Source organism: Miniopterus natalensis, chromosome 3, assembly GCF_054644295.1.
Source record: "Miniopterus natalensis isolate mMinNat1 chromosome 3, mMinNat1.hap1, whole genome shotgun sequence".
Classification (NCBI taxonomy): domain Eukaryota; kingdom Metazoa; phylum Chordata; class Mammalia; order Chiroptera; family Miniopteridae; genus Miniopterus; species Miniopterus natalensis.
In genome coordinates this window covers 13616948-13689036 of record NC_142083.1, presented here as the reverse complement: position 1 = coordinate 13689036, position 72089 = coordinate 13616948, and the positions used below count along the sequence as shown (strand labels likewise).

The window sequence follows — 72089 nt, the reverse complement described above, 5'->3', positions numbered from 1 at the left end:
TTCATATATTGTAAAATTTATGTTATTTATTTCCAATTTATTTACTTAATTCCCCCCACTAGAATGTAAGTTCCACAAAAGCAGGGACATTTGTGCTTTATTACTGTTACATAACCAGCTTCTAGAAGAGTGACTATTGCCTATCAGTAGCTCTATAATTTTTTATTAAACCAATAAAAGCATGAACAACCCCTGAGAAGTCCTTCATTGCCTGGAAAATTACTTACAGAATATATGCATTTTAGATAACTAAATGGGACTACATATGTGGTTATTTGAATAAAGATCTAGACTATAAAATGGATTAGAATTGTTTCTCCATTTGTATAAATTTTTCATTATGCAAAAATATTAAGTTCTAGAGATCTATTGTACCACATAGTACTATAGTTAACAATATGATTGTTTACTTAAGTTTTTGTTAAGAGGGTAGACCTCATGTTGTGTTCTTAACGCACATATGAAATAATTAATTAAATAAGATAAATACAAATGGAAACAAGGAAATTCTGGGAGGTGTTAGATATGTCTATTACCTGAGTGTGGTGATGGTATTACAGGTGTGTACATATGTCCAGACTAATCAAATTGTATACATTAAATATGTGCATTTATTGGGTATATAATTATATCCCAATCAAGCTGTTGAAAAATAGGAAGCACCTTTTGCAGGACCATTTCTTTTCAGGATGGGTTGTTTCTGTATGCTTGGGTTCATGTGATAAAATATCATTTATTAAGCATTATAATTGCTAAAATATGTTTAAAAATTTTATTAAAAATATACATTAGAAAATGTCTTCTAAATCTGACCATTTTCTTCCCTGGAATGTATGTGTTCACAAAATTGATAATAATTGCTAATTTTTATCAAGGATTTATTATTGATACTCTAATATTAACTATATTTCATAAATTTCATTGAATGCACATAAAAAATATTTTTAATATGTTTTTATTGATTAAAAAGAGAAACATTGATCAATTGCCTTCTGCACACCCCCTACTGGGGATTGAGCCCACAACCTGGGCATGTGCCCTGACCAGGAATTGAACCAATGACCTTCTGGTGCATGGAACAATGCTCAGTCAACTGAGCCACACCAGCCAGGGTAGAGCGTGAAAGTATTTTCAGAACTAACCAACATATATATATGAAGACTGAGGATTAAAGAGAGAAAATCTTCAGACTAAATCACCCAGCCACTAAGTGCTGGGAATTATAACTAAAGAGAAAAGCATATAATTTCCTCAAAGAATAAGAATTATTGGAGGATTTCTTTGTTCCATGGATTGTTTATTTAATCCACTATGGAATCCTTTGTATATAACAGATTTTCCAATAACACATGGATCCTTTTTACTGTTTTGGGGGAGTTTTTTTTTTTTTTAATTTATGTTGTTTTGCTTGCTTTATATTAAATGAGAAATGCAGTTTGGAAAACTGTTAAACATTTTTACTTATTTTACTCTTCTTATCCATAAGCATAAGTAATTCTATCTCTAATGTGGCTATTTAAATACTTTATACATTTACGTTCTCTTCATGAATCTTTAGCATATATTTTAGGCAAAAATTATAACAGCTACACACTCATTTTATATCTAGATATAGATCTGGCTTTTATTAAAATTTCGACTTTGTGTTGTCTTATTTTATTATAGCAATAAAACTTCATTAGCTTTGATCAAATGACTACACAAATAACCTATTTGAAACTCTCAAAGCATGCAAGAAAAACAAGCTTATAAAGTCAAGATAATAAAACACTTTCAAAGAGGAAAAAATTGGAAGTTGGTAGAAAGGAAAGTCCTGTATGAAAATTTAAATATTACCAAAATTCTTTTTTATTAAGACATCACAGAGTTTACAAATAAAAACAAAAGTAATACATAAATTATATATATATGTGTGTGTGTGTGTATGTGTATGTGTATGTATATGTATATGTATATGTATATGTATATGTATATGTATATGTATATGTATATGTTGGGTCAGGAAAAGACCACAGCCACCTGTGATATGAACTTTATCTTACAGAGTTGGGGTTGCTGGGCTGGAGAAGTTGGATTGATTCTTCCTTAAAGACAGACTCCTGGCTTCAAGTCCTGTGTGTGGTCTTTTCCTAACTCAAAAGCACCTTCTTTTTTTTTTTTTTTTTTTTTTTTATTTAAATTTGTATATGTTTTTATTGATTTTTAGAGAGAGAAGAAGGGAGAGGGATAGAGAGATAGAAACATCAATGATCGGCTGCCTCCTGCATGCCCCCCTCTGGGGATCTAGCCAACCATGACCTCTTGGTTCCTGGGTCAACGCTCAACCGTGGAGCCACTCTGGCCAGGCCAAAAAGTGCCTTCTTTTAAAAACAGAAAATGAACATTTACCTGACAAGAAGACTAGAAAAAAATTTATGTAGCCACAAAACATTTAGGGGTTGGTGTTTGTACCTATATGACATCTACAGCTAATATGAATTATATGCTTTGTGGACAGTGTAGTCTTTTTTGCCACCATTCAGCTCTGCTGTGGGAGCATGAAAGCAGCCGCAGGCAGTGCCTGCATGAATGGATGTGTCCGTATGTCATTAATACATCCGTGAACACTTAATCTTGAATTTCACATAATTTTAATACATCATGAAAATTTGATTGTTTTCAACCATTAAAAACTATAAAAGCCATTCTTAGCTTGTAATCCTTACAAAACCTATGGTTGTCTGGATTTGACCCACAGGCTGTAGATTGCAGCCCCTTGTCTGAATGAAACCACTGCCACTCCCCATCACCTCCTGTAAGAGGTGGTTGTTGTTTCTATCGATATTTACATAAATTTTTATTTAAACATATACAGAGAGATGATTTAAACAGGTATTTAAGATCTGAAAAAGCCTACCATGTTCTTAAGCTGGAAAGAAAATCAAATAATCCCAGTAGCTTTTACATTGTGTTCCTTATCACTGAGATTATTTTGTTGTTGTTTTTTTAATTTAACAAATTGGTGACTCTTTTTTGAGAGAAATTAGGGTATCTTATTATGTCTCATTTCCTTCTGGCTTATGTATTTTCTGAACGTAGACAACAGGTGTTATCCAGTCGCACAGCATCTCAGTGTTTAGTACAATGTTTATATCTTGCCACTTAAAGTGCAGTCCTCAGAATAACCTCAGCACCACTGGGTTTCTTACTAAAAATGCAGAATCTGGAGGTGGGGGTGGGCAAAAGGGGGGGGGGGGATTGGAGGGCATCTGTAATATAAATTAAAAAATTTAAAAAGTGCAAAATCTCAATTTCCAGTTTAGGCATGCTTAATGAGAATCTGCATTTTAACAAGTGATTCCCATGCACATCATAGTTGAGAAGCTCTGCTCCAGCATGCAGTGAGCACTTAGATATTAATAATAAACTGCTAAAAATATGCTCTACTAAAGTAATTTCTTTAGGTGCGGGGCAAGTAAGTTTACCTAAAAAGTACTGTAACCTTATGCATCACTACAGATATGCAAGTAGTAAACCCCCCTCTATTCCAACATCACTTAGATAATAGCATTGGAACTGACATTCATCCCTTGAGGCCATTAGTAGACAAAAGGAAATGTTTAGCGTATATGAATACTATTGAGAATTCATGGAAATAATGTCAACATGGATTTTTAAAAATTTAGATCATTAAAAATGTTGAGAAACACTTTGCTGGATTACTATGTAGTTGTTTCCTTGCAATCCCCTCTGGATACATATTGCTAAGAGGAACCTTGATGATCCTGAGGGCTGTAGTCAACAACACTGGACGTTGATGGTTTAATATATTTTCTCAGAAAATATTCTAACCTCATCTACCTAGTACTTCACCTTAACTTTACAACGTTTTGGTCCAGAACAAGGCATCCGGGTCACACAGTACCCAAACACCTGCAAAAAACATCATCAGTTTCTTCCATCCTATCATTCTTCGAATTGGAAGGAACAGGCTTTCCCTTTTGTCTTTCTCTCTGACGAAATATGATGGCAGTCACATCCTACTCTAAGTTCTCTCTGGCCTATGTCCTAATAAAATATTTTATGGTCTGTTCTCCAAGGCCTGCCCTCTATATGCCAACAAAAGTTTCAACTACTTAAAAAAATATTTTTCATTTTCTTAACAAATCAAATTCTCAAAAGAACAGTTTTATTATAGAATTAACAGAATATTTGCTATTTGATCTTAAATAGTATATATTTTCTCTATAAAGTTATAAATGGCATTAATTAAATATCAGGAAGCCAAGGCAACAGGATTTTGAGGAAAGGAAAAATACCACAGAAAATGTAAACGCTTAATTCATGGAATATTAGATCATTCTAAAAGTCAAACTAAAATTAAGATTTAAGGAAGGCAATTAAGTTTTCAGAACTTTGATTTTCAGTTGCTTAGTTTATAATAAAAGTTAAACTTTTGGAATTGAAGCAGATGGAAGTGTGTTTGATAGACTCTTCTCATTCTACTATTCCACAGTCATTTGTGCAGATTTTGATGGGGTTGCAGAGCTGTATGAAGCAACATATATTATGATGTAAATGCCATCATTATGACATATGCTTAAACTTCTGCTGAGAAATAAATAAAATATCTTGAAATGCCTGCTGTTTATCCCAGCTGTTTATTTCTCACAGCCCATAAATGGAAAAGTCACACAGTTTAGCATTTACATGCTAGAGAGGCATTTGGAAATAATTAAAACTCTTCCAGAGCATGCCTTCCTTTTGTTCTGAATTACAATTAACTCGTAATTTCAAAAAAAGAGGTCAAGGGCATTAACTGAGAATTAAGTGTACATTTTTCCCTAGGAAAGTAAAAAGCTACCAAGAATTGCTTTTCCCCCACCCCAAATTTCTAATAGTGAAGTAAATAAGTGAGAAGACATATCTGGAAACGAGTACAGGCCACCCCGTCTGTATGCCTGGCTGCAGTTCCAGTGGAGACATAATTCACAGTGGGAAACTTGCTCTTGTTTGGGGTTGATTGCAATGAGTCTGAGTTATGATGACTCCAATACACACAAGTAAGGCAGAGCCAAAGGACTTGCATTTCTATTTTAAAATGGTGCAGTATCTTATGAAATTAAAAAACAAGTTGAAATGTTCTAAAATTATCAACTAATAAATATATTTATAGATAAATATTTTAATAATTACTGTTTATTTTATCAAAAATGTGCTACAGCCCCAAGCTCGTTATAAATATATATACGTATATTCCATTTGTTTCATGTAAAATTTAAGTTGCTTATTTTTTAAGAACAGTGTGGCAGTATATTTTGAATTTGTTGTAATGACTGTACTTAAATGGGCCAATAGATTTTCTGTACTTTCTCACTCTAATTAACTATTTATCACTAGATTAGATAAAATTATATCATGATGACAGCACATTGCTATTTTAGAGAAGCCTCACATTTTAAAACATAGTATGGTATCGGATCTCTCTTTTATTTTTATCTTTACATTGCTGAAACAAAAACGATATGAAGAATTCACACTTGTCATTCATAATTGATTGTTACAACCTAGCAGTCAAAACACATCCTTATTACTATACAAAATAATTGCAAAAAATAAAAAAATTAGCAAATTATTTTTGCTGTCAAATTAATCCCTTAATTGTATCCTGATAATTTTATTTAAACAACTTTGATCATGACATATATATTTGTGTGTATAAGACACAATATGTTTTATAGATTTCATGCCTCAATTCAAAATTATATATTTTCTTATTGGTAAGCAGGTAAAATACGTGATTTTTTTAATGTGAAAAGCATATAATTTACCTAAGTATAAGTTTATTTTCTGTGTGTTGTGGCGACTGTGTCTGTGTGAATGAGTAACATGCTTAAGTTTTCAGTATAAACACACACTGGGTTTTTGTTGTTGTTTTGTTTGTTTTAATAGGAACAAGGCAGCAAGTGGACCTTGGTTAAGACTGGGCCTCATTCCCCACGTGGTAAAACTTGGCCCTATTTGTTCCTCTGGGGGAAATTCACATACTGTGCAGAAAAAGTAGGTTGAGGGAAAAGTCCTATTTAAATTTCAACAATTATGTGGGCTCAGAGATTAAAACTTTCAAAAAGAGCCTGGACTACTGATTTTTGTTAAGTTTCTCAATTTTTAATGATTAAAAAAGCTTACTTACATTTTCTTCAGTAATTAATTCTGTTCTTTTCCATGTAGATGGTCTAAAACAGCAATATGAGGACAGAACTTAACTGCTAGGGGCATATAAATTCCAAGTGGTCATCACTCTATTCAGTCATTTTCATAGATTTCAAAAATTGTTTAATGTTTGATATCCTAACAACTAGAGATAAAGATCATTTATACACAAAATTACAGAGGTTTAAATTTGTAAACACTGCCATGTAAGTAGCGTCTCTTTGTTTTTAATAATTTTGTCCTTAGAAGACTTTGGAGACTAAATTGATACCCTCACTAAAGAAAGAGAAATTTGAGACTGAATCACTTATTATCATAAATATGCTTAAAATATCACTGGAATTTATAGTGTAATCATGAATGTATTCATTTTTCAAGCACTCATGTTAAGATAGGCAGTAAAATTTTCCAAAATTTTAGTTATTTAATATTTATTCTGATCACTGATAAAATAACATTATAATGATCTAATTTAAGAATATTTTTAGTTTAATAAATTATATTTTTCTTTTTCCCCCTGGACTATATGTTTAATTTTAATGCATATATATTTTTAAAAATATGTTTTTATTGACTTGTAGAGACAGAGGAAGGGAGAGGGAGAAAGAGACAGAAACATTGATGAGAGAGAAACATCAATCGGTTGCCTCCTGCACGCCCCCCACCGGGGGTCAAGCCCACAACCCAGGCATGTGCCCTGACCGGGAATCGAACCAGCAGCCTCTTGGTGGATGGGTCATTACTCAACTGCTGAGCCACACTGGCCAGGCTTAATGCATATTTTAAAATTATCAGATTATATTTAGTTGATTAATATGTATATACACAACATATATATTTTAGGAGGTATACATTTAAGAATTGGCTAAGGTAAAATAAAAATTCAAATCATAAATTGTGGTGACATATTCTGGCTATTTCAATTAAGGTGTATTGATTTTGTCTGGATACTAACTGTACCGACTGAAATAAATTTTTTGTGATTTTAAACTTCCTCAAACTCTATTGAAATTATGTGAATTAGTGTTCTCTCTTAACATTTAAATATTTCTAGAATCTGGACTTCTGTCTGTGTCTAATACTTTAGCCTAAACTCCCATCGGCGTTCACCTAATCTAATAGAAAGAACTTCTTTAAACCCATAGATTTTGGTTTGTTTTAAACATTATTTTCACCAATATTTAAAAAAAAAAATCTTTTCATAAAACAAATCTTATTCTGTGCTTCATTTTAAACTTAAAACCCTTTCACAGTTTCCCATTGTCTCTTAGGCTTCAAGAAAGATTTTTAACATGTCCAATGTCATTGTGACTGGGCCCCACATACTTCTGCGTCATTTCGTGCCATGTTTTCCCATACTTTCTTAATTCTAGCTATAGGCACCCCCTTTCAGATTCCTGGATCCAGTTACACCTTGGCCTTTCCAAATGACACATCCTTTTTAGACAATCCCTTTCTCTCCTTCCTACCAGGACAAATGAGAATCATTCACTTAAGGGGCACATTCTCAATAAAAACAAATAAAATGAAACAAACAATGTACGACTGGATAAACAAAATGTTGTGTGTACATACAATGACACAGTATTCAGCCTTAAAAAGGATGGGATTCTGACTCATGCTCTGGCTTGTATGGTCATTGGAAACATTATGCTAAGTGAAATAGTTACAAAAAGACTACATTGTATGATTCCACTTACATGAGGTCCCTAGATTATTCAATTTCACATAAACAGAAGGTAGAATGGTGCTTGCCAGGGACTGAGGAAGGGGAGAAACAGGGAATGTTGCTTAATGGTTTTAGAGTTTCAGTTTTGTAAGATGAGAAGAGTTCTGGAGATTGCACTACAATGTGAATATACATAATATTACCGAAACGGACACTTAAAAATGGCAAAGATGGCAAATTTTGTTATGTATATTTACCATAATTTAAAATAAGGAAAAACTTCAATAAAAAAATAGAAGAATTAGGAAAGTAATATTGTGGAACTCAATATTAAATATGTTTTCAAGAAGTCAAGAATAAATATGTTTTCAAGAAGAGTAGCACTTAGGGGTCAACTTTAAATCCATTTTACTAAAAAGATTTATTTCTAGATAAACGATCTCAAGAAGATAAATGCTCACCTGAAAGTTCTTCCAAGAACTAGTATAGTCAGAGGACTGAAAATTGATGATTAGTTATCTTTGGTAAAATAGTTTGGTACACTAGAAAGGGGAAGCAAGAATGTAACTATTTGGGGAGTGAATAGGGGTTAGAAATGAATATCATCTATTATAGATATTCTCAGAATCAAAATATGAAGTCAAGGAACCATAGGTGTAAGAATAAGGGCAAATGTTACTCAAAGCTTAGCTAATGGACTAGGGCTCAATTTTCTAGGCTGCCTATGAATGTTGCCTAGATAGCACTTTCTCTAGGGAGTCATCACTGCCCTTCCCATTGCCCTCGGTTGGACTGCATCATCCTGGTGTGTTCTGTTTAACTCATCATAGAACTTACTACAAGCCTCTATCATTTCTTGCTTTTTTTCCCCCCAATGACTTCTGCTGAAGGCAGAGTTCAAGTCCATCATGTCTAGCATTGCATCTCTAATGCCTAGCACAGCACTCGACACATAGCACATGAACAGCTATGCCTTCTAGTTTAAAGAACAATCAGCTTAAATTAAGAAAGCAGAAGGAGATTTCTAGAACTGTGCATTTAGTTATAAGAGATTTTTGTGCTGGGTCAAGGATGAAGGAGAGAATTGAGAATGATAATGAAAAGGTCAACTAAATTATTCACCATATACCTACAGTAAATACGGCAGGAAACAAAGCTTTCTGTGAGCTGCTCAAAGACTCTGTGTTCTAGTCATCTCAAAAGCTAATGTGGATTCAATGCAACTGACGGACTTGCAACTGTAGTTGAAAGTGATGTATTAATAACAATTCTGCAGTAGGTTCATGGCCATGGAGAGTTCAGCTAAAGCTTACAAAGGTTTAATGAAATAGGTATAAAGAAAACCAAGAACTACAAGTCTAGAGCATTATAACTGTCATACACAGAGGTATTAAAATCTCCAATAAGACAACAGGAGTTTTAAAATCCAACCTCCTAGTTTTGCAGAGATGGATATACAAGTTTAAACAGTTTTTAATTTTTTTATTTTTATTTTTTAAATATATCTTTATTGGTTTCAGAGAGAGGAAAGGAGAAGGAGAGAGAGACAGAAACATCAATGATGAGAGAGTCATTGATCGAGCCCACAACCCGGGCATGTGCCCTGACCGGGAATCGAACTCCGATCGCCTGGATCCTAGGTCGATGCTCAACCGCCGAGCCATGCCCAGCCAGGCTGACCTTTTTTTTAGATGGCACGATTAAAATCACTGAAAATATCTATTACATTTAATATACCACTTTTATGCGTATAATTCTTTGTCCTAATATTCATGGACTATTTCTATTAATAGACTTAAGTTTCTTTGTCAATGGCCAGAAAAAGAGCATTTAAAAACTTTTTGACCAATTTTTATGTAGTTTTGTGGGAGTTTAGGTCAAACATAAAGTTAGAAGAAATACAGTCCTCAACAAAACAAGACAACTTTTCCTTCTGACGTTCATTGCAAGTCCAGGGTACTAGCTAGAAGAACTCACTATAGGCCGGTTATGGTTTATTTCAGGGAACAGATGCAGGTTAAAATAAGCCAAGGAAAGAAGAGCATAGGGTGGAGTTTGGAGAAGCACTAAATGCAGAACTTCAGTTGTCCTCTCCCTGGGGAGTCCAGAGGTGTCACTTCCCTCGTGTCAATGTGCAGCATTTCCCTATGGTTTCGAGTTGCCAACGGGGGCAGCATAGCCCAGTATTCAGCTTCGGTATTCACTTGTTACTAGGATTCCGCTTCTCCCACGGCTGATCTCAGCTTCCATTTCCAATGACACTGACTCAAAGCCCTACCCTCTGTCACATTGTTGGGCTTTCTGTCCTGCTCAGCACCCTCCCTAATCTGGTGTGGTCGGGCCCCTACATAAAGACACTGCTATCAGGCATAATATTCGGAAAGAGATTATCTCCCCGAAGCCGAGGGTAAAGCCGGAGCTCTTTTAGGGTAAAGATACATTCCTTACCACACAAGTACGGTTTCCACAGGTCATATTATGTTATCATTTTAAGGATTTGTAATAGCGAGTCCTAAGGTTTCAGACAATATTGTTTGTACAGTTCCTTGTTTATTCTGCTGCAATATTAACAATTGCTTACCAGGGATAAGTAAAAAGATGCAGCCCCGAAGGAAAGGTGATGTTTGGACCCAGTCCCCTGATATGCCAGCTCTAAGACATGGCTTTGCCTGTTCCCGATCCTCGGCTTATTAGAGTTAAACTTTATTCTTTTCTGATATAATCATTTGTGCACCTTCTATGATTAACCTTCTACAGTCAACTTTTCTGCAGTAATTTAAGAAAGATTTTCATGTATTTCGCCCATTTTTATTGTATGTATTTTGTGACATTAGAAAAATGTCACTTAATTTGTAGAAATTAAATCTAAATATTTTCATTATCCATAAATCTTATATTTATTTAGTGGAGGCCTGGCTATCATGGGATGTTTTTCTATTAGAAACTTTGACAAATGTGTTGTAACCATAGAAATGATTTGTGAGACAGCAGGAGTAGCGAAAATAGATTAAATTAATGTGTTAGGTTGAGTGTTCACACAGCATGCTTTACTTTAATTGATTACTCTATGGCCAAACTTAAATTACTAATATCAGTGCTGATAGAAGAAAATGAATATTTAATAAAACACCCTTTGTATCATAGTAGCAGATTAATGTAAGTGAAAAAAACTATCATTTGGAATAAGCTTTCAGTGCTATTTTGATATCTTGAATACATACAAGGTTAAAGAGCTTATAAATACAAAGAGCAGGATGAGTTGAAATCATTTAACAAAAGTCTCTGCAATTAACTTTGAATTATGATGCATTTAGATTTTAAAATTAAGTAACACACTTAAATTGAGAAGAAGTAGCAGTAAATTGTTTCTAGCCTTGAAATCGCAGACGACGCATTTATCAATGGGTTATTTAGAATAAAATTATATCAACAAAGATAACGGAATGAGTAATTGAGTAAATGGAAACATGATTAATTTGTGAACTTTATAACTTAGAGTTTATTGATTCTTACATGTAGATCATCTTAATACAAATAATTAATGGGTAATGTACATTTTCACCCTGAATCATTAATCATCATCATCATCATCATCAATAAAACAGAGTTTTTGGAATAAAACTCAAATCATTAACATTAAGGAATATTACATTACTAAAATTAAAAAAAATAATTATATAACTAAGAATAATATAAGATAATATTGAGAGTAAAAATAGAATAATATTACAGATGAGAAAAGGAAGGCAAATTTTATGCATTCTTTAATACTCTCTTTTTTAACTCCCAAACATAAAAAATTTGCAATTGTTCTTGTGTTTAAATTCCTTAATCTGGAAATATAGAAAGGAACCCTGTGTACACTATAAAATCAAAAGTGTGTGATATGCTTGTGGCTTCTTGTGATTGCTGTACTTCAACTGTACCTTTGGCTCCATGGATTTTATTCCATTGGATGTTAAAATTAAAAATCAATGATTGATAAAAAACAATTCCTGCTTTTTCCCCTCCATGTTTGTCCTGAGGTGTCTCAGTTAGGAGATGGAAACATTACTACTGAAAACCAGAAGGTACAAGCAAAGCCAGCAAATGGGTGTGCACCCCGCGCGGCCACCCTGGGCTCTAGACTTAGAAGGACTAGACATTTGGTTTAATTCTGTGCTGTTGCCACCTTAAAATCCTGAAGAATTTTTTAAAATATGTTTTTATTGATTTCAGAGAGGGGAAGGGAGAGGGAGAGAGAGAGAGAAACATCGATGATGAGAGAGAGTCATTAATCAGCCGCCTCCTACACGCCCCCTGCTGGGGATGGAGCCCGAGACCCGGGCATGTGCCCTGACCGGGAATCGAACCCCGATCGCCTGGATCCTAGGTGGACGCTCAACCGCTGAGCCACGCCCGGCGGGGCGTGGGCCTGAAGACTTTTTAAATAGAGGCACTGCATTTCCATTTTGCACTGTGCCTGGTAAATTCTACAGGCAACCCTGAGTACACCCATAGATAGCGGCAAGTGTGAGGGAGACACTGACTGCGAGGAACTGCTGGCCATTCGCTTCAGGGATACTTGGAAAGACCTGACTGTCCTCTGAAACACAGAATAAGCTTTTTATTCCTTTCTAAAATAACCTGGCTCTGCTGGAAATACTCTCCCTGGCGAAGTAGTGAAGAGACCCTTATCTGACTTGATAAAAACAAACAAGTGAGAACAAACACAAAACCGAGGAGGGGTACTATCAATATTCAGCTGGAAAAATTCAAGGGGAAATTCCAATGAGTACAAAGAGGATTATTTTAACATGACACGTGCCTCATCCACAAAGAATATAGAGCAGTATAAATAGCAAACGCTTTTAGAATGATGAGAGAATCATTAATATAGGTCTTACCATATAAGTGTATATCTTTAACTTATCCCTCAGATGGCATCAAGTAAGTCCATAGAACAATCAGATGCAGTATAGATTTTGAAGAATATTGTTAATAAGCCTGAGTTATCAGGTTTATGTGAAAATTTAAAATTAGACCAAATAGACAAGTCTGGGAAACATTCAAAACTTATGTTCTCAAAGCAATAAATACACTTTAATCAATTATTGAAAGTAGGAGAAGATCAGTTTCTGGCGTCAGTGCAAAAACTTGAGAGATTAATAAGCTCAATACCACAATAGCCAGTAGGAAATTATAACATAGAACTCATCTAAATAGCTCTAATTTCTCTAAAAGGAAATCAAAATTACAAAAGACTACTTAGAAGTTAAGGTCTGGCAGAACAGAACCCAGCATAACAAAGGGTGTAATGTATCCTTAAAGCTGCACTCAGAGACAACAGGAAAACTATAAGTTCTTTCATCATTAATGAGAGAGAGTGTATATCATGTTAATTTAAATTTTAATTTATTCTTGGAAAAATGAACAGAAAAATATATAAAGCTAGAAGTAAGTAACATTCAATGGGAGCTTAGTATACACCAGTGCTGTTATACAAATAGTATGTGACTTATCAGTTACAGTCTTGAATGATACTAGCTTTGGCCCTATTTTAGGTATGAAGAAACTCAGGCACAGAGATGTTAAGTAACTTGCCCAAGGTCACACAGCTGTGTCAATGGAAGAACTAGTTTATGTATGAAATTAGTCCAGGTTCATAACCTGAGCTTTTAACCTCTATTCTTACCCCCGATACATAATAAAATAGCTCATACTAACAATATGATTACCATTCATGAAGCCCGTGTTCTGAGGGTTTACATATTTTAATGAATGAACGCAAAAAAAGACTAAATGGATAGAAAGCCACTTGAAATTAAACACAGAAAGACTGTTATGTCCAGATGGAAGGGAATTGTATTCTTTTAATCATAATATCACTATTTTGGGACATAAACTATTAACCAATAAATTTTATTTTAAGTTTCGTGAAGGTCATTTTAGCTGATCTTTCTGACAACCTAGCTATGTTTTCTTTTTGGGGGGAGGAGGTAGTAGATGTAAATGAAAGCTTTATAGAATTAATGGGAGATAGCAATCCTGTAATTACAGCAAGGCATATGTCAGTGGATGCTAGAAACAAAAAATGAGGGGGAAGGAACACAATTGCTTTAATCTATCCAGGATGTCACCAGCAATACCTCTGCCAGGGCCACCATCATAGCTGCCACTACTAGAGCTATCAGGGCAATTACCCAACAATCCCAAGCTCTCCTAACTCTTCAGCCAAATATCCCACTTAGAAAGGCCACATTTAAATGTGCTTTTGATTAAGCCTGAGTCACATGTCTGACCATGACCCCCAATGAAGAAGCTGCTCTCTCCACCTCCATGAGGTATTAAGGTGAGAAATATACAGTGGGCATGGGAATCTTCCTCTGTCAGTTCCACGCACATGGTGACGGAGAGTGCTTAGCAAGCCGGCACCCATATGCACAAACAGCAAAATCTCACATTAAAAAAAGGCCTAGTTGCTTGCTTGTTTCTCTTGCTTTTCCATGAGCTTCTCAATAGCAGAAACTATTCCACAGTCTTCATCTTTTTTCTTTTTTCTTGAATTCATTAGGCATATGATAAAAGCATATTAACAGAGTTGGTGCATATTTAAATCGATGACTGAGTGATTAAAAAATATGCTTCTTTCTAGAAGTTTACAGATCACCTCCACCAAACAAGTGAGGTACATCAATTAGAAACATCACAGAGTAATGTACTGCGTCATAACCAGCTAATGCATATTTCCTTTTTATACAGTTCATAACTGACCAGAACATTTTCTGGTTTGCCTTGACCATCATCAAAATTAAAAAGAAAAATCTAGTCATGCTGAAAGACAGCAAAAATATTAATGTATTGCTTATGCGTTGACACCATGTACCATTTCCTGCAAAATGAAGAATGACAAATTGCAAATTACATGACCTGTGAAATACACTATCATTTACTGCAAGCCTTCCTTCAAGAATTTTATATGGTAGGATAAATAGGCTGTCAAAAAAAAAAAAAAGGTAAAAGAAGTGACTTATAAAACTGTCATCTATTTGAGTGGCAGGTTTCTTTATGAACGCTAAAGATAAGAATGTTGGGGTGTGTATGTGTGTGTGTGTGTATATATATATATATATATACACACACACATATAAATATATATATGGTAATGGGTACCAACTTTAAACCTTACAGAGAAAAATTAATGCAGAAAAAAATATTTGTTCTGAAAATGTGAACTTAGTTCATATCTTAGTTTATGTTGGAAATATGGGCTTAAATTTGCACAAGGAGTAGATTTGAAAGGAAAGTTTAAAGTTATTCTGTTTCTTGAATCAAATGAAGAGAGAAAAAATTTTCTTTGTACAGTTGGGAGTAGGAGATGCATGAATGGATTGTTCCTAAATTATTTCTAAAATAAGTTTTCAATATAACTTATCTAACATTCAGAATTCCACACTCAGTCAATCAGGGGAGAAAAAACAGTGAAACTGTGGAGTTTAAAATAAGGAAAGGGACATATGGAAGCCAAAATTTCGGATTCCTTTTGTGAGGTTCTATAAAAATGCATACAAACAAATAATGTGTAATAATGCATTGTACTAACATATGGATCTAGGAGTGTTTTAACTCAAAAGTCTTCTTTGTTTCAGTGAGAGCCATGGAATTTGTACATTTGAGTTCTGCTCTAAGGAATTTACATTCAGATTGCCCTCAGGGAAATGCATTTATTTATTTATTATGTTAGTACTCTGAGGAAGATATTTCACAAGTGAAAGAGGAAAACTAAATTTATTTTACTGACTCGGACACACACAAGAATTTTAAAAATCTGAGTGATAGGTAAAATTGTTTGAAAACTCACTTGCCCATTTCTTTCTTTTTGATTCCTTTGAGGCCTAAAAACCTCACAGGCTTATTTTCGGCCATCAATTCCATCTTTTGAGAGATTAAGCGGCTTCCAGATTCGCATGGTTATTTGCATACCATAATTTCACAGGTGACAAAGAGGCTCCAGTGCCCTTGGGCAGGCGGGGGGATGAGCGGCGGCGAGGAGCGGGCGCTGCTGGGGCCCTGCCAGCTGCTCATCGCAGCCCTCGGAGCTGGGGGCCCAGCAAGCTCCCAGGGGTCCCCCACCAGAGCCAGCGCGCCCAGGATTGGTGGGGTCTGGAACTGGAGCTGGCGTCTCACCATTTCACTCTAACCCGGTATCGATTTGTTCCTGCTTCTGTTGGTTCCATTCTTACAGCACTTGGGGTTTTTCGTGTTGGTCCAGTCTATCAGGTGTGCCAGCAATGCTCAGCCTCTTTCATCTCATGCACATGTAAACTGCTGGAAGTCTGAGGCACACCAAAAATACACTTTTTGCCAATCTGACAAAAAATAAAAAGGTATAATTTTGATTCATTCACAGCAGATGGCTATTGTTGTGTTGGCTCTTGTCATTTTTTTAAATTTTTATTCGACAAGCTAAGGGGAAAGAGGTCAGTGCACCTAACTAAATAGTCAGGTGTTGCATGTTTTAAAAATTCTTGCGGTGCACCAGTTGAAACTCGCCGAAGAGGGGGCTATTGCAATTTGAAAGTTTGTATATTATTGTGAAGACAGCGGAGAGAAACTCATGATCTTAAACACACAGAGAGGTTGAAAAATCTTTAGCCTAAATATTAATCTCAAAAAGTCATGAAATATCAGCAGATTAAAGTCAAAGAAAGTAAAAGGAAGGTACCAGCAGAGCCAACATTAATGAAAGGAAAACAAGCATACTGTTGAGAAAATCAGTAAAGTCATTTTTTAAATATAACACTGTAGAGCAAAGATGAAAGATATTTAAAATGACTATTGTTGGTCAAATTACATATTCATACAAAAAATGTAAAACTCTATTCCAATCTCACACCACATATAAAATTCTATTCCAGGACAAATGTATTTGTAAAGGAAAAGTAATTAAGCCTCCTGAAGATAATCCTGGAAAATAATTTTCTGACCTTATTTGAGGCAATGTTTTATTAAACAGGACATTTCAGGCATAAGGCACAAATAAAAATATTGGTCAATTAGACTATATTCAAATTAAGAAATTTTGTCATTCAAAATATACTACTAAGGGATTTAACAGGCAAGCCTCACAATGAAAGAAGACATTTAGATAGGCATTCTTTGGTCATTTAACATTAGAATATATTTGATGGGCTTTGTTTTTCTACACATTACATTGCTATATCATTTTAATAGTATGAGAGTAACATTTTTTGTGATATAAGAAAAATTATTTCTAGTTTTGAAATTCTCTTTCCTGGTTTTCATTTTGTGGAACCATAATAATCAGCTCTATGCAGAAAGGTGATGTGAATTGCTTGTAGAATTCTTCAGTGTAGTGTCTATAAAATGTACAGTTAAGTCAGAGAGCACACCTTACTAAAGCTCTTGGAAAATTGCTGTCTTGTGCATCATTTAAAAATGTTTTCCATTTTAACCTTCAGCAAACATATGTGAGTACACCATAAACTTAGGAGAGTATGTCATAGCATTAATTTTCTTTGTTCCAAAATGTCATTTAAGTATTATCTTTCAGACTTTAAGAAGTTATTGTGTATGTGTGTGTCTGTGTTGTGCTTGTGAGAACAAGAGCAAGAGAGACAGAGATACTAAGGCTTACAGACAGCAATGAGATAGGTAGGCTATACCCTGGGCCCAGCTGGCAGGAAGCCGAGACAAGCTGAACTGCCCCCTAGTGCCCCCCCTTCTCCTTAGGCCAAACAGCCAATCAGCAGTGGGACTAAATATATACTGCTGACTATAAATTTAATTTCAAGGGCTTAGGTTCTTTCCTTTGGATCAAGCACTCACTCTAGTGAGAGAGACTATCCTTTTGATGACCTCTCTCCATGTAAATGCTAAGAAATACACTCCTGGGTGGAGATTTAACATGCTAATGAGACATGCAATGCATGAAGAAACATGTAGTGACACTGTGCAGGCACCAAGAAACCTCTGCTTCTACATGCCTAGACATAACTTTTTCCCCACCTAGCTCCCTTTAAAAATTTTGCCCCAGCTTCCCTCAGGAGACTACCCATTTCTTTCTTTTCATGTGTTGGTTTCCTTGTGCACAAACTTAATGATTCTTTCCCTTCACCTAGTCTCCAACTGTCGTCTGGAGGTCTCTCTTGATGTCTATCCATGGAGATGGCAAGAACCCAAGGCCCGATAACAGCAAGACTGAGGCAGGACAGTAAAAAGCTAGGAAAATTCCTTGGCAAGTGGAATGGGGAAACTGGGACAGATAGCTGAACAAACTACAGCCAGCAATTTACAGCGAGATACAGAAGGTCACTTCCCTAGAGCTTAGATGTATTTCAGCTCCAAGCCTAGAAAAGCAGCAAAACCAGGTGGGTGATGCCAGAACCAGCTGCAATGACTAATGACCCTCTGCCCTGGCACCGACCAATCAGTAGAAACCATGACCCTAAAAGAACACACTTAGAAAAGCTGATGAATATTCTATTGAGACCTCCCCTAAACTCCCACCCTTTAAAATTCCTCAAAACAAAAGACCCAACACATGTTCTTCCTCCTGGAAGCAAGCCTGCACCTTTCCCTCCCTCCTTTTCTTCCCCTACAGCCATGAATCCCCTAAATTCTATGCGTCCCCAGAAGACTTGCAACCTGGGGAGCAGTGGGCAGTGGCAGCTTATCCTGGACTAACAGTCTAAACTTGTCTCCAATGCCCCCTCTTCTTTGACTTCCCAGTGAGCCAAAACAGCCCCGCCTAGGCTCACTTCTTTACCATAACATTTTTAGAGAGCCAAAGCAGCCCTGCCTAATCTCTCTCCTGTTGCTTCTTCTATCCTAAGTCCTTTCTTATTTCACTTCCCCAGCTTTAAAAAACGTGCTTTCAATTACTTGGACTCATACTGTGAAATCATTCCTGCATGAAGTGAAGAACCCATACACTACCAGACAGCCCTTAGGCAGATGTGTCCAGGGCCAGGTCCCCTTTCCAGTAATAAGACTACTATATCTCATTTACATATTTCAGGTATGTAAAAAATCAAACTACTAGTTATTTTCTGGAAAATATAAAGTATGTTCTAAATGATGCGTATTATACTTATATAAATTTATAAAAAATTATTTTATGATTTTCAATTACCTTAGATAATGCACCTACAATTATAGGGCTACCACACAAGGTTCTTTTCAGAACTGCGTGGACTAGGTTACTTTACAGCAACTAATTGTAATGCAGTAATTCAGGAAGTTTTCTGAAAGCATATATCTGAGTATATTAAAATAGTTTCAAATTTTCTTTTCTTTGGATGAAAGCTTCTTTTATAGTGCAAATGTATTTTAATTAGAAATCTGCATTTAAAAACCATATTAAAGGGAAACTTTTAACTGATATATGCCAGGGGGTAAATAATATTAATGCTAAATACATATCTATCTGTTAAGGGAAGAATAAAATGAACTGTGATATGTCTTTGTTTAAGCACACAGTTCCAACACTCTGCAATTGTACTTTGAATAAAAGTTGAATCCCACTTTCTTTATTCTAGCATCAAATCTGAGCATTTCAAGAGGTAAACAGTCATCCTTTGATGCTTTACTTCAAGGCATGTAAGGAAATTAATCAAATTAATCCATCCTTCTTTGTACTAGCAATAAAAATTACTCACTGATTTGGACACAGGGCATTTCCTAAGGCCCTAATGAGTTTTGGGAAGGGGGAAAAAAAAAGTATTAAAATATGGTGTTAAAGAGAAGCTTGCAAACTACTCAAATTATTTTTTTGTGCCAGATTGAAAATGTAAATGAGTGAAGCAGAGCAACCACACACACCTCCCCCCACCCCCATCCCCACTCCAACCCCCACCCCGCTTGGCTTGGAAAGAATGCAAAGTACATGGCCTGTCTAAAGGTGGCTGCCCAGCAACCATGGATCCTTGCCACACTGGAATCAGACCCAGAATTGGCAGGTAATCAAATGCTTGTGAAAAAGACAGAAATTCACAGTTTAATATGACCTCTTTATATTTTTGAATGTTGATGTTAAAAAAAAAAAAAAAAGTCTTTGTGCGCTGAACAAAATAAGTTGAGAATCTTCTCCTTATTAAGGAAAGAGTAAAAGCATCACTTGACCTTGGACCTGCCCCATTCCCAGCCATTCTACTCAAATTCCATAAAAGCATTGAAAAAATATTTAAGTGACCATTGTTATTCATGCTAGGGTTTTTTTGAGAAGCATAATTGAAAATTTTATTTCCTGTCAAAGGTGATTTGTTAATATAAATAAATTGTTTATATATTTCCTAATAATCAAGTAATGGTTTCTTCTTTGAAAAGGAGGCAGAATATTGAAAAGATTAGTTTTAAAAGCCATTGTGATACCACTATAATAAACCCAGTTGTTAATTAACTGGAAAGGAGCAAAGGGAAGGCCAAATAGATGACTGCCCTGTAAGGTCTGGGTGAAATAGGAAGGTACTTGTCTGTCAGTCACACCTGGGAACAGGTCATTGGCCAGAGTAGGCGTGGCCACTGCAAGCTCAGGAAGATGAAATATTTCAACTCCTAAGCAGTGGAGCTCTCTCTCTTGCTCTCTTGGGACTCTTGTTGCAGGGGACGTGCTCTCACGCCCCTGCATTCAGCCACACGGCTCAGGGCCATGTGAACCCCATACAATGGACTAAAGAACTGCAACTAGTCTGAGGCTACACTGGACCCAGCTCCATCATGGAAAGGAAACTTTAGACTCTGACTCTGCTTCTAGCTCTACTGAATTCCCAGCTGCACATTTTCCAGGACTGGATTAAGGGAACTGGGACTTTGCAAACCCAGAGATATAATTCCATGAAAATAAAAATCACTCATCCTCCTGCGCAAGTCTCAGAAAATTATTTTTCTCAATATATCATAAGGACCTAGCTCCCAGCATCCAGTGGGAAAAGGGTACCCCACTTCAACCAATAACAATTGTAGTACACATATTCACATATTTTCTGGAACAAAGAGAAATTACCGTCAATGCACTATTTACCTAAATATATATTTGCATATCTCTTCCAAAATTCTAAGGGAATTCTCAGCCTTTTTTTCAAAATCCTAGCTTTAGGCATGACTTAATTATATCATCTCTATAGTCAGACTATCAGATTCTGAATCCATTTCTGGTGCTTGCTAGCATTTTTACCTTATGTGTTATTACCCAAACCACAGATTTCAGGTTCCCCATCTGAAAAATGTTCTTTATGGAAACTACTTTGTAGGCTTGTTATGAGCATTTTGTAAGAAAATCTTTAAAGCCATCAGCTTAACACCTGAAACACAGAAAGTATTCCATACATTTTAGATATTATCATGACCTTTGAAGTCACTCTTTTTTTTCTGGTTTACATGGTTATACTACTGTAGGTATCACAAGACACATCTTTTCTCCCAATTGAAACCCACATTTATAACAGTCACCTTCTTGGAGAAAAAATAGTATTTATATTCACTGTGGCCAATATGCAATGCATGTTTGAGATTACCCTGCTCCCTCTCTGATCTTTTTAAAACTACCATATAAATATAAGTGGTTTTGACAATTATGTGTTTATTAGACACAAGTAGATACATAAGAAAGAGAGATTGAGTAATTTGTCTGAAACCAAAAAAAAGTGTCAGAGCTGAGATTAAAAGTTTTGTTTTGTTTTGTTTTGTTTTAATTATACATTTCTATCAGAATGCATTTCAGTGGAAAATATAAATGTGATAAAATTTGAGTGCCTTAATTAATAGATTTAATCCATTACATTGGAAGGAAAGGGTTACATTAGCAAAAGAAAACTACTATTTTTAGGGAGAAACACATTTTGTTAGTTAAGCTATAATGTGCCAAACACCTGGGAACCTGCCAACCAATTCTATGTGATTGACATAGTTTGCATTCACATTTGTATGTTTCCGCATTTTGCGATCTAATTTCACACATTGATAGTTAATACAAGTGATCAATAGAGAATCATATTTCATGGGCATTATGAAAAAGGGTCAGCACATTTATTTGGATTTCCTCTAAGTATTTCTTAAATGTCACATTTGCACAGCACTAAAAGTTTGAAGCAAACACTTGTGAAGGGTGCCCCTGATGATAAAATATATCCCCTTGTCTCTTTCTAATAAAGACAGTCTAGTTGCCAAATTTATTTGAACTAAGGGGAGCTCTCTGACCACTTGAGATATCCAAAGTAGATTTCATTTTGAAGGATGATATTAGGCTAATATAATATGAGATTTATCTTTATTGCCCACTAAAAAAATAAGGAAAATGCAATGCAATGGAAACGGTTATTTTAATGCTGCATTTAAAAGAATAAAAGTTAAATATAGAACTTTGAATTGCTTCCCTCTTTTCTCCTCAGCTACTAGTATATGTTAGTATTCTGCAGACTGGGAAATTCAACTTCGCACAATACATCCAACTAATGAGATTGCAGAAACATTGTGCTTTCCATCACTTCCTTATCAGTGACAGTCCATTAAAAGCTTAACCCCGAGAAGTGAATTTCAGTTTTAAACTTTTGTATTCTGAAAACGGTCTTCCTCAGACTGTTCATAGATAAGATGGATACCACATTTGGTGACAGTTCAAGACACCCTCCTAGAACTGTTTTGGAACCAACAACAGACCCATTATCTTCTTTTAGAAAGACGTTTTATAGTGCTATTTGGTGAGTTGTGAAATTGTGAAGGAAGTTTTATTTACCTGTGCTTTTGTTTTCTCACACAATGCAGTATAAATATGTACAATACCTGTTTGTGGTCCACATTTTAATTGCGATTTTTCAGAAAATTGAGTAGATCTCCCAAAATGAATCTTCCTGTGGATAGTGGCACTGTTTGTTCTCTTAGAACAGAAAGGTGATGATTTATTCCTGAATCCTTAAAAGTTTTGGCCACAAGTCAGACATACTCACACTTGAAAGTCAAAATTGCAGAATAATCAAAAAAGTCTTTCTAAATGTAAGTGGGCCAATTTAAGAGGAAAAATTTAACCAACTCAAGCACAAAGACATAATTTCACCTCCTGACAAGGAAGGAGGAGATTTCTGTCCAGAATGAGGTCCCAGGAAACAACCACAGCTGCAGGGCATGGCCTACAGGGGGAGTTAAAGTATTACTATTTGAGGTAATTTTATAAATCTGAAGATTTATAAGTTCCCTTCTATAGATTTAGTCATAAAAAATCAAAATGAGAACTGAATTCAATTCCAAGATTCAGTCTCAGAGGTTTCCAAAAAAAAAATAGTGGGGAACATCATCTGAAGGATTGGGCTTTTGAAAAGAATAGCCTATAGGCCACGGCACTGTATGCTCCGCAGTGGGGATGGGTGATACAGACACAAATCTAGATTTTTGGAGCTGTGCAACTAATCATGATGTCTTTAACATATAAAGTAACCAAGGGAATAATCAATCTAAAGTTAGGATGATTTGGTAATGCTTCAGGTGCAGAAATATCTCTAGAAATGGTGACGCAGAAACTGATTTATAGCAGACAAAAAATGGGACAGACTGAGCAATGTTGTGATTTGAGTGAGAAAACATGCTGTGCTGAAGAGATGAACCCTACTGTCCTATCCAATACTGATTTTAAGACCTATTTACAAAATGCGGAAAAAGAAGGTTGGTTCTTTTTGGAGAATTCTATGTTCATCAAAGGATGGTAAATAGATACCAGGATCAAGGATATATTTGAATTAAGTATGCTGTATTTGACATTATTTCCTATCTTTAGTAAAAATGGTTGTCAGAATACCACAGAAGCTAATAAACATATCCTTGGGCAAGGATAGAAAATTAAAAAAAAATTAAAAAATCTGGAAATCAATTTAACATATCCTTATAACTAATGTTAGGTATTATGTTAGGTATTTTCTCTCAATACTTTCAGCAATAGGAAAAAATGTTAATGAAATTGTGCATTATGTACATTATAGAAAATTGATTCACATTGTGTGAATATTCTTCAATTTTTTATGGCTTGTCTTGTAACTGGAGATTTGTGTGGGTAGATTCCAGTTTGGGCTTACAAATAATGCTGTGTATGCTGGTGTATGTCTTTGAGTAAACTTATGGATGCAGTGCTGTTGGGTTCAGGCATATATGCAGGAGTGGAATCAATGATTTTCGGTAATGTGTATGTTCAGCTTCTGTAGATACTGTGAATAGTTTTCTCACCTGTCCTTAAACTTAAGTTCTAAGGTTCATAATCATCTTTGATATTTATAAGAAATTTAAAAGCTCAGCTTTTGATTTTTTGTTTACACAAACATTCAGAAACATGTATTTTAACTTTATAATATTATTATTTATTTTATCACATTTTGTTAATACTAGTTTTATATGATCATTGTAAGAAAATGTGACTTAAGTCTCTGTTATTATTATATAGTTTCAAAATGTGTTGATTTACTTTACAGTGGCCAAAGTATTTTGGGAAAATAGGAAAGAGAAAGCTAGAGAGTTTGAGAACACAGATGTATGGAAATATCTGCCTACAGTTTAATAATTCACTTGCTTCTATTTCATTCTTCTCATACCTTCTTGTTATGTTGAAGTTTTTCTTTTCCACACTATCGTATTTTTTTAAACTGATTTTTGTACATCTAATAATCTTCTCTGATATTCATTGGTTTCAGGATAATTATACTCTTATTTTACATTGGAATATTTGTCAATATCAAGTGACATTTATTTTATTCTTTATCCCATTTTTACTATTCTTCCTTGCATATAACTACTTATATTTATTTATATAAATAAATACTTACATTTTTGTCAACTATTGGAGTAATATTATTTAAAGTGTGTCCATGTTTATAGATCTATTGTCTTTTAATCTCAGACTTTATATTTTGCTTTTTGATTCAGGAATTTAACCAAAAAAGGTTGATTACCATAACATTTATAATTATATTAATGTTTCTTTTTATCTTATGGCCTCTATTGTGGTTGTAACTTTTTTAAAAAATATATCTTTATTGATTTTAGAGAGAGGAAAGGAGAGGGAGAGAGAGAGACAGAAACATCAATGATGAGAGAGTCATTGATCGGCTGCCTAGCCCGCAAGCCAGGCATGTGCCCTGACCGGGAATCGAACCCCGATCCCCTGGATCCTAGGTCGACGGTCAACTGCTGAGCCACGCCTGGCAGGGCGTGGTTGTAATTTTTACGTTGTGTTTTTTACTTTCTTTGTAAAACTCTCCCAAACCCATGTTCTACTCATATGATTATCTTTTTATTTCAGCCTGCTTTTCCCATGTAATTAGTTATTGCTGTTGTATAGATATTACATATTTTTATGTGATTATGACAACAAAGGCTTCCTGAAATTTCTCCTAGAACATTGATTCTTTTACTTGACACCTAAGTACTGAGCTCCAACTACATGCCCAAAGTGGTTCTAGGTTGTGGGGATAGATTTTTGTCTTATCAAGACAAAAAAAATTCCTACACTTGACGACCTGAAATTCTGGCAGGAACAGGGAAGGCAATCAATAGACATTACCACACATACAACAGTTAATAACATAGTAAATTAAAAATTGATAAGTTCTTTAAAAAATCTAACAGATCAAGGAGTTTTCAGAGTGCATTGGGGCAGTTAATGTGGAAAGGTCAGGCATGGCCTCCATGAGAAGTGAAATTGAAGGAGTAGGTCAGACAATTATGTGGAGAAAGTCATTTCCAGACAAAAGAAATATCCTGTGAAAAGCCCTCTATCAGGACTAGTATAAAAACACATGTGTTCATCTTTGGCAAAATGTTACTTTCACATACATTTACACCATAATACTGTCAAAATATCATTTTAGTCTAATACAGTCATTGTTCCAGTTATCACAAATGAGTGTAGAAATGCATTATCTCCTCTTTGGATAAACTTAATCTCATAATTAATCAGAAAATTTTAAGTTATATCATGAATTGAGATTTATTAACGTAAGACTTAAAGAGCCAGTTTAAATAATTTAAAATTGATTTTTTATCATTAATTAGGATCACTTTGCATGCTGCCAATTAATTTAGAAATTACCACTGAAAAGAAGGGCATTAAGAAACATTTGATCTTCAGGAAACCTTTGCTAAGTCATTATAAGCTTTTAAAACACTCTCCTTTGGAAAGAAAAGCATGTGTTCCTTTGTGTAACTGAATTTAAACTTTAAAGTTTTTCATTCATTCTGTGCAAAAGAGTTTGTTCAGTTTTTGGAAAATAAATATTTCTAGATGCCCAGTCATTTAACAGAAGATTAGAATTTGAAAATATTAGTCAGAAAACTAAAAAGTTGCTATAGCATTTAAGTTTCTGAAAGTCATTGGATGCAGTGGTTTTCATAGAGATTGCCTTACCCTGACAAAGATTACTGAAACCCAAACTAAAGATGTATAAGCATTTCAATTATAAGACCATGACTCTGGGAGCAATTCCTACAATACAGTTGACAATCGTCTATTCAAAGAGTTTCTTCCCATAGTATGTTTACAGCATCATCTGTGGCCTTGACGAAGAAGGAATGAAGCCATGTACAGCTTTTACCAGAGAGACTCCTTCAAGGCTGGAGGCTCAGCAAGTCCCATGCTATAGTCCCCGCTTGACAACCAGTTTGATTTTAAGAACATGGGGAACATAGAGCATATGCCACTGTTCTTGGACAGAGCCATGCTTCATGTGAAAGATGTCTTCACTTCTGTGTCCCAAAGGGACTTGTAGGTTGGGAACACATCTGTGATCTGAATTATAATCTTAGAGAGTACCAGGGAGGAGACTCTTCCCCTGGGAAGGATTGATTTGTGTACTGTTATCATGAATGAGTTTTTAATTTTGTATCTTGGATGTGTTGGACTTGTTTGTTATACATAGAACCTGAAGTACTCAAACCAAACAAACAAACAAAAAAAGCTGTCCTGGTCTGTTACATGTTCCAGTGAGTGTATGGGCTGGGGGGGGGGGGGGGGGGGCGGGGAGATCAGGGAGGAGTGAATTGTGGTTTCTCTGGACATCAGGACAGAATATCTTTCATAGCCATGTGTGGAGAAAAGCGGGAGAGGACCTCCAAACTGAGAGTATGGGTTGGCAGTAGACAGAAAGTACTGATTCCAGGAAAAAGCCATTCCACTAATACCCAGATTGCTTCTTGTCTCCAGGTTCTTCCATCTTATCTTTGTGATTCCTGTTTCTCTTTGCATCAAGGCAAGCCTTTGTAAATGGGTTGCATTTAGTCTGAAGAGCTGTGGTCTCCTTGTTTTGATAAGCCGTCAAAGAAATGCACTGAATCTTGGGATATAATGACTGGTAATCATCCCTTGTAGACCTCCAACTCTTACCATGTGAATTTTAAGTTTCTATTTATATAAGAATTTCAGTATGATCTGACACTCTCTGTTCAGCTTATTGATAAGTTTAACTTTGCTGAAGGACACAGGCACATTTATCCAGCAGATCCCCCAAGTTCAGAGAGTCAGGGTGTGTGTAAATACAGCTGGGCACCTGTAGCTCAGGCTGACCTCCAGGCACTCACTCCCTGTCACAGACTTCCAGTGGTAGTTGTCCAGCACCATGAAGTCCAAGAGGAAAGGATACATGCCTTTGGGGTCAAGGCCAGATGGATTCGGCTTCTGTGCTTGAAAGACTCTCTTGTTCTCCTTAGTCACAGTAACCTGGTTGATGAGCTCTTTGGACTACAGCCAAATCTACCACTTCTAGACCTGCATTGGGGTTGCCCTTCTCCCTGCCAGCCTGCAGCTCTCCATGGAGCTCAGCAGGTGGTCCACTCTGTACTGCAGGCTCCTCTCCAAGCTCTGGATACATGGGAGCTTGTCTTCCTGCCCACTCCTCTTCATGGCACCTCAAACCCAACTTGCTAGCTGAGAGCCATTGTTAACTCCTTTCTCTGGGTACTCTTTCAAGAAGAGGAACTTGTAAAAACCTGCATTTCACAGGCACAGACTTGGGAGGAGGGTGGAGAAAGGAATTTAGAAGGGGGGGAGGGGCAGAGGGGCTGAAGATAAAGGTTATTCCTCTTAAACTGCAACAAGACACAACTAAAGTAAGTCTCTTTTGGAATTGAGTTTGCTTTACACAATTAAAAATTGGACTATTGACTAACATAAATATTTAGTGTACAAGTAAAACTATTAATATCTTTGAAGCCTCTTTTTAATCAAAGGAACATTTGAAATGTGTCAGGATATAAATTATGTGCACATCAGGATTATTACATCATGTAGTTTTTTACAATATTTTATTAGATTTTTGTGCTGTTTTAAAATATGTTCGCCACTGATATTTGAAGTTTTATATTTCTTTATTTTGAACATTAATTACCATTTTATTTACTTATTTTATTACTTTTTTAAGTTTCTTTATCTTTATTGTTGAAAATATTACAGATGTCCCCTTTTTATCCCCATTGATCCCCTCCACCCCACATCCATCCCACCCCCAGGCTTTCCCCATACCAATGTCTGTGTCCATGGGTTATGTTTATAAACATATAAGTTCTTTGATTAGTCTCTCCCTACCCACTTCCCCCTCCCCATCTTCCCTCTGAGATCCTTCAGTCTGTTCCATGCTTCTATGGCTCTGGATCCATTTTGTTCAACAGTTTATTTTGTTTATTATATTCCACGTATCAGTGAGATTATGTGGTATTTGTCTTTCTCTGAGTGGCTTATTTCACTTAGCATAATATTTTTTAGTTCTCTCCATGTTGTGCCAAAGGATAAAAGATCCTTCCTCTTTACAGCTGCATAGTATTCCATGGTGTCAATGTGCCACAGGTTTTTTTATCCACTCATCTACTGATGGGCACTTGGGCAGATAGCAGATCTTAGCTATTGTAAATTGCCCTGCTATGAACACAGGGGTGCATAAGATCTTTGTGATTGGTGTTTGGGGTTCCTTAGGATATATTCCTAGAAGTGGGATCACTGGGTCAAATGGCAAGTCAATTTTAAATCTTTTGAGGAACCTCCATACTGCTTTCCATAGTGGCTGCACCAGTCTGCATTCCCACCAGCAGTGCACTAGGGTGTCCTTTTCTACACACCCTCGCCAGCACTTGTAGTTCATTGACTTGTTGATGGTAGCCATTCTGACAGGTGTGAAGTGACACATCTTTGTGGTTTTAATTTGCATCTCTCTGATAATTAGTGACTTTCAGCATTTTTTCATGTTTCTTAACTATTTGGATGTCGTTTGGAGAAGTGTCTATTTAGGTCATTTCCCCATTTTTTAATTGGATTGTTTGTCTTCCTTTTGTTAAGTTGTATGAATTCCTTATATATTTTGGATATTAACCCTTTATCAAGTGTTTCATTGGCAAATATGTTTTCCCATACAGTGGGCTCCCTTTTTCTTTTGTTGATGGTTTCTTTTGCTGTGCAGAAGCTTTTAATTTTGATGCAGTCCCATTCATTTATTTTCTCCTCAGTTTCTCTTGCCCTAGGAGATGTATCAGCAAACATATTGCTATGAGAGATGTCTGAGATTTTGTTGCCTATGTTTTCCTCTAGGATTTTTATGGTTTCATGTCTTGCACTTAAGTCTTTTGTCCATTTTGAATCTATTTTTGTGTATGGTGTAAGTTGGTCTATTTTCATTTTCTTTGCATGTACTTGTCCAATTTTCCCAACACCATTTATTGAAGAGACTATCTTTACTCCATTGTATGTTCTTGCCTCCTTTGTCAAATAGTAATTGACCATAATGGCATGGGTCAATTTCTGGGTTCTCTGTTCTGTTCCACTAATCTAATGTCTGTTCTTGTGCCAGTACCAGCTGTTTTGATTACAGTGGCTTTGTAGTATAACTTGAGATTTGGTATTGTGATTGTTCTGGTATTGTGATTGACATTATTCTTCTTTCTCAAGATTGTTGTGGCTATTCAAGGTGTGTTTTTGTTCCATATAAATTTTTGAAGTGTTTGTTCTGGATCTGTGAAATATGCTGTAGGTATTTTAATAGAGATTGCATTGAATTTATAGATTGCTTTGGGTAGTATGGACATTTTAATGATGTTAATTCTTCCAATCCATGAATATGGTATATTTTTCCATTTGTTTATATCTTCCTCCATTTCTTTTTTTAGTGTCCTGTCGTTTTCCAAGTAAAGATCTTTTACATCTTTGGTTAAGTTTAGTCCTAGGTATCTCATTTTTTTAGTTGCAGTGGTAAATGGGATTGCCTTTTAGTTTCTCTTTCTGAGAGTTCATTACTGGTGTATAAAAATGCCATTGATTTCCAGATGTCAATTTTGTATCCTGCTACCTTGCTGAATTCATTTATTAAATCTAGTACATTTTGGGTGGAGTCTTTAGGATTCTCTATGTACAATATCATGTCATCAGCAAATAATGACAGTTTTGTTTTCTCCTTTCCAATTTGGATGCCTTTTATGTGTTCTTCTTGTCTGATCGCTGTGGCTAGGACTTCCAGCACTATGTTGAATAAGAGTGGTGAAAGTGAACACTCTTATCTTGTTCCTGTTCTTAGGGGAAATGGTTTTAGTTTTTGCCCATTGAGTATGATGTTGGTTGCAGGTTTGTCATATCTGGCCTTTATTATGTTGAGGTATGATCCCTCTAGTCCCACTTTGCTGAGAGTTTTTATTGAAAATGGGTGTTGGATTTTATCGAATGCTTTTTCTGCATCTATTGGTATGATCATGTGATTTTTGTCTTTCAATTTGTTTATGTGATGTGTCATGTTTATTGATTTGCAAATACTGAACCAGCCTTACATCCTTGGAATAAACCCCACTTGGTCATGGTTATGATCCTTTTAATATATTGCTGAATCCAATTTGCCAATATGTTGTTCAGGATTTTGGCAACTATGTTCATCAGGGATATTGGCCTATAACTCTCTTTCTTTGTAGTGTCTTTATCTGGTTTTGGAATTAGGCTAATGCTGGCCTCATAAAAAGAGTTTGGAAGTGTTCCTTCCTCTTGGGTTTTTTGAAATAGTTTGAGGAGAGTAGGTGTTAATTCTTCTTTGAATGTTTGATAAAACTCTCCTGTGAAGCCATCTGGGGCAGGGCTTTTGTGTGCTGGGAGCCCTTTAATTACCGCTTCAACTTCATCAGCAGTTATCAGCCTATTTAGGCTTTCTGACTCTTCCTGATTGAGTTTTGGAAGGCTGTATTTTTCTAGGAATTTATTCATTTCATCCAGGTTGTCCATCTTGGTGTCATATAGTTGTTCATAGTATTTTCTTACCATCCTTTGTATTTCTGTTGGGTCAGTTGTTATTTCACCTCTTTCATGTCTGATTTTGTTTATTTGGGTCCTCTCTCTTTGTTTCTTGATGAGTCTGGATAAAGGTTCATCAATCTTGTTTATCTTTTCTTTCTTTTCTTTTTTAACATATCTTTATTGATTTCAGAGAGAGAAAAGGAGAGGGAGAGAGAGAGAGATAGAAACATCAATGATGAGAGAGTCATTGATCAGCCGCCTCCTGCACGCCCCCAAATGGGGATCGAGCCCATAACCCAGGTATGTGCCCTGACCGGGAATTGAACCCTGATCGCCTGGATGCTCAACCACTGAGCCATGCCTGGCCGGGCTTGCTTATCTTTTCAAAGAATCAGCTCTTGGTTTCATTGATTTTTTGCATTGTTTTTTTTAGTCCCTATATCATTTATTTCTGCTCTGATCTTTATTATTTCTTTCCTTCTACTTAGTCTGGGCTTTTCTTGATGTTCGCTTTCTAAGTGTTTAACTTGTAGTGTTAGAGAGTCTATTAGAAGTTTTTCTTGTTTTTTGAGGTAGGCCTGTATTGCTATGAACTTCCCTCTTAAGACTGTTTTCATTGTGTCACATAGATTTGGAGTTGTGTGTTCATTTTCATTTGTTTCCAGGAAGTTTTTTATTTCTTTCTTAATCTCTTTGGTAACTCATGCATTATTTAAAAACATGCTTTTCAACCTCCATGTGTTTAAATATTTTTTAGTGTTTTATTGTAGTTGATTTCTAATTTCATGCCAATGTGGTTTGAGAAGATGCTTGATATGATTTCAGTCTTCTTGAACTTGTAGAGACTTGTTTTGTGTCCTAACATGTGGTCTATCTTTGAGAACATCCCGTGTGCACTTGAGAGGAATGTATATTCTGCAGCTTTGGGATGGAATGTTCCGTAAATGTCAATTAAATCCATCTGAACTAGTATGTCATTTAGGGTCACTGTTTCCTTGTTGATTTTTTGTCTGGAAGACCTATCCAGTGAAGTCAGTGGGGTGTTAAATTCCCCTATATGACTGTATTGCTGTTGATCTCTCCCTTAAAGCCCTCTAGAAGTTTTTTATACATTTAGGTGCTCCTATAATGGGTGCGTATATGTTGACCAGGGTTATATCCTCTTGTTGGATTGATCCCTTTAGTATAATGTATTGACTTTTCTTGCCTCTCGTTATGGTCTTTATTTTGAAATTGTTTTGTCTGATATGAGTCCAGCTTTTTTCATTTCCATTTGCATGGAAAATTTTTTTCATTCTTTCACTCTCATCCTGTGTGAGTCTTTTGTTCTGAGGTGGGTCTCTTGTAAACAACATATATTTGGGTCTTGTTTTCTTATCCATTCAGCCACCCAATATCTTTTTATTGGAGCATTTAATCCATTTACATTTAAGATTATTATTGAAGGATACTTATCTACTGCCCTTTTGTTTCTTTATACCTATATTTCTCATTCTCTTTATTTCTACTTCTAATTATAGCAGTCCCTTTAACATATCCTGTAATGCTGCTTTTGTAGTGATAAAGTCTTTTAGCCTTTTTTTTTTTCGTCTGGGAAGCTCTTTATTTCACCATCTATCTTGAATGATAGTCTTGCTGGATAGAGTAGCCTTGGTTTCAGATCTTTGTTTTGCATTACCTTGAATACTTCATGCCATTCCCTTCTGGCCTATAGAGTTTCTGATGAGAAGTCAGCTAACAGCCTTATGGGGGCTCCTTTGTAGGTAACATTGCTTTTCTCTAGCTTCCTTTAAGATTCTCTCTTTGTCTTGAATTCTTGACATTTTAATTATGATGTGTCTGGTCCTGGGCCTCTTTGGATTCTTCTTGCTTGGGAGTCTCTGAGCCTCCTGAACTTGTGTGACTTTTTTCTTGACCAGGTTAGGGAAGTTTTCTCCCATTATTTCATCAAACAGTTTCTCTAACCCCTGCTTACTTTCAACCTCCTCTGGCCCTCCTATAATACAAATATTGTTACGTTTCATGTTGTCCTACAGCTCCCTTAGGCTGTCCTCCTGTTTTTTAATTTTCATTTTTGGGTCTCTGACTGAGTGATTTTTTCTACCCTGTCTTCTCATTCACTGATCCAATCCTCAGCTTCCTCTAATCTGCTGTTTATTCCTTCCAATGCATTCTTTATTTCTGCTATGTCATTCTTCATTTCTGACTGGTCATTTTTCATAGTTTCCATGTCTTTTTTTCCTGCTGTAAAAAATCTTTACAATCAGTATCCTGAACTCTATATCTGAGAGATTGCTTATCTCCATTTCTTTTGGCTCTTTTTCTGGAGACTTCTCTTGTTCTTTCATTTGGGGTTTGTTGTTTTTTTTTTGGTCTCCCCATTTTGTCTACTTTTTTGAGGGGTTTTTGAAAGTGTTACGTAGATCTGCTAGGACTCTCAGTCTTTTTGGAGGGTCTCTGGTACAGGCCAATGTCAGATGCAGTTTGTGACTGGCCCTGAGTACCCTGTTTGGAGCTATCAACAACCCTAGTTTAAAGTCTCCACTGCTAGGTCTGGGTGCATTCGGACAGGACCAAGATGGACACCAAAGTCTGCTTTTCCAAGGCCCAGGGCCAGAGGCCAATCAGGCAAAGACTCAAAGCACTCTGAGTTCTGCCTCTCCCTACAGGCTGATTAATCTGATTCTTTTAATGAGCTTCAGGCTGTGGAAACTCCACAGGGTGGGGTAGCTAGTTGTTATCAGTGTCTTAAGGAGCCTCAGGTTGTAGAAACTCCTCTGGGTAGGGCTAGAGGTTTTCCAGCTGGTGGGGCAATTGCTCCCTGCCTCCCAGGCAAAAGGAGCAAATTGTCTGCTTGAGCAAGATGTCCTCTGCAGTATGGGGGAATGACTGGGCACAGGAATCCAGGTAGGTGCCTTCTGACCTCACTCTCCAGATTCCACAACCCTAGGTTCTCCTCACACAGCTCCAGTCCACTCTGCCCTCCCTCTGCTGGAGCCCAAGGTGAGTGTTTGCACATGAAACTTTGTGTTGGCTCTTTAAGAGTGTGCCTGCATTTCCAGCTGCCTCTCCCTGGCAGACAGAAACCCAGCTGCTTTTCACAGCCAGATGGTTGTGGGCACCTTTCTCAGTTCTGGTCTCTGGGCTGGGACCCCAGCCTGGGGTTTAGGCCCCAGAGTCCTCAGTAGGAACCCCCACAGCTGAGCTATCCATCTGGACCTTCAGCTGCTGCCTGTGGGAGCCCGGCCAGCCCTCTCGCCTCCACACTTTCTACGATTCTCTCTGCGGTCCCCACTTTTCCTCCTTAGTTATGAGGGTTCTCTCCAGCTCACCTTCAGTTGTTTTTCAGGATGGTTTTTCTACGCTTTTGTTGTAAATCCAGATTGGTCCCGGGGGAGTATCAGTGTGGCTTCCGCTCAATCTGCTACCATCTTGGAGCTCCAGTTTTATATATATTTATAGTTTCCTTAAAGGATTCTCATGAAGCCTGCAATTTTTGACACTTTAGAAGTTATAGCCACTTTTTGTGGCAACTTGGTAAAGTACCATAGGCTGTGAACATTACTTTTTGTTCTTTCCAAGTAACACTGGGATGCCAGTGACCCTGACCTACACAAAGTAGTTATTTCAGTTCTTTAATCTGCCTGCCAAACTGTTGTAGTAACTTTTAATGTGGGCAGATGGCTACTTCAAAACAAATCAAATGGAATATTTGGTCTCTGAACTTACCTGAATGCAAATCTTTGAATATGAATGCTAGCTCAGATTGAAGTTCGAGTCTGACTAATTGTTTTGATGTTCCAAGCAGTTTGCACTGAAACATATTTGATCAAATAGCTAACATAGTCTTCACTTCTTATAACTTTGTTATGCAATGTCCCTTCTGGTGACTGTGGTAAATGGAATAAACAGAAGATAAAGTATAATGTGTAACTCCTACCTAGCATGAATGAACAAAATATGTACTAACAAGAACCATCAATCTATTTCAGAGGTCATGTATGCATAGTTTACTGCTGAAGCGTGGTAGAACTTTTACCACAAACATTTTTGTCGTTGTAATTTCCTGGCAAAGTCTATCAGTAATGTGAATACGAGCAAAATAACTAAATTTAGTAGTTTTTAGCACAGCGCCTGTGGTACAGCCCCAAACTATGACAAATTTCAAGCAACACATGTATATGTTTTTCTTTGTGTAGTAGTTATCCAGACAGGTATGAGATAATGTCTCATTGTTGTATTGATTTGCATTTTCTTAATGATTAATGACATTGAGCATTTTTTAATATACCTGTTGGCCCTTTGTATGTCTTCTTAGGAGAAGTATCTATACAAGTCCTTCGTCCATTTGTTAATTGGGTCATTAGTTTCTTCATATATATTTTTGACATTATCTCTTTATCAAATATATGTTTCACAGATATTTTCTCCCAATCTGTAGGTTGCCTTTTACCCCACTGATTGTTCCCTTTGCTCTGCAAAACCTTTATAGTTTGATGTAATCCCACTTGTTTACTTTTGCTTTTGTTGCCTGTGCTTTTGGTGTTATAGCCAAAAAATCATTGTCAAGACCAATATCATGAAGCCTTTGTTCTGTTTTCTTCTAGAAGTTTTGCAGTTTCAGGACTTGTGTTTAAGCCTTTAATTCATTGAGTTGATTTTTGTGTATGGTGTGATATAAAGTATCAATTTCATTCTTTTGCATGTGGATATGCAGTGTTCCCCACACCTTCTGTCGAAAAGACTATTGTTTCCTCGTTGTAAATTACTGGCACCGGGTCGAAGATCAGTTGACCATATTTGCATGAATTTATTTCTGATTTCTCTATTGTTCCACTGGTTTATGTTTGTCTTTATGCCAGTACCATCGTCTTATCACTGTAATTTTGCACTATATTTTGATATCAGCAAGTGCAATACCTCCAACTTTGTTCTTTTTCTGAAGATTGTTTAATTTCCACATATTTGTGAATTTTCCAGTTTTCTTTCTGCTGTTCTTCCTAGTTTCATTCCATTGTGGTTGGAGAAGATACTGAGTTTTATTTTAATTTTATTAAATTTGTTAAGACCTTTTTTTTAACCTAAATGTGATCTATCCTGGAGGAAAACATGTACAGTTGAAAAGAATGTGTATTCTAGTGATCTGGGGTAGAATGTTCTGTATACGTGTGTTAGGTTCTATTGATCTATAGTGTTATTCTGGTTGTTTCTCATTATTACTCCTAGCTAAATGTTCTCTCTGATGTTAAAAGTGGGATATTGAACTGGCCTCTTATTATTGCATTGCTGTCTATTTTTTCTCTTCAGTACTTTCAATGTTTGCTTCATATATTTAGATACCCTGATGCTGAGTGCATATATATTTATAATTGTTACATCTTCCTGATAGATTGACCCATTTATTATTATGTAATGCCCTTCTTTGTCTCTTGTGATAGTTTTTAGTTCAAATTGATAATAAATGTTAAGTATAATTAAGTTTCATTAACACAAATTCATGAAGCATATCTTCCAAATCTTTTTAATTAAAAAATTATTTATAATGATAGTCATTCATCTTTGATAATTAAATTTAAATTCTTTATACAAATTTGAAATTAATACATAGATGGAAATGTATCACTCAATTTTTGTTTTTTGATAATGTAGGAATTCAAGCAAAAACAAGATTTTTAATTCATAAGTATGGTAATTAATTTGAATATAACATTTAAGTATTGGATAAGTATAATTGAAGAATAAAAGAAGCATGGTATAAATGATTCATTATTATTAATGTTAAGTTCTCTTGATTCCGGAGTTTAAAACTTTTGAAATACATTATGTATTTCCATTATAAATTTATAGCTAAGACTTGTGAATATTGATAGAACTGATTATCCTGTGGATAATGAAATATATTCTCTCATTCAGTTAGTTAATTTTCATGATCCTTGTAGGATAACAAAGTTAGTTAACTATTTGAACACTTGCTATTATTTTTGTATATGTTTTATGAAAAGAAAAAGTTATATTCCGTCATAGCTTAATTTCTAAATTCAGAAAGAAAAATATTTTAAGGTCTTTATTATGTTATTGATTTTTTTACAAAATATATCTTATCAAAGATATACTTAGCAGGAAATAATCATTTCTGCTGACAAATTAAAACAAATGATCAGTGATTATTTTTAAGTATATGTATTACTGGAAAAAAGTAATGGTAGGAAGCTAGTCAAACAGAGAAGGGAAATTATATCCTTTAAATTGTAATAAATATATTTGTAAGGTATGTGATATGATGCCAGGGTGTGAAAATAAGTAACATCCCAAGTAAATATTGAACCTATGGAAATGAACTAAAAAATACCTGGACAATTCTTTCAGACGTTATAATTGTGTGTTCCTGGGATAGCCACTCTCTTTTAGTAACAAAGCTATAGTGACTTACACTCTATTGCAAAAAGATCAGAGAGATTTAAACATAGAAATAGAGTAATTAGATGATTTATTCCACAAGCATATATTTTTAAAATATTGATGATGCCTTTTCATAAAAGTAAAGCCAGAAAGATTTTAAGATTCTTAAGCTTAAAATTAATTAGAGGATTATTATACTTTGCAGCTAAAATTATTTAAATCTTACTCTCAATTATATATTCCCAATGAAAGGTAATTCTTATTTTTGTTATAGTTATTTTAATGATATAGTTTATGTACAACAACATTTTCTTTACTAAAAAGTATAATTAATTAAATTAAGAGCACATTTGAGTTGTGAATGTGGCCATTGAGACGATAAAGGAGTAATCAGAGCACAACAATCCACTTGGTAAAAATTTAGTCTAATTGAAGACCAATTATTTTATTTACTTGTAATTCACATGGTATATACTTGTAAATAGAAGCAGCTGCTAGCCAAGTAGCTAAAAGGAAACAAAAAGCCTTGGGTGAGTGATATTTCAAACTCAGCAGTATAAGGCAAGGAAAAATAACATATTTCATGCATTGAAAAATGCTAGAAAGATGTTTATATGCATTATTCAGTCTGTTAAATTGTTTCTATTCTTAATTTTTCATGTTAACTTAACAATAAGCATTCTTATATTATAAATCACTATACATTATAAGTAAATAGGGTTATACTTTTTAAATATTTATTTTATCAAGTAATATATGCACATTAAAAAAATAACATTAAAGAATGTTTTATAATAAAAATTAACCATCTCATACCACTCATTACTTCTAGATCTACTCTCCAGAGGGCTTTAAAAAAATATTTATATTTTGGTGATCCCCCTACCAAAATGACATAATCATGTTATTTTCTGCATTTATTAACATCAACTAACATTGTTCCCACAATATCAAATATAAATATTTAATTTGGTCAAGTCTTCTCTTCCATCTGTGTTTGACAACTGTTTTATTATTTTTGTGTTTTTTATTATCATTCATATAAACAATGTAATTAAACCTCAATTCAGTTTTTCTGTCATTTCTCATTCAATTTCCATTCTTTATATGACTATTAATACCCTTCTCTACCAAGTTTTCTCCACACCTTGCTGTATATTACACTTTTACATCTTCACAGCGCTTAGATTTTCATATCATCACTTAAGCATAACATCTTTTCTTTGCCTAAAGATTGATTGTCAAAGTTTAAAGCCAATAACCAATATTTGCATTGTTATGATTGTGAGCCTATTAAGTAATGAAATACCAATTAGTTTTCCATGTCTAAAAGTTCAAAGTCACAATCCAACTACCACTTGAAGGAGAGTGTTAGGCTAAATGAATTTTCAGATTTGGTAAAAAATAATTTTAAATCATGATTGGAAAATAAATTTTTATCCTCAGTTGCTGTCATTTCTGGTGTTTATATTGACAATTGAAAAATTATATGTACTGCTTTTATATTCAAGATGCTTGTTTTAAGTCATGCTTATCATTGTCTTATTTTTTTTCTAAAAGTACCTGTAATGGTCTGCACTGTAATTTCATTACCTGCTCTGAAGGGTTTTTTTCTCTTTCTTTTTTGTTCTCCTATCATGACTTTCTTATGCTTAATTTACATATTAGGTTTCTTTCTTCCCTTAAGCACACAATGAAAGATCTTCCTAAGCTATGAAATTAACAAGTAACATTTCTGAGTCCTAAATTATGTATGTGTGTATATATATGGATAGATTAGATAGATATAAATGATATAGAGTTATAGATAGATATAGATATAGATATAGACATTGGATCTTTCTTTGATTGCTAAGTAGGTATGTCTAGTAGTTTGGTCTGTAAGCATGTGGAGCAGTGCAGAATGGGAGGATGCACACAGTAGTCTTTTATTTTGACTTAGTCATAGCAGTCTGCCTAGCCCTTGACAACCAAAACACCAAAGTGATAAAGGCTTTATTCTATGACATCAACATTCAGACTATTTTCTACTTAGGATTTAAATATAATTATTTAATTTTTACGTAAAATGTTTATTTTGAGTAATTTCAGATTCACTAGCAATTGTGAGACATAATTGAGAGTAATCTCATATACTGATTAGTCAGTCTCCCAATGGTGACATATTAAAGACTGTAATACAACATCACAACTAGGATATTGGCATTGTACTGTCCAGACAGAGAAGAACCCTGTCATCCCAAGGATCCCGCACGTTGTCCTTTATAGATCACTCCATCTAGCAACAGTACAATGCATATTATTTTTTTAGCACCCATGGAACATATACCAAGATAGATAATAACTTGGGCCATAATATATAGCTCAAAAACCAACAGCTACCACCACACAAACCCTCTCCTCTGTTAGCTATTGGTCCAGCATGAGTGATGGAGACTATACGTCTTAGGAAGCTGAATGGGAGAAACTTCTGCCTGACAGATTAAAGCAACATCACTGGACAGACTATTATCTTTGCTGGTGAATATCATAGAATTGGCCAATTGGGCTTTGCTGCCAAATTAGTTAATCTCCTAGGCTCAGGTCTCCAAGTCCTTTCTGGAAACTGCAAATATGGTCCAGAGGTCTGCAAAGCTGTATAAAAGGTGGCCTAAGCAAACTTTTCTTCCTCTTTCGTGCACCTGAGTAACAGATTTTTTTTCTAGAAAGGTGTCAGAAACAAACCAGAGTCAATAGTCATTTATGTAATCCTGGTGTTTAAGAATAGCTCTTTAGATATTATTAAAGAATCCAAACCTAAGAACCCAAGGTTCTCAAGCATCTCTTACTCCCAATGTGAACAGGAATAAAGTAAGACACATGAAGGATTTAAATAACCCAATTATGTGTCTGGACGGAGTGTTAGTCTTGCAGAAGTCAGGGGGCCTTGCAGCTAAAGGACCTGTCTGCGTCACAGGTGAAGAGCTAAGGCCGAGAAAGAAACAATTCACAGGTAAAGCCAGCCTGGGATGAGACCACGGCCAGTCCTTTGTCAGTGAAAGGCAGAGATTCCTGTCAGATCACCCCTGAAGTTTGGGGTACAGCATCTCTCCATAAAACATACGAGTGAGAACAACTTTTTTATATTTGTTAGGAGTTGTTGAGGAGAAACAATCAAGATGTTTCAAGAAAAGACTGCAAAATACTCTGCACCTGAATGCAAAGGAGGCCTCGGGGTTTAGCAGCGGTGGCCCCATGAATGAAGAGCAGTGTTTTGACTTATGCCTAACACGCAGGTTGTTTTGGGCTTTCTTTCAGAGGCTTTAAACTGCCACTGTGTTAAGTGATTCTTAGATACCCGATTGGCTGGCAGATCACTGATGCAACGAGGACATGGAAGATCCCACTTCATCAGCCCCCCACTGGCCTTGCAGCAGCTCCCACCCAGCCCATCTGAGAGTTCTTCTCGAATCCAAGATTACAAATGAGCCTTAGACTGGAAGATAGTGGTTTCCCAGAGCGGGGCATTTACTGTCTAACCATTTTCTATCTTGCTAGGCTGCTCTTTCTTGGTTTGTTGGCTCAAGAGAGCAAGGTTTTGGCAGGGCTTTTATTGCCTGGGCCAGTTGACATTTCCAGGTTTCCAGCTTCTTCAGCTCTGATTTTCAGATATATTAAGCAGAAAACAAACCCAGGGAACTCACCACTATGTCATTCTTTGGCACTAAATTCTTTATCTGATAGGGCTTCTTCTTGTCATCTTTCAGAGTCTTTTTTTGATTGTTTTTATATATACCCAGAGTTTTTAGTTATACTTAGAGGAATAGGAAAAAGTACATTTATACCGAATTCCCAAATGCCCTAACTTTAAATGCAAGTTAATTAAAATTGATTAAAATTAAAAGGTATTAAAATATACGCTTAAGTAAAATTAAAAATTAAAATCCAAAGTCACATTAGCTCTATTTCAATCAACCGCATGCAACCAGTGACTTCCATATTAGACAGAGCAGGTAAGAGAACATTTGCACCACCTCTAAAATATCTATGTGACAGTGCTGCTTTCAGGGCGAGCCTTCTAATGTTTTGCTTTGGGAAAAATGCCTGATGCTTCCATTCCTAACACATCAATGGGTTGGTGGGAAGTTAGGTGACTAGTGCAGTTGTCTCATAGAAAAGCCTTTAGTAAATTATTCCCTTTTCATCTGTACTTTCTCACTTCCCTCTTCTGGTTCTCAGCACGGTCTCCCTGGAGTATCAGCGGGAAGATGGGCTCCCACTTGCTGTACCCTTGAGGATTCGGCTGTCACTTCCCTCTTTGTCTGTTAATCGTTATCACAAAATTTCCACCTTTTTGATGGCTTATTCTTATTTATAATTTAGATAAAAGCACTTTTATATGACAGTGCTTTTCAGAAATAGGAGAAAAACAAATTTCCAGTGTGACTTTTTTTGGTTAGAAACCACAAGATTTTATTTCTGTTCTAAAAGCTAGGGAGGGGATTTACCATTTTTTAAATGTTCCCCAACATAAATATACATTGTAAATACTATTAGGCTTACTTTATAAAAATATAATATTGTTATTCCATTAAAGAAGGAAGGAAAAAACAACCTAAATTCCACAAAATAGGAATCCATTATTTAATAAGTACATTACCTGCATAGTTTGTATGCATTTTTACTTTTCTTTGTTGTAATAGAGCTAAAATGAGATGGATGATTTGAAGCAGTCTATACATAAAAATATATAATTTTAGTATCATCTTATATTTTATATTTTTTATAATAATTATCTGTCTTAGATTAATAACTCCATTAATGACAGCAAAAATAGGAAAAAAGAAAACTATTCAGCGTTAGAATGAAAAACAGGATTATAATGAAACTAAATTATCAGAGATGCAAAGTATAAATTAAAATGTGGAAAAAATTTTGTTTGCTATAACAACAGTTTTCATGGATGTAATATGTTAAATGCTACATTTAGATCCTTGAATAAAATTATAGTTACAAACAAGCTTATGAAGTATTTTCCAGTTTCCTTCACATAGCCTTTTCAGAGGGGATTTTTGTATTTTCATGTCACTGACAGTGATATCTTGAGTTTACTATATTAAAGATTTTTGTAGTTATTTTATAAATTACTCCTGCTTATCTCACCTATTATAACTATTTGATTAGTCTGTAGTATGTAGTTATGAAATATTGTGCTTGGACTATAATGTTTCTGCAAGTCCTAAAAAGGATAATATGTATAATTTATTTAAAAGTCATTCAATGAATAATAGTAGAAATAAATGTTTATTTTTTCAGTGTGAACACTGAATACCTTTATAGAAAATACAGGAGACTAAATCAACTTTTCAAGACATAATTATTTACATTCTTAACATTTTATTATTTTCATGCCACTCTTTTTCCCCTGGAAATTATGAATGTGTGACGTGTGAGCTCAGCATATGCTTACCTTGGTGAACACTGTCAGTGTTCGTGAACCCCTGGACTAGGTAATCAGGTTTTTATTAGGGCCTATGGAAATAGTACTTCACCACTCTCCTTCACTGTTGAGGCATCTTAATTTCTGAAAAGTAGTTTTCTAAGTGATCATACTTTATATGATATCGGGCTATGGAACATTAATGTTTATATGTTATTTTATGTGGGGCACCATATAAGTACAGTGATAGAAATAAAAATCTCAAAAAGCCCAGTACTTTACTTCAAAAATTGTGACTCTCAGGAATAAGATCTGTGGTTTCTGTCATTAAAGATGCGGGGTAAGGACCTATAGAAGTCATATGTTTAATTTTAACACTTGGAGTTCATTCTCTGAAATCACATGATCACTTACCACATGTAATTGCCAATAAGCACATTTGCAGCTATGGTTAGGAGTGATGGGAAAGTACAGAGAGACTTGGCTCTGATACCATCTGAATTTCTGGGTAACTTAAAACAAATGTGTTTAACCTCTTAGAGTTGAAGTTTCTCTGTCTATAAAATGGAAATCATGATGCAGCTATTAACAGCACTGGGGAAATCAAATGAGATAAAATGAGTAACGCATCTTTCAAAGAATAGACTTGTTAGGAGGATGTGGGCTGCGGTTGAACAGGGCTCCCGTTTCCAGCACTGTGTCCTTAGAAGAACGGCTGATGGGTTCGACTAGACAACCAGAAGGCAAGACGTCTGTAAATAGTTTACAGGAAAGATGTAGGTACTGTTTAAAGTTCTTTCTGAATGCTCTTGAGGTATTACAAAAGAAAGCACAGAAACAAAAGTGTAGCAGTGAGAACCCACAGACAATGTCCAGCATACCTCTCAACTCCTGAAGGCATGGACTGTCCCTTCGGCCCCTGTCTGAGTCTGTTCTGGCTACTATAACAAAATTCCATAGACGGGATGGCATATAAATAACAGAAACTTTTTTCTCACAGTTCTGGAGACTGGGAAGTCTAATATCAGGGTGACCACAGATTTGGTGTCTAGGGAGATACCTTTCTGTTCTCTCCTTACTTGGCAGAGGAAGGAGGGAATTATCTGGGTTTCTTTATAAGGGCACTCATCCCATTCAGGAGGGCTACTTCCTTATGACCTAATCTCCCAAAGGCCCCACCTCAAAATGGGTGAATTTTACAACACTTAACTTATATTTCATAAAACTGTTTTGTTTTGGTTTTAAAAAAAAACTTATTTTAGGCAGTAATGGATGTCAGTAGCTTTGAAAGTAGACTAGCAGCAATGGGAAAATGGACTCCTGCCTTTTTTTGGTGTCTCTCATGAGAAGCAACACTGTTAATTTATTCAATACTTTCTGTTGTTGCTGTTGTAAAGCTCATATCATGTGTCTGGTCACAGCAGCAGACCATAAATCATAAATTATAAAGGTATGGCAAATGCCCATCCATGTAAGAACGTGTCAGAGAAAGGCTGTCCAATAGAAATACCACTTGCAAATGTTTTGATTGCAGTATTTGTATTAGTATTCTAGGGCTGCTTTAACAAAGTATTAAAGGCAGAGATTTATTTTCTTACAGTTCGGTGTCTCGAGGTCTAAAATTGAGGTGTTAGCAGGGCCATACTCCCTCTGGAGACTAGGGAAGAATCCTTCCTTGCCTCTTCCCAACCATTCTAATGGTTTCTGGCAAATCCTTGGCGTACTTTGGTTTAGAGTTGCATCACTCAACCTCTGTCTCCATTGTCACATGGCCCTTTCCCCGTACATCTATCTGTGTGTGTTTGTGTGTCTTTCTCTCTTCATAAGGTCACCAGTCATTGCATTTAGGGCCCACCCTAGTCTAATACTATCTCACCTTAATTTTATTAAGTCTGTGGAGACCCCATTTCCAAATAAGGTGATAGTCACATATACCAAGGTTTAGAACTTCAATATATCTTTATGTGTGTGTGTGTGGGGGGGTGTCACAATTTAGCCCACAACAGTACTAGATATTAGTAGTGTGGAGCTGGCAGATATGGTCAGTTTTTAGGCCAGAGGCAATTAACATGTAATACATAGGTTTCCATATCAATTTGACTAAAATTATCTCCAAAAAATTATTAATCTTCTACTTTGAAACTACAATCGACCTATTTTGTAACGAGACCTAAAACTATTGGAGAAATACAGTATCTTAGCGTTACTATATACCACTGTTTCTGTTCACCGCTTCAGATGGTCTGTTTTACCTTCTATCCCACCACTGCTGAAGTGACCTGCTCTTCAACATAGAAAATATTCATCTCGAGTTCATATCAGTGCCTCCCTCAACTCTTCTCTGTGGACACTTAGTCATAAGCTAGAATATGTATGAAGTAACCAGACCAACTCACCCCAGTATTCCCAGGCCGCCCTATTTTTGGCACCAAAAGTTTTTCAGGAACCCCTTCATTGCCAGAGAAACTAGGACAGGTAATAACTTTAAACTTAACCTGGCTGCCTCTCCTATACAACCCTATACAAAAGGGAATCAGTGTATTCAGAAATAAATCTTTGAAAAATATGGAATGGGAGATGATCAGTCAATGCATTTTTCTTAGCCCCTGGCCGTGAGACACACTTCACGCTGCACCTCAGGGAGTCCCTTGGAATCCTGCCAGCAGTGGCCCCTGGTGGGGAAAGTGTTCATCAGTAGCTTTTTATTTTGGCCCCTCCATCTAGTTCTGTTTCTCTCCCACTAGTCTTCATCAGCATTCCCTGAGATCACCTCCTCAATAAAATATTCACATATATCTTTATTTAAGTTGTTATAAAATTCATGCTATATCAAAAATGTACTTTTACTTGCATTTGAAGTATTAAAATTGGTGGAAATAATACTGAAAGACATGGCGAATTTCAGGTACAAATTTATATCATTTAGGTATAAGATTCTTCTTAAATACTCCTCTAAAGTTAGAAGAAAGAAGATTATGAGAAATTTAAGCGTTTGGAGCATTATCTTTTTTAAGATAAAAAGATACGTAATTTGAGTTGGGATTGAATCCTTCTTTGAAAGATCAGGAAATTAGCTCACTTAAATTTCCTCCCACATCTCCATCTATTATCTCCCAATTTTCATCATTTCTGTTACTTAAATTTTTCTACTATGGCCTTAAATTCTACAGTTGTTTAATATGAGCTATATTTGAAAATAGATTAAAGTCCTTTCGCCATATAAGGCCAGATTGAGATTTTCTCAGGATCTACTTTAGTATTTTATTCATTCCTGGTTTAAAAATTACTCCAACATTTATAATGAGTATAAAAATGCCAGGATTTTTCCATTTCCCACTACTACATTAATAGCAATTTAAATGTGTCGAAGTCTTCATGTCCCTTCCTCTTCCTTGGTGATGCACATGTTTGGGGCCTTATAGTAATTCAGCACAGCAACCAGTGCCTTGCTAAAGCTTCTCTCATCATGAGTTACTTTGTCACATTCACCTTTAATGAGTTGAATTTAATTGTATAGTTTGTTTGTTGTTTTGCTTTGTTTGTTCTTAATCCTTGTGAAAGCAGTTTGCAGGTGTCCGAGCTCCTGCATGTTCGTGAATGCTTGAGCGTTGCCTTTCCTTTATTCAGTTAAAAACAAAACAAAAAACAAAAAGGCTGGGTCCAAAATTTTAATTTCACACTTTTTCTCTGAACTCTTTAGACATAACCCCTCTGTTTTCTATGAAGCTATATCTCAGTCGTCAAATGCTTGCTTGTCTATGAGTTGTTGTTTTTGTGTGTGTGTGTTTTAAGCTGGATTGTGTCTTCAAGAAAGATGAAGGAGTGTTTGATTTTTTTTTAAGTTTTCGATTTTGACAATGCGTATGTTCTGTCTTTATAGTTGAACAGCACCCTAGTTAGGTATGGTACAGGGTCCTGTTTGATTTCCCCAAGAAATGTGCTGATGGCTCCTTCATCTTCTGGCCCTGGCTGGAACTCTCAAGAGATCTGCGCCCAGCTTGAATTTCACCCCATGAAAGTGAATGGATTATTTCTGCCTGGTTGCTTAAATTCATTTTTCTTTTTCTTATTCCTGAGGTTTTGCAACCAAACATGGATATGTCTCAGTATCAATTATCTGTGTCACTTCCCAGTGTGCCTGTGTAGGCTTCAAACTCAGCTATTCCTTTTATAAATTCCTTACAGAAAAACATGTATTTTAAAATATTTTTCTTCTCACTCGTTAAGGTGTGTAGTAATACCAGCTATATTTAAATGGGATGCTTTTTTACTGTCCTCATTATCTGTTAGCCTTGTCCTAATTTTTTTGAATGCTATAATTGCTAAGTTTCTACTTTTCTTTTTGTCAGTGATCCTATTTTCAGCTGCGCCTGTTCTTTTCCTTGCCGTGTATAATCACTTCCTAATTCTGTGGGAGGTTTGCTTATCAACCCTATGCGCTCCTATAATTTTCCTTTTCAATTTCGAGTTTCTGTTTATTGGGTTTATTGTTTCATTAAATCTCAACGGGAAATTTCTTCTATATCCTGAATTAGGTTTTCTGTAAAATTCAGTTATTTTCCATGTTTTTCATGCTAGTTTTTTTTCCAAAGAAAAACTTATATGAGTATTTTTCTACAGTTGTCTGGCAGTTTTCTCCCCCCTTGGCTAAACTTGGGGAGAGTTCTGTTCCCATGTTTCATTTGTTATCACATCACCATTACTTTTCCTTGCCCTTCTTTCTGTTTAGTGGAGACCTGTTACTTGTTCTGGTTCGGATTCCTCCTGAGGCTTAGTTGGAGAAGCGAGGCATTTTCTAGCATCGGGAGTGAGTCCATTTCGTGCTTTGGTAAATCTCCCGTATTGTGAATGCGTGGGTGCCCCAAGGTTCATGCCTTTGTGAGAGACAGTTCCTTCTAGCTGCTCAGCAAGCATCTCTGCTCCTGTTCACCGCAGCCCCCTCCACGCGCCTCCCCCTCGCCCAGCCCAGGCTGACCGAATGGGAAGGCAAGCATGGGCCCAGTGAGCCTTGTTAATCAGCCACGGAGGGGTTTCAGTGCTCTCATCGTGCCTCTCCCCACAGTGTCCTTTCTGCTCTGAGGAGCTCTTTAGATTAGAAATGGTCTGTCTGCTTCCCTCACTTATTCCCAATCAAGGAAAATCACAGTCCTATCAGGGTCCAGGGAAGTCTGTTCCAAATATCTCACAATGGCATATCGATTACTTTCAAGTTACTTGACAAGCAGCTGGTGTAAGAAGTGCATGTTGACCCTTTCTTGTCTCCTTGATTGCAGGATCTATCTCCCTGTGAAAGGCGCCCTCCCTGCTTTCGGGGTGGGGACAGTGGAGGGGAGAGCGATTATAGAGAGACACCCTTATTGGTAGAGTTAAGGAATCTAGGGCTGAAAATCTTACAAAACAAAATGTTGTTATCCCTCTACTAATTTGCCGCCCAGCCCAAACTTTGCTTAGATTCCTCATTATTGAGAACACAAACCTGAGTGTCTTGTCTTTGTTCTGTCAATTCTTCACAAACTTAGTGTTTTTGTTGTTTGTTTTTTTGTCTAAAATGTATAAAAAACTGGCCGGTTCATCATTTCTCAAAGCATCATTTATGATCTCCCATGCACACATATTAAATTGATTTTCTACTGTTAATCTGGCTTGTGCCAAATTTTCTTATTAGTCCAACTATAAGAAGTCAAGAAGGGTAGAGGGAAATTTTCTTCCTCCCTGGCAATAGTGTGCCCTGGCAGCTTTTTATGCTAAAGGCTAAAATTTGATAGTATTTTCTAATTGCCTACACTTCTCTAAACCTTGCGAAGTAATAAATGTTAAACCTAGCTTTTTAATGAGATTTATCTTGGAATATTTGGGTAACACTGAACATAAAGTGACTAAAAATATAAATTAGAAAGATATAATGTGGCAAGTCTATAAGGGTTAAAACAAAGTTCATTAGACCCAAATGAACTTTAGAGTTGGAAACTCTTAAGAGGATATTTAATTTATCATGATATAGAAAGGTAAGCATTGATAATAACATGGGGCAAAAGTGGTCACTTGAGTTCCAGCCAAAGGGCACTTGTTTTAAATATTAATTGAAGCACAGCATGAACAAGTAAACATTAGTTGAATATTAAAAGTATCTATGAATAATTGATTCAATTAAATAATAGCAGATTATGATTTTTGGTTCACAGGGGGTCTCCTGTGGTTGCATATCTCATCTCATTTGAGCCTGTATCACATCTCAGGCACATTTTACAGATGAAGAAACTTAGGCAGAGAGAAGCAAGCAGTTGGGCCAAGGGCGCCCAGGTAATTTAGTAAAGTCAGGTTTCCAAGCGGGCAGGTTAACTCCAGAGTGTGCATGTAGCCTCACACCCCCGCTTTAGGAATGGATGGGATTATCCCCAGCTACAACTCCATGTCCTGTCATTCTTTTTCTCCTACATCAGTATAATCCTATAGAATCATTGCCATATGCATGTTGCCTTACATACCTGTGGGCTAATGCTTCATATTTTGACCTTCAGATATTTATTTATCTTAATGATTTTTATTCATTCACTATACAGTTTATGTGCACACTCCTTGAAACTCAAAGGGAGACAAGTGCAATCATTTTAAATTCCCAAAGCATAGCTTAGTGCAGATTTGTATCTTAGCATTTATCTTTTCTTACACAAAACTATTTGTTTATGTTTAAGTATCCATCACTTAACTCTCATTTTCCTGAAGATATAGGTTTCTTAATCCGTGTTTTATTCCAAACCCGGCATGTCACTTGTTGTCACTTATAAAGAACTCACTTAATCTTCACTGGATTTAATTGAATGATGATGAGAAGGTTCTAAATAACAGGTAAACAACATTATGTGACAAATGAACATTTTAACATAAAGGACAGTAGCATGAAATGAGCCTAACAGTTGCAGTTGAAGAAGAAAGGAAACATATATTTATTTAGCAGTGACTTGAAGCTTTATGTTCTTTCTGTACAATCACTGCCTCCCTTTCTAGTCGCCCATAAGTCAGGGACCTTAAGTTACTCTCCCCGAAGTAACTTGGTTCTGGATGAAACTCCTGATAATAGATTTGTTGATCTTAAGCAAAAGTTTAAACCAGCTTCACAAAGATGCATATATTGCTAGTGGCCCAATGAAATAGATAAAATAGGGCATCAAAATGCAAACTCTACTAGAACTCACTATATAATTGAGGAATTGGTCCCACATTCACCTTGAATTTCAGTTACTTCCTCCAACATGATGAAATAGATCATAATTTTCTAAAAATAGCAATATACATCAAAGTAGGGTTGTCCTAAATTCATATTCATCTTAAAATATATTGAAGAAAGGGTACTAAACTATCTTACAAGAGTGTTTTGAATTGGACTTCCTGTGTTCTAATTCTATTTTTTTTTTTTTCTCATGTACACTCGTGCAAACCAGTGGGTAATATATGTGGACAGATATCCTATAATTATTTATTTATTTATTTTTAAATTTTTTTAAATTCTCACCCGAGGATATTTTTTCCATCACCTTTCAGAGAGAGTGGAAGGGGGAGAGAGAGAAACATCGAAGTGAGAGAGACACATCCATTGGTTGCCTCCCGCACGCGTCCTGACCGGGGCCAGGGATCGAGCCTGCAACTGAGGCACGTGCCCTTGGCCAGAATCGAACCCAGGACCCTTCAGTCCATGGGCCAATGTTCTAACCACTGAGCAAACCGGCTAGGGCCCTATTATTTTTTTTATAAACCTGGTGAGATGGTATTGATTACACATTTACACCGTATACTGTCTTTTAGAATTAACTATATATTTTTATTTCTTATTTAATTTCACAAACTATGTTTTGAAATATTTAAAACATTTGAGAGAAGGCATGTTGAATGTAATATTCTGCAATTAATATTTCTCACGGTACTTACACCATGATTGCATGGAAAGTAAAGTGATGACTTTCAAGTACTAGAAAAGAAAGCAAAACTGAGCATAATTTACAGGCAAACTGTATTAGGAAACGTTTAGGTTAAGTCTGAAAATCTAAGTGTAAATAAGGTTTCTTTCATCTTAATCCATAGTTATTACACGCAAGTGTGATGAGTTGTTTCCAATAGTAAATTCGGGCGGTTCCTGAATCTTCTTTTGACTAGTCCTTCCGTTCACTTCAAATCAATCAGAAACTCTTAAATATTTATCTTAAATCTTTCTGGAAGCCTCTCCTGCGCCCGGTTTCCACTGGCGCTGGGCTCGTGATCTCTTCATATGGGTCCTGCTCTGACTTCCCTTGTGACTGTCCCCCACGTGGCTGCTGGCGTGGCGATGCGACGGGGAAATATGGTCATGCCTCTGCAGCTTACACCTGTGTGGTCTTCCCGTAGCTCGTTTGAAGTAAAACACTTTTTGGCAAATATTCAAGACCTTTGTAATCTTGCTGCCACTTGTTTCTCAGGCTCCTCCCTTGTCACTGCTCTCTACTGAAGCCCTCTGCTCAGCTCTACTGACCTAGGGCCCATGAGTGTTCACAGCCCTGCAAGGTTCATCTGTCGCCACCGCCGCCCACTGAGAACCAAAAACACCACTCATTCCTCTGTTTCCTTTTTTCTACAATTTATAATTAACATGCTAGATTTTTATTTCATGAAAAAAATGCAATGGAAAATCACTTAATTTGTTCACCATAAAATAATTTAATGTATCCATATTAATGTTTTTTCATTTCCCACTTCAGAATAATTAAAGTAATATCACCTGAGACCTGCTCTCAGCCAGCTTCACTGATTTTCCCCCAGCAAGCAAGCAGATAAAAAATGAGGGGCTTCCCATGAACTAAGAACTTCCTCCTCTGCCCTTTGCTGGGTGCTGAATAAAGCTCTAATAGGCATCTCCAGGTGTTGTATTTGGCAAACATTCTAACGTGTCCAGGAGATTACTAAAGTCAGAGATTCGTTTGTTCATTTCCATACCCTAAATATCTTGAACAATACTTGCTATATGGCAAGTGCTCATGTAATAATATATGTTTACAGAATGAAATGTATCAAACATTTAAGAATAAAACTTTTGATTGTTCAATGTTATTTTGAAAATTTTCACCAAAATAACAAAACATAGTTATTCAGTTAAACAATTATTCTAAGTCATAATACTGCTTAAATTTTTTTAAGCATTAATATGCAGTTCACTCCAGCAGTATTCTCATGTGTCTGTGTATCAGATACTTTGTTAGTTGCTAGGGGAACTTGGATGGATAAAACACTGGCTATTTAATGTTTTCATACTATGAGTGGGTGCTGAAATAATAGTGGGTACTATTAACTGTACTCTGTGCTAACTACTATTGGATCGCCTATTAAATTATGTGTAGGTAAAATTTAATAATCATGCCTTAGTCTTACAGTATGTGTGTGTGTGTAAAATAATTTGAATACACTCAAATATGAGTGATTTATAATACTATAATCTTTTCATTTCAATTGCACTATAGGTGTTTTTTTTTAAAGATAATGGCAGTACAAGAGCAAAAAGCGTGAATAGATGAGATTACATAGTTTTGATCAACCTACTCGTTATAAACTTAAAAATGCATAATAGTAAGTGTCCTATATTTCCCAGTAAACCATATCATTATAGTTCAAACATGAGTTACCACAAAATGAAATGTTAATAAAGTCATTGTTTTTTCAGAGTTCTATTAATTTATATGAAGCTTTCTGAGAAATTTATACTATTGAAAATTCTGAGGTAGTGTAGATATATGGATTTATTTTTCATACTTCAAATGAGGCACTCACTTACCAAGAACCATACACAGTGCCACACACTGGCCACCCTGATTGCATCTCATGACCCTAACTTTTCATTCCTCCATTAAAACACTGTTATTAGTAGTGATTTTTCAGGATTTTACTCTCTGACCTCTGCATTACAATTTAATGAAAATAACTTTTGAAAGGCCAGTATGTTAGGGCATTTTCTGCAAATTCCCCAAACATGATTATTAGTTGCATAATGTTGCCATAACAAATTACCCCAAATTTAGAGGCTTGGAACAACCCTGAGACCCATTAACTGGTCTCAGAAGGACAAAGTCAAGGTGTCAGCAGGGCTGTGTTCTTTGCTGGTAGATCTAGAGAATGCACTTCCAGGTTTATGCAAGTTGTTGGCAGAATTCACTTTCTTGTGGCCATAGGGCCAAGGAAGATCCCTGTTTTCTTGTTGATCAATGGCCGGAGGTCAGGATCCTTTTCGGCTTCTAGAGACTGCTATCGTTTCTTGACTCCTGGCCTTATTTCTCGCTCTTCGAACCAGCAAGAGATCTAGACCCTTTCATCTCTCGAATCTCCCCAGCCTCGTATCTCTGACGGACTCACCAGCCTTCCTGTTTGGTTTGTAAGGGCTCATGTAACTACCTTAGGCCCACTCAGATTGAATAACTGGGGACAGAGAATCTCAGGGAGACATTTTTATGATTCTGCCAACCACAGCACACAATGATTTTTTTCTTCTTATGGGAAGCATACTAAATACGTTAACTATAAATACTGAGTACTTTGATTACATTATTATATGATGATGTCTCTCAAAGAAAGAGTGCAAACAAAGGAAGAGCATATAAAAGAACATTTTTTATTGCAAGTCTCTCTCTCTCATCCCCCCCGATCACTTAGGTATTTTGTTGTTGCTGTAAATTGCTCTTAAACATGCAGCTTCTGACCAGTGCCATTGATTTCAGAGAAAATGAAATGGAATAGCAGTATTCAGAGAGTCACTTAAATGTAGAAAGGAAGACAGTGAGGAAGTGGGGCCTATGCATGTCCCATGTCCCAGTTCTCAGAACTGCTGTTCAGCAGCTGACCTGATGCTGAACTCAGCTCAAGGTCAACCTGCAAACATCCTGGTTGGACTTCTACATATGAAAGTGGGCACATGTGGACTTTCCGTCTAGTGCTACCCCAGCAACCAGTCACGTACAGATTAATGTAACTCTAGCCGTGGCAGCACCAGTCACAGATATTGAAAACAACCTGTGTAAATCACTGGAATGTCTGTCCTTTGCCCTTATAAGTCCCTCCCTCTCTTTTCTTTTCCGGGAACACGTTTTAGGCTGCCACCTGTATCTGTTCCTCCCAGATCGCAATCCTCTGTTCAAATAAATGCTTTTGATTCTTAATTACAGCCTAAACATTTTTTATTTTTTTTTTTGGTTGACAACATCAAAGGCCCAGGTACATTCTGTCTTCCTCCTCTGTCATCTTTAGCATGCAAATTCTATTCTCCTATTCATAAAAGAGCTGATGAACTTCCGATAACCTGCCATTATTCCAATCATAAAGAAGGGGAAAGGGTAGGAAAAACCATAAATTGTCTAAGTACAAAAGCATACATGCATGCCCATGCAGTCTGGCTATTCTTTAAAATATTCCCAAAAGCTCAACTCAGTGACCTGTTTTCATCTCATTGTTGGAAGCATGCTTCAGCGCTTGCCCTCAGTGAAAGACTAGGGATATAGTGGGGCTGAATAGCTTGGATCAGTGGACATGATTGTGTCTGAAACATTATCATTGGACAGAATATGGTATAGTTTATATATGAATATTTCTTATATTTAATGGAGGAAATAAGGAAAATCGACTGAACTGTACAATCCTTGCTGTCCTAAAATTTTTATTCCATTTTGATTGAAGGAATCAATAGTCACTAAGCTTCACAAAGGAGATTTAGCTTTAATTTAGTAAAATCCTAGATTATGCATTAATATTGTATGTTGTTTATAATTTAATCCTTTGGAAAAATTATTGAAATTTGTTATCTTAATGTTTGATGATTAATAGAATCATAGATATAAAGACTTGAAAATTCTAAGCCCTACATATTATGAACTAAAGAATGGTATGAATATATGATCTTTTGTTTCATATCAAATTATACCTTGTGGAATACTTTTAATTTGACTTTCTTTTATGTTCAATTCTGTTCTGTAGCCTTCTTAAAAAAGAGGAATTAAGCTAAATTTGAGCAGTGCATATAATATTTACATATCTGAATTTTGTAGCATTTTTTACTGCCATTCAAAACCAATAATTCTATAGTAGAGACTAACAACAACAAAAATTAAATCATGCTGTTTTATATTTTTAGTGATCTTAGTCCTTGAACTTAAGAAAAATGAATGTTATTGGGAAGACTTTGTAATGTAACCAGAAAATCAACAATGCTTTTTTACTTTACTGTTCTCTTATCTGGATAGCATCCTGTATATGATGAGTAATAAAAATAAACGAGATTCAAAGCAATTATTTTCCAAACTACTTGGCATTGGAAGTCATTTGGAAACATTTAGGACTCTGAACCAAATGAACTTTCTATTATATAAAATATGAGAATCAAATACATAGCAGTAATTCCTGAATTTCAAGGGTAAATCACTTAGCTATAATAATTTAAAGTCCTTGAGCATTTATTACAGAGTATACTGCATAATGTAAATATAAAACTGACTATCTATCCCCCCATAACAGATTGATTTTCAGCTATTTCAGTAATGGAATAGAAGCAATCATTCTCAGGTATGCATTTAAGGACATGTCACGCGGTGAGGAACTAAGTACCTCTGTTTAAAAACTTCCATGTTTAATTTGTTCAAACTGTGTTTACAGCATTCCAAGGGCATTTTGTTATAAAACATTTTCAGTGTAACATTTACTATCATGTGAAAATTCTAGCAGTTAATACTACATGCATATGAATTTAAATTTGTCAGAGTTAGTTATAAAGATGTCTTTCTTTGAAAGTGAGATCTAGGAGATGGACTAATGTTCCAAATAGTACAACAGTACTATTACATACTGATAAAAAATATTCTTAAAATAATGCAAAGCAAAGCAAAATTGTTAGACGCAGCGCGGCACTGGTAAAAGGAGTTTAGCTAGATTAGCTAACAAGTTGAAGAAGATTGCCAGGTGGCAATACCACAGAAATGTCTAGGCGTGGAAGAAATTGTGAGGTTCTGGAAAGTTCTTCAGTAACCCCATGGACTCTCACAGTAAGGGTCTGAAAGATCAGTAAGTGTCCACTGTAATGCAGGTTGGGAAAGGGAACACAGCCAGACGGGAAGAGCTAGTATCCCCACCCAGATATCAACCACAAAACAAAAGCCTTAGTTGAAATAATAGCGGCAGGGCTGGCCTTAGGACATTTTAAGGCCAGTTTTAAGGTCCTTATATGACAGGTGAAAAAGTAATATCATTTGAAGATAAAACCTGATTAATTAAAGATATATTAATTAAAGGTAAAAAGATGTATATTGTAAATCCTAAGGAAAGCAGTAAAAATGATAAAAACGTAAAAGTAATGTCAATAGAGAAGATAATAAGTCAATAGGGGAGGTGAATGATATAATAGATAATGGCCATTTATAATAAAATAAGGCAGTGCAAGAGTGCACAAATAATAGATGAAATAAGGAGAGAACAGCTAGCAATTTGGCATATTTTTAATTCAATGATATCCATAATCACATTAAATATGAATGGCTTAAATACAATTTGCTAAACCGCAATTGTTGTCTGGCTCAAGTTGAAGATCAAATTCTATATTGTCAATAAGAAATGCAATTCATATATAATAAAGATAGGTTAAAAGAAAAAAGATAAAGCCATGCCATGCAAGCAACCCCCTCCTAAGAGCTGGAATAGCTATATTAATATTAGTAAAGCAGGCTCAGAACAAAGAATGTTATTAGGAATAAAATAAGACACTGCGTCATGATAGTCAATTTTCCAAGAAGACATAAGGACCCTAAATGTATATGTTCTTAATAACAGAGCATCAAAACAAATGAGGCCAAAACTGATATTAATAAAACAAGTAAGCAGATCTAAAATTATAATTGGAATTTCAACAGTCCTCTTAGTAATTGAGAGAAAAAGTAGACAAAAAAATCATTTAAAGTATTGAAGCCTTAACCACTATCAACAAAATAGTCCTAATTAACACTTATAGAACAATTCACCCAACAACAGAAGAGTATACATTTTTTTCTAAGGATATTAAACATTCATTAAGGTAAACCATGCAGTAGACCATTAATTTTTTCTTAAAAGAGTAGAAATAATATCAACTATATTCTAATAGTTTCATGGTATTTAAGTATAAAATGAAAAGCAGAAACTAATCTGAAAAAATTATCAAATATTTGAAAATTAAACATCCCACTTACAAACAGCCCAGGGCTAAAGAGGAATTCTCAAAACCAATTTAAAAATATTTTTAACTTAATACAGATACGAGTATAATATATCAAGTTAATTGGGATACAGGTAAAACAGCCCTTATATTGTTTTAAATTTAATCCTTCTGAAAAATTATTGCTTGACACAATATAGCTTGACACAATTTTTGATTATGTTTTTAGTCAATTAACATATGATTATAGGAGAGGCATAACTATTATATAATGGGTACAAAATGTTCCCATTTCAGTCTCTACCTGGAAAACCCTAGTAATGCAACAAAAACAAAAATAAGAAAAAAATTTTAAATTGTCTGAAGATTTACATACACACCAAAATAGTCAGATAAGAAAAACATAATGGAAGATGAAGAATCTGTTTCAATAGAACAAAAAAATAAATATTTAGAAATAACTCATCAAGAAATTTTTAGATATTCAGTAGATGAAATACGGAAGCATTACTAAGAGACTTAAAAGACTTGAATAAGTGGAAGTAAGTGCTTTGTTTTCGCACAGGACAAAATCAATATTATAAAGTTGTCTTTCGGTTAGTCCTTGTGGTACACTAGCAAGACAGACTGTCATTATATGAAATATATATGTTTTTAATTTTCACCATTAAACTTTATCATTACTTTCGGTAGAACTGGCTGGCGGGGAGGACCAAGAGAAAGGTTTCTGGTGTCAGAGAACTCTGCTACTTGCTACCGACACCAGACGAATAGATTCTTCTTCCTTAGACTAAATGCTTTAAGCAGAACTTTGAATTTAATTAGTATAAACTTAGATTTTTTTAAAAATAAGGATAAGGAGGCATCATGAATGTCAGGTTCATAGCGGCTCACCTGAGAAGTGTAAAGCAGTGAATGTGTTTGCTCTTGGTGCTGTGACTGGTACTACTGGTTGACGTCAGTGCCACTGTGGCCTTGTCGGCCTGAGTACCTGTGGGCCGTGAGCCTTCACCGAGCGGGGAAATGAGGACAGTGTCTTTGAACAGGGTCTCTCCTTAGAATCACCTGGCGATTTTTGTGAGGAATTTAGATTTTTGTGCACCACTTTAGCATATTTGGGAATGGGGACCTGGAATGCACATTTTATAAAGAAACCCAAGTGATTTTGTATTCACACTCCAGTTATATATTGTAAAAGTCACAGCGTTTGCTTGTGAATTAAAGTTACGTTCCCAATGGGATTTCTATTCTATGCTGACTTTAAATTCTAGGAAATATCTAATTCTAATTTATTTGAAACCAATTGACTTTCCTTATTTACTAATAAAATTCACATTTACTTATGAGTGTATTTTTTTCTTGCTTAATTTTTTAAAAGCACTTTTAATGTGGATACATTAATCATTCCTTTCATTTTAATTAATGATAAACTAGATTCCAGAAAACCGTTCTGTAATTTTATTAAAATTAATCATAATAAAGTTAAAATAATTACATTTAAGGATGTGCAATTCCTTCTAATATGGATGAAATTTCAACTGCTATTTGCATAATTCAAAATATAATTCAGAGGATTGTAATTACGTATTGAACCCTGAGTGCTGTTAACTGTTTCTCCTGTTCCCTCGCTGTGGTGATAATACAATAGGAATATGAGATGTGGGGATTTAAATGGCTGACTACAGGCCTGCATGAACCACTCTTCCTTCTAAAATCACATGGAAATTACAGGATAATCACAAAATAAAGTAAATAAACCAACTTAAGATTTGGACATACTGAAAATCCAGGAGGATTCCTTTGTAAGAAGAAATTGTTGAAGTGTTTCTAGAGGGTGTAGAGTCAACAAGACCAGACAGACTGTGGGGGACAAACCTAATCTGAGACGTCCACAACCCAACATAGCCAAAATTAAGAAACTTCAAAAGAGTGAGATTTCAGATCTCTCCAAATGCATGGTCGGATCAAGGAACATGACCTGGGGAACTAGAAGCTGCCTCAGAGTCAAGTGTGAAATGCAGGAGTGTGTGCTGCTCATCTCTTACCATTTTCTGTATCTGGGCTCTTTGTTGCAGAATACATTAGCAAGGACGCCTCTAAAGAATGGAGCAGGGTAGGTTCTTAGAGAGGCCACTGCAGCCGAAGAGCAGCTGAAAGGTGCTCAGATCAGCTTCTGGCCATTCCCATCGAAATGTTTTCCTTCCTGTTCAACAGAGAAGCTGGACCAGACTCCAATTCATTATTACCACCTCAGCTGGAAATCACCGCTTGGTGGTGAAGCTGCACTCACTCTTTAGAAAAGGAAAAGTAGTTATGGTGCTGAGTGATTACAAAGAAGCCATTTAAATTGTTAATATCTATCTATTATAAATTTATACAGACAAGTCACAATTACCTAATATTTGAAGGAAAAATAGAAGACGAAAAAGAGAAGCACTACCAGACACACAAATGAAACAGCTATCCCTTAAGGAAAGCAGAAATAAATACAACTAGCTTAATAAGTATCTTTAGTAGTGTTTGAGAGGATTGTATTCTTGCAAAAAAATGAAACTTAGTTACCAGGGAGCTTGGGAATGTAAAATAAACATGAGTGCAACCTCAATAGCATAGACCCTAGTGAGGAATATATAGAGAATATACTAAAAGAAAAAGGTTCAGATAAATGAACAGAACATTTCACACTAATAAAAACAAAATCACAATAACACACACACACACACACAGAAAAACCCTCTTGATAGATGGTACCTTCAAGGTCAACATTTTAAAATCTTTCTCTGCTGTCTTCACATGGCTTCTCCACCATGTATGTAAACTCTCCCTTTGCATCTGCTTATAGGGATGCATGTAATGGCATTTTGGGCACACCAGGGTAATCCAGGGTGATCTCTCATCTCAAAATATTTAATTTAATCACATCCACAAGGTCCCTTGTCCTAAGGAGGTATTTTTTTGGCAATATAAGGCAACATTCACAGGTTCCAGAGATCAAGATGTGGATATATTTTGGGCTGCTATTTTTCAATTACAGTATTAATAGCTACACAGAGAAATGCTTTTATTTTAACAGGTATTGAAAAGTATTGTAAATATTAAATATCTAATATTTACTTTCAAAACATTTCTAATCAAGGTGGGAAGGAATTAGAGAAAAGTCTCCTTCAGTTGACTGTGTGTGTGTTTGTGTACCACAGGTGTCATTCTTTACACATTCACTGTGAGGAGATGGATGGGAATGAATGAACTTGATACATTGCTCTATAAATGATAGATGTTGCTAAGAATCGACTGCTTCTAATAATTTGAGAATCGCAAAATGTATGGTTATGATGAAATTATAACAAATAACAGAGTAAGAGGACAACTATTGAGAGTATTTAATAGTAAAGAAATACCAATAATCTTTTATTTCTCAAAATTAGCTATTAAGATGAACAAAACCCAATATTGTTAGAGCTGAATACTGAGAAAACTGAAAAATATTTTCTTTTAATGGTGAGGTTTTAAAGTCTACAAGTTACCCTGGATCTGGCCTGAGGATGGAGTTCACTGGTTATGAAATAGATTCCCATGGATAGTGGTAAACATAAATAAATAAATAAATACAGATTATTATCTTTTTTTTCAAGTAGAAAACTAAGCTTTTATGCTACTTATTAATCTTACTGAACTAGCACCTGATCCTCATGGAAATAGTCTCATTCTCATTAAGCTGAGGTAGATGACATTCCAAAGAAAATAAGCAGAGAGGAAAATATAGGTGTTGTTTTTTTAAAATATATATATATATATATATTCCTCAGGAGCTCCTTGGCTTGAACACACACAAAATACATCTATTTCCTTCAACTGGAATAGGACAGAGTGAATCAGTTTCCTTGTTCTGAAATGTGAAAGGGCACATGCTTCATTTTATTTCTTGCTGGCTCCTCTACGTTAAAAAATGACTCCATTTTTGACAGGCTGCCACTATAGATGGCCTTGTTACAGTGCACAGTCGTTCTGGTAAATAACTTTGATTACTGTATGTCCTGGTGCTGTGAAAATCAGGTAAGAATAATATACGAATAGTATCTTTTTAGTAAAAGAGAAAAAAATCCCAGGAGCTTTTCTCTCCAAATAATAAAAATCACTTCCAGTGGAAGTGAGATAAAAAGCCCAGGCATCCTTAGTTTACTGCAGTAAAGGCTTTAACCCAAAACTGATGCTCTTGTTTTTGAGATTTAAAGGCTACCTTCTCTCTCTGTTTTTCTTAAATCAATCTGACATTTCATGTAAAATATACATTCATTTTTAATTCTTTGAAATTTAGTCTTTTAAAAACAATAGCAAAAATAGATCTTTAAAAAACTTATCAACATGATTAAGATTGATAGGACTCTGAGCTTCATGAGTTTAGGATTGATGTCTCTTTTATAAATTTATAGAAATTCCACAGCCCAGAAGAAAACCTGCCCCTAAGTCAGTGCTTAATAAATCTTTGAGAATTAATGAATGGTAATTCATATTTAGTTTGAACTGAACAATATGACTTTTACGTAAAAGAAAATTAACAAAATAGTTTGTTTTTCTTACAATGGACCCAGTGATTATTAAACAATATATATTCTGCAGCTCTGTCCATCCATTTCTAGGAGGTATTCTATTTCTCACTAACGGGTATTCTTATGGTCAGGTGGCTCTCATTGATTAACAGAACTAAATCCTAGAATGCATCACTGCATGAAAATGATTGCCATTGAATTACTCAGTTCGTGGCATATCATTATTAAAAGCATTAAAAATATGCTAAAGTTCATACACTAAAAGCCTAATATGGGGGGAAGAAAAGATTGTATCAGGAAATATACAAGGACTAATGTTTATTTGATGAAGGGAAATTCTTTTTCCAAGACTGCAGTACAGGCAACATTTTGAGCTATGAGGTATTCACATAACAAGAGGCATCATATTAACAAAATGCACATTAATATATTTTCTAAAGAACCTATTACTTACTAATAACATTTTATTATGACATATCTAAAGTAGTAGTTTTATTGGTTATGGTATTTGAATACGTGTATTAACCAGTAATTTTTAAGTCCTGCTAATTAATGTAAAAATAAGCCCCGGCTTCCAGTTATACAAAAACAAGCCCCACATAGCCCAGAGTAACACCAATGACTTTAATTCTTGTATTGAGACTGAAGTTTATGAGTCCAAAGAATGAGGCCCCAAGTTGGCCCTAGTCAAAGGACAAATCTCACTATAAAGATTTCTCCAAACAAAAATATAAAACTTATTCAAATACTTGCATACACAAATAGGGAATAGGGTGGAACAGAAGAACATTGCAAGGAACGGATTATGAGACTGAAAACATTTCATTAAATTTTCCTATAAATAAAGAAGATTCACTTTGAACTTGCTATGGCCTTTATATTTGTGCATAAAATACTGCCAATTTTTTTATAAAATAAAACATGATTCTAGGTACGCTGCAAAAGCAATAAATATATCTGGTTTTTCAGTAGTTAATGATTTGAAGAATTTCTTTTTTTCTCTTTTCTTTCATAAACACATTTCTTACTTCTTACATTTTATAGTTGCACTTATCTTGACTTTTTCTTGAAACATTGTTAGAAATAAATATATTGCAAGTAAAGATATTCTTATAAATAGACAAAGAAGCTTTTGTGACAGGAGAAAGCAATGACTTATAAATAAAGGTACTAAGATAAAGAAGAGAAAGATGTACAGTATATTTTCTCTCTGTCTTTAATTATGAGTTTTTCACTCAACAAGTAACTTGTCCAGTAGATGATCTTTACATTCAAAATACTTCCATGATTATAAGGTAAATAATTTATGATGATGACATTAGAACACATTTGTGTCCCTGAGACTCCTCTACAGAATGTTAGAATATATGAAAAAACTTATCATGGTACATTTATTTTGGGGGAAAAACAAACACAAAAAAACAGAAATAAACTTTTTAAAAACAAAACAAAGAAAAAGAAGTATAAAAACATTTTTTCATTCCCAAAGTAACATTTGTTAACAAAAGTATTGAAGAAAACAAAAAAGTACAAGGAAATATAGTCATATGTTGTAGCACTAGAAATAGTGTTAAACTTTTGTTTGTCTTTCAAATAAATGTATTAATAAAGTTCATATTGCAGTTTGTGATAAACAGTAAGAGCTATATAATTATTTCTTCTCTTTATTGTTTTAGCTATTATACATTTTATTTAAACCCTAAACATTTTTACATTTATATTATGTTTAAATGTCCAAAGATAAAAAATATACCATGTGCTAATTCATATAACACTTTTGTTATTCATTATTATCCATTAAAGGAAGTTTTAAAGTATATTTTTTGTAAATTATTCAAGTAGAAAACTAATTGGGCAAGTATAACTTCTTTAAATACATTATTGTTAATAAACAAAATAAGTAAGTTATAGCAATTTAGTAATCCTTATACAATGTAATATTGTGGTTGAACACTATTTGGAAAAAAAAAATTAGTATTATAAAATCATTTGTAAACACAGAGGAAAATTAATACCTTTTCTTAAAAGTTAAAACTAGAAAATAGAGGGAGGGCAAATGCTTATTTAAATATCCACAAATAAAAATACTTGGAAAATAATTGGACCTGAATTCTAACAATATGTTATGTAAGCAATTACATTTATATATAATGTGTTATTGAGATATATTAAATGTGCCAAACCATTAGTTTTATAATTTAAAAATTATCTGTGAGGCAACAGAAAAAGCTCACATCATACATGTGAGGGAGAAGGAGTGACTTAAAATTCAAGAATAAAAAATTATTTAAGACCTGGGTGAAGACCCAAAACAAACAAGCAGATACAACCCCTGCTACAGCGGAGGTGACAGTCACCACGGGGCTCGAGAGAGGCGACATTCGCATAACGGGACTGAGGAAGCTGGAGGATGAAGGCCGGCCATCTGAAGGGAATCGGAGAGGACGGTACCAGAGGCACATACCTGGCTAGAGCCGTTTCTCCATCTGTGAAATGTGGATTATTCAAGGAAGAAACGCATGCAGACAGAAAGCATGTTGGGGAAGTGCAAATAATTGTGTTGAGAACTTTTTGTGCTTTCTCTCGTGGTTTCAAGTTGTTACAAAATGCCCCTAAGAAATTAAACGTGAAATGAAAAATGTTTCCTCTGGGTAGGAGCACAGACTAATTATAACTGTTAGTGCAGAGCGCTTTAATGGGGGTCTGGCTTCATTCTAAGTGTTCTTCATGCATTAATTTATTTAATCCTAACAGCAGATACGAAAGTATAATTTTCATTTTACAGATGAGGAACAAAAACCCAGAGAGGGTAAATAACTTGCTCAAAGAAACACAGCCAGTAACAGGCAGTGCTGTTAATTTAACCCAAATAGCCTGGTCCCAAGTCTGTATTCTTAACAATTACACTGTATACTCTTTCTCTAATTTTATTTATTTATTTATTTATTTATTTATTTATTTATTTATTTATTTATTTATTTATTTAAATATATCTTTATTGATTTCAGAGAGAGGAAAGGAGAGGGAGAGAGAGACAGAAACATCAATGATGAGAGAGTCATTGATCGAGCCCACAACCGGGGCATGTGCCCTGACCGGGAATCCAACCCCGATCGCCTGGAGCCTAGGTCGACGCTCAACTGCTGAGCCACGCCCGGCCGGGCTTTTTCTCTAATTTTTTAGTGTGATGTCCCAGAAAAACACACAACAGCACTCCAAATTCTAATCTTTTTTTTATGAATAAGAATTCAAGCTATGTCATTTTGTATAAAATTTTATTTTTTTCAAGGATATCAAGCTTACTAAAAATATTATTAATATTCCTAAATATTTATTTTCAATGTTATTTCTTGTTATGCTTTTAAACCTGAATATGTAATGTGAGTGGAAAACAGCAAATTCCCTTTCTGAAGAGTAGGGGACATGTATACAAGTAAAATTGTTTCAATGAATTCATCATTTCTTCTCCAATTAAATGGGAAATAGTTTTTGATGAAGGTAGTTGCTGCCAGAATTTAGTGAAATCAAATAAAGTGAAATCTTTGAATAAGATATCTGAAATATATATATATATATATATACTAATTATATGAATTTTATTTAAATCCCACATTATTCTTTCTCTTTTTCATCTTGGGTTGAAATATTTTTGTTCATTTATATTCAAATCTACTTTAGAAAAATATTTTATGAAAAAGGGCTTGAGTCTACTCCACAGTCAAATTAAACAAACTTGGCGAAATCTGCCAACATTATTTGGAAAAAAAAAAAAAGAAATCACCCAAGAGTGCTTTGAAATGAGTCACAACAAATGTTTGGGTTCTGAGTCAATCTTTGAGATCACTGATTTTAACTGTCTTCTGAGAATTGGAGATGGAATATTTGTCAGCTGCCCAATTTGTTTTGAAAATTTTCGCTCTCAGGGGAAAATCTTTGTCTTTCAGCGTCTCTTTCTCACGTTAGACTCCAGCCGTCAGTGCCACAGCGTGTATGTTCCTAAGAGATGATGCAAAGGTCCTAAGGTGCCTTCTAATTAGATATCAGAGGTAGTCCTCAGTCTCACTCACACACACACACACACACACACACACACACACAGCTTGTATTATAAGAGATGATGCAAAGGTCCTAAGGTGCCTTCTAATTAGATATCAGAGGTAGTCCTCAGTCTCACTCACACACACACACACAGAGCTTGTTCTCTGTAAAATGTGGATTGGTGCAGTATTTGCAACATTGCTTATCTGGTTTATTCCTGGCGTTTTTAGCCTTTATAAAGAATCATTCCCAGGCAAAGTTTTGAAGTAACCAAACTGTGCCTTTAGTGTCTGTGGCCTGACACGTTGTGTCTTCTTCCCTGTTCGAAATGCAGTTTGTCCTACTCTTCTGCTAACCCACGCCCTCCAGTCCTTCGCCTTGGAGTCATCCCCTCCTGCTGCACCGTCACCCCCATAGGACCTGAAGGCTCCCTCACACCCATACATGCTAATATCAGTTTCAGAGTAGCTCCCATTTTACGTGTGTTTGCCCCGCCGAATGACCGAATGACCTTGGCACCTTAGACCATATATGTGTGGCTTAGGTCTAGAATCACCGACCTATTGGTGTATCCTTATGCTAATACTACGTTGTTTTAATCACTGTAGCTCTGTAATATGTCTTAAATTTACCAGGGTGACCATGGTTAATGTGAACATATAGGATTCAGGTGTGGGTTTCCATGTTACAAGATCTGTATATTGCTCTGTGTGCCCACCACCCAAAGTCATATCTCATTACAATACTATTTTTTAAACTCTTTTGGATATTAGGATAAATTGAGTTCGATGTTGCTGAACATGGTGTAAAAAACCTTGTACAGTGTCCTAGAGAAGGAAGATTCTCACACATACACACACACATATTTCTTTTCTAGATGTAAAAAATAATTAAGTGTCCCATGAATACTCGCACACTCCCCATCTGTGGCTGCACTGACCGGCCCTGTCTTTTTCTGCTTCTGGTTTTGCCCACTCTTGTGGGGACTTTTAAAGTACCATGTATGTGCAGCCACACTTTATTGCGTTTTCTCCGTTATGACATGTAAAGGCCAATATCATTTTAAAGATCATAACTGACAGGTTATTTGCAGCATTTTCATAGCCCTACAAGGATAAAAATTTGTCACATCTGTTCACACTGGAAAAATGATCTTTGGAAAACATAACTGCAAAAGCCTTTATTATAGTAAGGACTCATAATTCTGCTTTTGGGGGTACCGCCTATAGTCTCAATAATATTGTGAGAGTTAGAATATAAGTGTAATTAACTCACAGCATAAATTCTGTGCTTCATATATTCATAGAATCATAAAACACTTAAATCATCTCCTGCTCCGCCCTCAGTTTCATCTTGTCTACCTTTCTTATGAACATTGTGTCTTAGCCTTGGTCTCCTAGAAAGCAGAGCATGAGGGAAATCTTACGTGCTCCATCTTTATTGAAAGGGAGGAAGTGAAGTGAAAGCAAGAATGCGAGAAAGGACAGAAAATAAAATGTGTTCGTCAGACAGCGTAGTTTCATAGAAAACACACGTGGTTGCTTAGTTATGGGACATCTCCAGGATATCAGATCAGTTTCTTGAAGGAAGAAAGGAAAGATGTTTCTACTCTAGTCACTTTCCACCTCTTGCCTCTTATTAATCAAAATCTTTGTGAGGCATTAGTCCATCTGAATTAGCTCACAGGCCACTACACTAGAAGGCAGAAATGTCTAGTTAGACCTCAGTCCTGCTCAGTAGAGCTGGATACTGAAGATGCCAAAGATGGTATTTTGGATTTTGACACATTAATATGTCCATTTGTTAACCACTTTATATATTTCCATTTATACCTCATTAGCACCAACATGTCAATATTGAACAGTCTCTCTCCTAACTACTAGAAATCCCTTTACTCTGGCACACGACAGGTCCTCTTAAAATCCAAATATCATGTTCTCTCACAGTAAGCTCTTTGTAATGTCCTCTTGCTTGAAATAAAGTTCACTGGATTAATGATGATAAGATCTTTTAATATTTTTCTCAACTAACTTAGCTATCATGAATCATTAACACTCCCAAATACATACAAAATTAAAGAATTACAAATAATTACAATAAATATAATTATAATAATTATAAATACCTACTCCTGGTGTTTACCTAAAGAAAATAAAAACACTAACTAAAAAAGATATAAGCATCCCCACATTCATTGCAGCATTATTTACAATAAGCAAGATATGGAAACAACCTAAGTGTCCAATGATCGGTAAATGAATAAAGAAATTGTGCTATACGTATACAATGGGTTATTATTCAGCCATAAAAAGAATAAAATCTTGCCATTTGTGATAACATGGATGGACCTTGAGGGCATTATGCTAAGTGAATTAAGTCAGACAGAGAAATATAATAGACCAATACCATATGAACTCTCCTGTATGCGGGATCTAAACACACACACGCACACACACACTCATATATACAGAGAACAGATTGGTGAGAAAACATTGTCAAGTTAACCAGAAAACAAACTGAGGAAAACAAAACACTAAGCTGTAGGCTCGGTGCTGAGGAAGTGGGAAAGCACCGTATTCAACATTTCTTAAATCATGAGTCGTCTTGTTTCCCAAACTGACTCCCTTAAACCCCCCATATAAAATTATCAGCAGATAGCTATCCTAGAAGGAGGAACACTCCTACATGTTTGAAAACATGCTCATAGATATTTGTAAAATAAAATTTAAAAAACTAAAAATAATGAAGAGAAATGATCATACCAAATGGATACAGAAAAGAAATGCAAACCACAAATATTGAACCAGGACATAGAACAATCCAGTATTTATCCATGTCCTTATGTTATAGATGTGATTAAAGAAAATGGTTTTCTTTGAAAACGGTGATCTAATAATAAGAGATATGCTTCACATACAAAACGATGAGACAGCAGAATCCACTAAGAAGTGTCCTGATTGAACTCAAGAATGAGAAATACAAGAAAGCAAAAGAAAAGTAAATATACTGTACAGTGGAAGCTTCAAAAATTATTTTAAAAGACTGAAAACAGTTAAATAAAGGAATGACTTAAGAAAATAAACACATTAGCTGGGGAGAGTTAACATTTCTGTATTATTAGGGAGGAAATGATCGACATATTTGGCACAAAAAGAGTTCTAATGTTTGTTGCTGAGGAAGAGATAATAACAAATTAACTCAGCAAAGTGAAAAAGCAGTAGTGATGAAAAGGACATTTTCTCAAGCTGGTTGTTGATGAAAAAGGGAAAGAAATAATACTATCATTGAGGTGAGGTTTGCTGTGTATTAAGCAGAATTTTGATTAAATTGAAGGAGCTTGAACCCGAACCAGTGCTGGAGTCTCTTTCGAAGGAGGGGGGTCTCTGAGATACTGTAGGGTCCATGTTCGGAAGCTGGAGATGGCTACAGTCTGTGAGAGCTTCGGTCTGTGTGTGGAAGGAGAAGTGTAACAAGACTGAGCCGCTGTAAAATGTATTTACCTTAAGGATTGACCCTGGATCTATATAATTGATATTGGGCAACAGTGCATGTGTAACACGACATGGACCATTGACCAAACAAGCTGGGACAACATTCAACACAAACTTTTCCTACTCTTACCGCTTCACAGGGATCATGTTACTCACGATCGCGACTCCACTGGAGCAAGTCACTGTCAGCACGTGCAGGTCTCAAGGATTATTTGGCTACGTGTCTCTCTTCTAGAACACAGGCCAATTCTCATATACACAAAAGCATGCTCTCTTCCAAAAAAAAAAAAAAAAGAATTAATAGAAATAACAAGATTAATTTGAGCACCTATGTCCCAGGTTTGCCTCAATAATTTGACAAAAGCGTCAGCTGCTGCTTTTTTTATTCTCTTTATGTTCTCCTCAGTCTCCAGTCCTGCGCCATCTGTTCTGTGTAAATGTTTTGGAAACACTAGCCATCTGTCACTCATGCATAGCTCCCTCTCAAGGACTTCACGTGTAAGCCATGAGACGTTCACCTTTATCTTTTATTTAATTTGCTTTGCAATCGTATTTAATGTATCCTTATTGCTAAATACAGTAGACGTTTTTCAGGCCTCATCTGTGTTGGGCTCTGAAATTTGTTTTTGTATCTACGGCATCCTATTTTCATGGCCGCCCTCCTAGTCCCATGCCTCTCCATATCTTCAGCCTTATATTCTGGATTTTCCTTCTCTAACTGGCTCCTTGATGCTGAGGTTTTTGGTTTTTTTTAATCTGGAGGCCTCTTCTCTTCTTCCTAAGAGATCCATACACCCCCAGATGGTGATCACAATAACAGCTAATATTTTTGAATATGTGTAAAGCTCTAGACTTATGCTAGGTGACTTACATGGAATAGCTCATGGAACTTTCACAATAATCCTCTGAAACAAGCACAAAGAAGTGCCATTATACTTTCTTTTTGACAAGTGAAGAAACTGATGTAAAATCATTTGATGAAAAACACTATAAAGGTTTAAGGAAGGTTTTAAACCCAATTTATTGGGTACCCCTGCTGGTATATAAATCCATTTTACCCACATGCTTGCTCTTTAGCCTAGAATTATTTTCTTTTTCTTACTTATATATCTAGCAGATTGGAGAGCTCCACTCAAAGTTTACAAGTCCCAAACTTAACTCATGATATCCATGTATCAAAACTTGGCTTCGAGAATTCTTCTCTGAGTAAACGGGATTTCCATCCCTTTGATGCAGTTATCATTCAGGACAACTTTACACCACTAATCCCTTCTCACAAAGCACCGCAAGTTCTTGATTCTGGCCCCTACTTCAGTTATTTTCTCTCTTTCTAACACTATCATTTCCCAACTGCTACCACCTCTGCTTAACGGCTGAAATGATCCCTAACTAGATGAACCCAATTCCACTTTTCCCCCCTTCCATTCCAATATTTACGCTGAAAAAGAACAATTTACACAAACAGAAACTCATCCTGTTATTGCATGTAAAGTATTTCTACAGTTTCTCTTTTCTATTTCATAAAATCCAAAACAAGAATGATGTCAGGCATCTTTCCTGACACGTCCCCTTCTGCTCTTTTAGGCTCATCCCGTAGCCCTGCCGTCCTCTCACCTTACATCCTGCTCATGTTGAACTTGCATTTTCAGGGGCCCCCTAGACACCCCAGGTGTAACTAACTGGAGCGCCTTCCGTCCCTTAGCAAAGCCTTCTTTGCCTGCTGCCAAATGCACCTCACTGCATGTCCCGTTATTCTTCCCCGTGGTACAGTCGTGTGGCGGGTCTCGGCTCTGCTTGGAACACAGTAGGGAATTTATCATGTGGTCAAGACATGAGCTTGTTTCAGTCCCATCCTAGGAAAGGTGAGCTGTTTGAGTGTCCTTACATTCACATGGAAAGCGGGGGGAAATCCCTAACAATGTCCAGGGTAAACTGGACCAATGACAAGAAAGGAGACTGCCAGCAGCTGGCCTCCCCAGGTCTCTGTATGTGGACGTTGTTTTCTCTCAATCGCTTGTGTTGTGTTGACCTGCTGATGCGTTGCCCTTCCTCCTCCTCTTCTCCCTCCGTCTCCTCTCTTTTCTTTTCCCCCAATTTTTCTTACAAGTTTTCATTTGAGTTGATTCCTTTAAAAGAAATCCATGATATTTCTGATATAAATGGAGGAATTTGAAATTCATTGATGAAGGATTTAAGAGCATTGAAACAGCTACCACCATTCACATAAGAGAATACAAAGAATTTATCTGATATCAAGTGATTTTTAATGTTTTGTATGAAAATTTTAAAAAAATGATTATCCTCATGTCCTCTCTTTATCTCATTCTTCAGTTTCTATAGATGAATAAATCAGTGAAGGTTTTTCTTTAGCCTCTGATGTTAGTTTTCATTTTACTTAGCTTGTTTTGCTATGCTTAACACTCTACAAACTATTAATTAAGCTTTATTTTATATAAAATAATAGAAGAGCCCTGGTTGGTGGGGCTCAGTCGATTAGAGCATCACCCCATCCATGGTAATGTGTCAGGTCCAATTCCTAGTCAGGGCCCTTGCCAGTGTGCAGTTCCATCCCCGGTCAGAGTGCCTGCGCGAGGCAGCTGGTCGATGTTTCTCCCTCACATTCATCTCTCCCTCTCTCTAAAATAAACATAAAATTTAAAAATGTAGTAAAATAAGAAAATGATACCTTTTTAGTTTTTCACTTTGTTTTATCTTTCCCACTTCCCCTCCCAATACATTGTACGATTCCCTCCAATTCTACCCATTATGCTGAAAACATGTTCTTCAAAGGTCTTAATGGAGAAATGCATCATTAAAACACATTAATTAATGTTGGGCTGAAGACATTGTAAGACCTTACAGAACGAGCTGTTATATTAATACTGAATTAAGCTGCATTTTGATTGGAGGGGTAAAAGAGTTTTCTAA

The 72089-nt window shown here is 35.7% G+C and overlaps 2 pseudogenes; one reads left to right on the top strand and one right to left on the bottom strand.

Annotated features, from left to right (window-relative positions):
• Positions 1 to 19748: 19748 nt before the first annotated feature.
• LOC148093438 (proteasome subunit beta type-1 pseudogene) lies at positions 19749 to 26751 on the top strand (annotated as a pseudogene).
• Positions 26752 to 26803: 52 nt separating this feature from the next.
• On the bottom strand, positions 26804 to 70981 carry LOC107545917 (T-box transcription factor T pseudogene; annotated as a pseudogene).
• Positions 70982 to 72089: the final 1108 nt, after the last annotated feature.